Genomic DNA, 71938 nt, shown 5'->3' with positions numbered 1-71938 from the left:
TTCTTTGCTTTATTTGAAAATATCTTTAAACTATTCCTCGGTGACTAGATATCATTTTATCTTGAAGACAAGAGGCTTCCCCAGAAGAAATTGACACCCTGCATTGCAGGCTTCCAGATCATTTTAAGAAAAACAATCCCTCCTAAGATCTTTAGACAGGGGGTTCAGGATGATGGAGACTGTGCTCATGTCCAGTATAAAGGATGGAGGGGAAGGAATATTAACCAAAACAGCCTTGAGGCCAGGCCCCAGTCTGTTAAGAAGAAAATTTTTTGAAAGTTCCCCAATTCACATTGGAGCCACATTCAACTCGCTTTATAGGTGTTGAAACAATCTCAGAGAGGCTGATTGACTAGGTCTGTCTGACTCTAAAGTTCTTTCTGTTGCACCCTGCTGCCTCCCCAAGTGAGACAATGGGAAGCTGAGCTCTAAGCTGTGGGGTTTCCACAATCATCATGAAATACCAACCAAATATATGTACATATGCATATATAATGGTGTATGATATATATCACATGATGAAAAGATGACTTTTTTTTAAACAAAAAGCTAAAAGTCCCTGACTAAATCTTATAGGGATATTTTAAGAGTTCAGTGAAAAAATTAGTGTTTGTAAAGTGCTCAACACAGAGCTTGGTCCACAGTAAGTGCTCAATAAAAGGAGCTGCTATATACTATTATTAATAACTATTATTAATCCTCATCATCATCACTGTCAAAACAAGGCTCGCAGACTTAAACTGCACATATGTTATAAGAAAAGGTGCCAAAACCCGAATCCTGGACTATTAGCTACATATTTCACTATCTTTCAGCTAAACTGTACAGCTCTTACTGGGTAAATGTAGCCAAGTAAAACATGGTCTTCTATTAGTGTGGGTAATACGTTCATTTCAAGATAGCGTCAAATCCAGGATCTGTCTGACTCGGTGCAGAGAGCACGCCCTCTCTGCGTTGCATTTGGGAAGGGGCCTCCTTTGCTGCTCTGCGGGGCTCGCTGGATCTTGTTCTCCTCTCCAGGTTGGAGGACCCCCGGATTCCTGAGCAGCGGCTGGAGGAAACCCCGCCCTGGGATCCCGCGAGGTCCGCGGGAGGCACCTCAAAAGCCAGCCTGGAGCCCCGCAGCGGGGCGGGGGAGAATTCTGGGCCCGGGCTTGGGTCCCCCTCCCCCAGGCATCACCTAATATTACCACCCCTCTCCCCGGGTGCCCCCGAAGGCATCAAGCCAGGCCCCTCGTCGCTGCCTCCACCGCGCCCTCCTATCCCTCCTCCTTTCCTCGCCTTCGCGCGGGACGAAGTGGCCGGCGATGTCCCGAAAGCGGGGCGTCGGTTCCTCCCCCTCGGCGCCCCCGCTCGGCTCGGCTCGCGGGGACCCTGCAGCCCAGGGGCTCCCCACACCGCGCCTCCAAAGAGCCAGGTGTCAAAAGCCGCCAGTCCCTGTAAACGCGGGCAGGCGGGCCCGAGCCAGGTCCCAGCGCCTCCCAAGGCTGGGGGTGGGGGCGGCCCCCACACCTGGACCCGCGGACACCTGGGCGGAACTCCAAGCCGCAGCGAGGGAACGGCTCTTTGGAAATCAGACTACCTGGATCCCGGTTTTCTCCGCATTCATTTCCCTTCGTGTTCCCGAGTTCCACCAAGGGGAATTGAGGTCCGGCGCTTTCAGGGTCGCAACTGGGTTAACTGGGGAGCTCTGGGGACCCAGATTCGACTGGGACATTGCCCGGGGAGGAGCACGGTCCTGTGGTCAGCGCAGAGCGGTTATCAAGCAGGACCTCAAAGGGAGGGGAAGACCGTCCTCCTCCCACCCAGAGACCCCTCCCTTCCACAGGGACCCCCAACCCCCGCCCCTCTCTCTCCAGTTGCCGGCCCCAAGCAGCATTATGGTGGCCTCCAAAACGCACAGATAGACACCTGGGCCCCCGCGTTAAAGCTCTGTCCACACCACACCCTAAGGGTGGGCTCTCTTGGGGGTCTGTCCGCCCTTGGGAGGATGTGACCAGAAGAGGACAGCTCCCCGCAGCATCTGGACAGAGAATTCTAGAGTCTTTAGCAGCCAGCAGGAGGGACACTGGCTGAGAGAGCACATCCCTCAGCCCCCAGGATTTCCCATCCAGTGGGAAGGTGGGGGTCCCCAGCAGAGCTAGAGCCAAGTTCTCTAAAGTGTGGAGCTCTTGCTGGGGGCGAAGGGCATATTCTCTCTTTCCCTGCCTGTCTCACTTACCTGAAGGGCTTCTCTCCGGCCCCCTCCCCACCCCATATTTAATTTTTCACTCTCCCTTCATTCCTCTGAGTACTCCCTTCTTACCTCATTTCTTGCCTATCTACAGGGGTGTTCCATCTCTTTTCTCCCCTAGCGTGTCCTTAATAATAATAATAATAATAATAATAATAATAATAATAAAATAGCTTACTTAGCACCTGCTGTGAGACGAAGACTTGTGAGTGCTTTACATAGATGAGCTCACTTAATCTCTGTAACAGCCTCATCCTGTGCGCATTGGTATCATCCTTGTGATGAGGAATTGAGGTCCCCAGAGATAAGGTGTTTGCCAAGGGTCACACAACTATCAGAGCTGGGGCATGAACCCTCACGCACTGTCTGGTTCCAGGGTCTGGTCCCTTAATCACTGTCTGCTGGGCTTCTTTTACACTTTTGGATTTGATTGAAGCAGCAGAATCTTCATATGGACTACAGGAGTCTTAAAGCAAGCTTCACCTTTTCTCTGGACCCTGTGATCTCTACATCTTCATGGCCATGCTTATAACCCATGTTGCTTTTAGTTTACATGTCATCTCGGCATTTGCTAAGGTGCTATTCGAACTTTCCAGTCTTGAGGCAGACTCCTTAGAAGGAGTTAAGAGAATAGCAAGGGTAAGCAGTGCCCTCGTGTGGCCAAAATGGTGGGGGCAGGAAAACCAACGAGAAAACACAAAGGCCAATCCATGAATATGAGGGTCAGCTCTAGGTTTGGCCTCCCCTTTACAAGTTTCTCCTGCACCTTCCACCCCAGAAAGTCTGGCTTTGATTTTGTTCTGGACATGGCAATTTATACTTGCTTCTTATCTGGTATTCTCTCCCTTCATGTGGATTGGAGTCCCAGATGTGCCCAGTCTCAGATTCCAGTCTGTCCTAGCCATAGAACACCAGTTCCCTCAAGGAGAGAGGTAGAGTCAAGATCAGGACCAACAGGACATCAGAGTTCAGGGCTCTCTGATGAATTCAAGGAGATTCTTATTTAATCCATTCTCCATAGGAAACATTGACTCCCGGAAGAGGTTGGTGTGGGCTGCCTGGGAAAGGAGATTTGGCAGCATATGTTGGCTGGCAGTGTTCTGTTCTGGCTATCTTAACCTTAAGGGGTAGGGAGGTTCTGTCCTCAGACCCAACTGAGTTCCCATCATGCCCCACCGCCCCACCAAGCCACCCATCACTGAATACAGGGATGCCCTGGAGGCCAAAGTTCCCCCAAGTGCTGGCCTTTCAGTTTCTCTTCCCAGAACATCAGACTGACTTACCATTGGAATAACTTGGAATTGCAGACTGAGCATAATGCTTCTGGTGATACTGCAGGATACCCTGAAATGGGCTGCCCTCCAGTAGGGTTACTGGGCAGAGTAAAGGTCAGGATGGAAGTCTGCCACTTTAGCCGAGCCCAATTTATTATTTATCTAGAGACAGAGTCTCGCTCTCTCATCCAGGCTGGAGTGCAGTGGTGCGATCTCAGCTCACTGCAACCTCCACCCACCAGGCTCAAGGGTTCTCATGCATCAGTTTCCCGAGTAGCTGGGGCTACAGGCATGCGCTACCACACCTGGCTAATTTTTGTATTTTTAGTAGAGACGGGGTTTCGCCATGTTGGACAGACTGGTCTTGAACTCCTGGACTTAAATGATCCACCAGCCTCAGCCTCCCAATGTGCTGGGCTTACAGGCATGAGCCACTGCACCCAGCCAAGAAATTAAGTATATTTTCCTTCTATTTATATTTTGTAAGAGGCAGAACCAGGATTTGGACCCAGGTGTCTAACTCTGGAGACTAAAAGCTTTCCATGATACCAAGTTGCCTCACCTGATCCCGATTTAAAATCAGGTGATCCCAGGTATACAGGACTCCAATAAGAGTCAATGCTATTTTCTTGCTGTTGTATTTGTTATTGTGATGATTCAAGTTTAGAAAAAGAGAGCCAAAAAGTTCAGGTGAGGAGCAGACAAGACACAAAGAACTCTGAGTTCTGCCTGGGGAAGGAGCAGGGGACATGAGTTACCTTCCCCTTCTAGACACAGGACTGCAATAGAATAATCCTCTCCCAGCTTCCAAATAGGAGTGGCCAAATGTAGCGGCAGGAGGAGCTAGGGGCAATGTGATTGCAACCTCTATCCAGAGAACTGGCCCTAAAGCACCTCACCTGCTGTTTCACAGAGAGGCTCGTGGTCTCCAGCATCACCTGAGAGTTTCTTAGTAATACAGAATCTTAGGTCCCACACCCAAACCACTGAATCAGAATCTGCAGTTTAGCAAGATCCTCAGGTGATCCCCATGTTCATTACAGTTTGAGAAGCACCTAGAAATTGACCCTTCACCTTGTTATAACTCAGTGCCTTCTCTTGTGAATCAGGCACAATAGCACCTGCTTGACTCACCACTCCTGGCTGTATGAGGCTCAAAGAGGACAGTGTAGGAAGGAAGTTAGAGACGGAGGTACTAAGGAAGTTAGAGACGGAGGTACTCAGGAAGTTATCTCTTGTGGCCCCTCTGCTTTCTGCCCTCCATGGAAGCCCAATCTCTCTCTTTCTCAGTGGGAGAGGACTAGCAGGTGGCTCTTCTCTGGAAGAGCAGAGGAAATCAGGGACCCTCCACAGCCCATCCTCCATGGCCCCTGGGGGAATCTCTGAAGACTCTAGCTTTTCAACTGAAGTTTAGGCTGTAATTGACACTGTGTAATCCAGTAGAGAGAATTTTGCAGAAATAAATATGAAGCTTATATTTGGGTTTTTAAAAAATCAAATTAGGCTGGGTTTAATTTGGTTCACGCCTGTAATCCCAGCACTTTGGGAGGCTGGGGCAGGTGGATCACCTGAGGTCAGGAGTTTGAGACCAGCCTGGTGAACATGGCAAAACACCGTCTTTACTAAAAATACAAAAATTAGCCAGGCGTGGTGGTGCATGCCTATAATCCCAGCTACTCAGGAGGCTGAGGCAGGAGAATCTCTTGAACCCAGGAGGCAGAGGTTGCAGTGAGTGGACATCGCACCACTGCACTCCAGCCTGGGTGACAGAGCAAGACTCTGTCTGAAAAAAAAAAAAAAAAAAAAAAAAAAAAAAAAAAATCAAATTATGTAGCAAATTATTTATGTGTATATATAGAGATATTAGGTTGGTACAAAAGTAATTGTGGTTTTTGCGTTGTTAGAATTTGCCGTTTGATATTGGGATAAAACATAAGGCAAGAAAAGATAAAGTTAAGAACATAATTCTTAAATTATTTACATTTAAGAATGTAAATAAATGTGGTTATCTTATACATCGTTTTAATGGGCATTTCTCGCTTTATTTTTTTTGCTAATGACTTATTACTGTTTGTTTATGTTTATTTTAGACTATGGAAATGATGTTAGACAAAAAGCAAATTCGAGTGGTTTTCTTATTTGAGTTCAAAATGGGTTGTAAGGAAGCAGAGACAACATGCAACATCAGCAATGCATTTGGCCCAGGAACTGCTAACCAACATACAGTGCAGTGGTGGTGCAAGAAGTTCTGCAAGGCAGACAAGAGCCTTGAAGATGAGCAGTGTAGTGGCCAGCCGGCAGAAGGTGACAATGACCAACTGAGAGCAATCATTGAAGCTGATCCTCTTACAACTGCACAAGAAGTTGCCGGAAAACTCAGTGTCGACCATTCTACTGTCGTTCGGCACTGAAAGCAAATTGGAAAGATGAAAAAGCTCGGTAAGTGGGTGTCTCATGAGCTCAGCAAAAGTTTAAAAATCATCGTTTTGAAGTGTCGTCTTCGTTTATTCTACGCAACAGCAATAAACCATTTTTTCAATCGGATTGTGATGTGCGACAGAAAGTGGATTTTATACAACAACCGGGGATGACCAGCTCAGTGATTGGACCCAGAAAAACCTCCAAAGCTCTTCCCAAAGCCAAACTCGCACCAAAAAAAGGTCATGGTCACTGTTTGGTGGGCTGCTGCTGGTCTGATCCACTACAGCTTTCTGAATCCCAGCGAAACCATTACATCTGAGAAGTATGCTCAGCAAATCGACGAGATGCACCGAAAACTGCAATGCCTGCAGCCGGCATGGGTCAACAGAAAGAGCCAATTCCTCTCCACGACAACGCCCAACCCTATGTTGCACAACCAACACTTCAAAAGTTGAAGGAATTGGGCTACAAATTTTGCCTTATCGGCCATATTCACCCGACCTCTGGCCAACTGACTACCACTTCTTCAAGCAACTCGACAACTTATTGCAAGGAAAACCCTTCCATAACCATCAGGATGCAGAAAATGCTTTCCAAGAGTTCAAATCTTGAAGTATAGATTTTTACAGTACAGCAATAAACAAACTTATTTCTCATTGGCAAAAATGTGTTGATTGTAATGGTTCCTATTTTTACGAATGAAGATGTGTTTGAGCCAAATTATAATGATTTCAAATTCATGGTCTGAAACTGCAATTACCTTTGCACCAACTATATGTGTGTGTGCGTGTGTGTGTGTGTATATATATAATGCATTTCTAATAAAACATTTTTCCTGCTGTTTCTCCAGTGCCTAGAATAGTGCCTGGCACATAGTAGGGGCTCAGTAAAATATGCTGAACTAATGAATGGGCTCTATGAACCTTCTTAATGTTCTAAAAGCTAGCATTTTATAGATAAGGAAACTGAAACATCAAAAAGTTAACTTCCATAGTCCCACAGCTAATTTCTTTATCTGTAAAATGGGTGTATAAATATTGCCTTTCTTATTATTATGGGGAATAAATGAATTACCATGTAACACCTTAGGGAGTGTGTCTGAGTCAGTGTTAATGCTCACAATTAACTGTCTATGGGCTGGGCGCAGTGGCTTGTGCCTGTAATCTCAGCCTTTTGGAGGCCAAGGCAGGTGGATCACAAGGTCAGGAGTTCGAGACCAGCTAGGCTAACATGGTGAAACCCCGTCTCTACTAAAAACTACAAAAATTAGCCGGGCGTGGTGGTAGATGCCTGTAATCTCATCTACCTGGGAGGCTGAGGCAGGTGAATTGCTTGAACCTAGGAGGCAGAGGTTGCAGTGAGCTAAGATCGCGCCGTTGCACTCCAACCTGGGTGACTGGAGTGCAGTTGCCTTGGCCTCCCAAAGTGCTGAGATTACAGGCATAAGCCACCATGTCCAGCCCTAAAAATTTCTTTCCATAATGTTTCCACTCAAGCTACCATCCCATTTCTCTCCTTTTACCATCTTTTAAAACTCCTTTTCAAAAAAGTAGGTCTGAAAACGAATCTATGCTGTTACAAGTAAATAAATCAGTTATTCATCAAGCTATATATATTTATGTGTGCGTTGAAATATATACATATATATATTACTTCAGTGAAAAGTTAAGAGAGAGAGAGAGTAGCTTAACTAACTTCTTCCTCTCCAGTTTTCCTTCCCTCCTCTCCCATTCAATCATTATTCTCCCTTGCAAATTGGCTTCCATGCATAGTGTCAAAACTGTGGCCCCTGCCACATCTCAGCTTCCTCACTATACACTGTCACCATGCTGTCCTGACATTCTCCCATCTCCAGTGTCCACTTGATGCTTCGAGTTCTTTGTCCGCTTTATGAGTCTTGCTTTTCATAGGGCTATCTACACCTGGGCGGCCTTTGGTCACTATCTCTGCCTGCTAATGTTCTGCTCCTTTGTCGAGATCTAACTCAATTCTGCCCCCTTGTCAAGATCTAACGCCTCCTCCTGGAAGCCTTCTCTGGTTTCCTCAATTCTATGTCACCATTGCTCACTTAGCACTTTGGGATAGTGCCTCTTGTGGGCCAGGTACTGTCTGAGGTAATGGAATACATTCAGCCCTGCATTAGTTATTGGCTTAATATTAAGTTTTGCTATTTGCATCACAAGAAATACAGACTCATTTAAGATTGACTTCAAGTACCTGTGGTTGTATAAAGGTAATGTCTTACCACCTTTCTGTCTGAGAATTTGTCTTTTGGGAATAGAAAATAGTAATGGATTCTTGGCCATTGTTTGTAAGCAAAGCATGCCAGAGCTCATGTCACTGTTTTCTAGTAAGAAGCTGTGAGTTTGCACTGAAGAATTATAATCAAAATGCGTAAAGCTCCCTCCCCTACCTCCACTTAAAGTTCTTTTGTTTAGGGATCCTCCTGGTTCATCTGAAAGCTCCCTAATTTAAGGGACAAGTCTTTTTTCCCTTAAAAGGTTTGCGTGGGTTTATAACTCCTCCCCTTCTCCCACTTGCTCTGTTGCCCAGGCTGGAGTGCAGTGGCGCGATCTCGGCTCACTGCAAGCTCCGCCTCCCGGTTTCACACCATTCTCCTGCCTCAGCCTCCTGAGTAGCTGGGACTACAGGCGCCCGCCACCATGCCTGGCTAATTTTTTTGTATTTTTAATAGAGACGGGGTTTCACCGTGGTCTCGATCTCCTGACCTCGTGATCCACCCACCTCGGCCTCCCAAAGTGCTGGGATTACAGGCGTGAGCCACCGCGCCCAGCCTCCCACTTTCTGCAGAGTCAATGGATTTAGCCATGAGAAGATTCTACGTACAGCTCTGCCCTCTGTCCTGGGGCAAGTGATGAAAATCTCCAGCTCCCAGTGTGACTCAGGAGAGTAGACAGCCTTCTGCAAAAATTGAATTATAGACTGTGGCCCCTCCCCTGCTTTTCTGCCAATAGTATGAATGAGCAACACCAGACTGGACCTCGAGAATGTTTTTCCAATTGGAATTTCTCTCCTCTGACGGAGAATTGAAAGCAACTATAGTAAAATCTAGGCACGGTGATCTACGTTGGGCACTGCACAAGCGCTCCTCATTCAACAAGGTGCCGTTCACATCAGACACCCTTTATTATTCTGATAATTTTTATATGTTTATTTTTATTTCGTTTATTGGATTGATGATTTATATATTTCTTACAACTTCCCGGCAGATGGCAGTAAAGTGTCTTGTTTTAAGACGTTTACTGCATTTTGTTCGGTGTCCATTTACAAAGGAAAAATGGGTCAATATTCAAAATCAACAACATGTCTAACATCATCTGAAAATAACTTTTACTTCTAAACAAGGAATCACTTTATCTAATTGGTAGGTGAGTGTTTAAAATTTTGTTTTAATCCCTATTGTTATTAGAGCTCTGGCTAATTAATATTTCATACTGCATTTCTCATTATCTGCTGTGTTCGTTGCACCCAAAAGGTATTCCTGAATTCCTCATTTAAATCTACAAGAACTTTCACTATTAGATTGATCACCATCAAATGACATACACGCAAATGATCCACAAAATGAATTACATGCACATAAATTAGAGATTACCACTTTGTGATCTGGCTAATTCTATAATGGAAATCGCTTGTGCATATCCTGTTAATAAAAATATTAATGCTTGATAATATTTAGCAGTTTGTTAGTTCTATATTTTGTATGTTATGTACATGTAAGTTCTGAGATAAAATACCATTGATTTTTTGCTCACATACTACAAAGGAGTTTCTAAAATTAATTTCAGAATCAGAAAACATGGAAGGAAATCAAAGACAAACAATTAGACTACTGAATATATTTTTGAAGAAGATAAAATTGGGGCAAAACTGCTAAATTAGGATGTGAATTTAATTTCAATATTTACATCAGACATAACTTGAGGAAAAAGTGGAAGAGAAAAAGAAAACATTAAACTAGATTTTCTTTTCCCTATCCAGGTACTTGGCTATGTAATTTGAATTTTTGTCCACAGAACACTCCAGTTGAAATTTGTCTACAAAATGTATACATAAGAAATTTAACTTTTCATTATATTTAACTGCTATCAGTACAGGTAGGAAGTTTTCAGAAATTACTTATTCATAAATTCTTCCTAATGATAAACTGACCACGCCCCTTATTCTACCTTAATGGTTTCTGTGTTTTCTCTATATTGCAAATTCTTCAGGGATGAAAAAAATTTATCAACTGAAGAATAAAGATGTGAGAATGGGTTGGCAGTACTTATCACATAATACTAATAAACAGTGGGTAAATGCACTTCAACAGTGGTAAGAATTCAAAGATTTGAAATATATGTAATATATTAAGTGATAAAGATGCTATGATAATGAGAAGCAATATCATGTGCACATAATATACATGACTCAGCTTTGACAAAGCAACATCTAGGGAGAGGATTATCCAGGAAACTACTAGTGCAGTGATGAAAATTGTCTTCCGGTGGGGCATGATGACTCCCGCCTGTAATCCCAACACTTTGGGAGGCCAAGGTTGGGGGATCACTTGAGGTCAGGACTTTGAGTCCAGCCTGGCCAACATGAGGAAACCCCATCTCTACTAAAAGTACAAAATTAGCCAGTCATGGTGGCGTGTGCCTGTAGTCCCAGCTACTCGGAAGGCTGAGGCAGGAGAATTCCTTGAACCCAGGAGATGAAGGTTGCAGTGAGCCCAGCACTCCAGCCTGGGCAACACAGTGAAACTCAGTCTCAAAAAAAAAAAAAAAAAGACAAAGAAAGACAAAGAAGGAAAGAAGAAAGAAAGGAAAGGAAAGCAAGAAGGAAAGAAGGAAGGAAGAAACGAAGGAAGGAAGGAAGGATGGAAGGAAGGAAGGAAAAATTGTCTTCCTTAGCAAAAACTATCAAAAATTCAGTAACATATGGCACACTGATACCAAATAATGTTACACAATTTTAAGGAATAAAATATAAAACCAAGTAGTTAAACTGATAGCAGAGGTAATGAATGAACTAATTTTGAAAAAGATGATAAATGCTAAATATTATCTTTACTATTTTAGATACAGTCTCTGGTATAAGCCAGGTAGGACACATATTAGAACTGTGGATTTCCAAAAAGCAAGCATTTCATATGTGGATGTTTGGGTGAGGGAGGTTGTCCAGTAGATGACAAGACAAAAGAAAGCATGTACAAACTTTTAGAAGACTACTTATGAAACTGAATGTAAAGAAAAGTTACATACAGCAATGCCAAAAGTATGCGTGGAAATCATAATGGATTGCAACAGAAGATCCTAAAAAAATTCTAGAGCATTTTATACTTTTTGTTATGTGTCTTTACATTTGATATTGAATGATGCAGCAAGTGTCTATTTTACAGCACTAAATTTTTTATATCACCTAAGAAATTATATAACTACTCTTTTTTCTTTTTTCTTTTTTCTTTTTCCTAAAAAAAAAAAAAAAAAGGGTTACACGTGCAGAACGTGTAGGTTTGTTACACAGGTATACATGTGCCATGGTGGTTTGCTGCACCTATTGACCCGTCCTCTAAGTTCCCTCCCCTCACCCTCCACCCTCAAACAGGCCCTGGTGTGTATCGTTCCTCTCTCTGTGTCCATGTGTTCTCAATGTTCAACTCCTACTTATGAGTGAGAACATGTGGTGTTTGGTTTTCTGTTCCTGTGTTAGTTTGCTGAGAATGATGGCTTCCAGCTTCATCCATATTCCTGCAAAGGACATGATCTCATTCCTTTTCACGGCTGCATAGTATCCCATAGAGTATATATACCCCATTTTCTTTATCCAGTCTCTCATTAATGGGCATTTGTGTTGGTTCCATGTCTTTGTTATTGTAAATAGTGTTGCAGTAAACATACGTGTGCATGTGTCTTTATAGCAGAATGATTTACATTCCTTTGAATATATACCCAGTAAAGGGATTGCTGGGCCAAATGGTGTTTCTGGTTCTAGATCCTTGAGGAATCACCATACTGTCTTCCACCATGGTCAAATGAATCTACATTCCCATCAACAGTGTAAAAGCATTCCTATTTCTCCATAGCCTCACCAGCACATGTTTCCTGACTTTTTAGTAATTGCCATTCTGACTGGTGTGAAATAGTATCTCATTTTGGTTTTGATTTGCATTTCTCTGATGATCAGTGATGTTGAGCTTTCCTTCATATGTTTGTTGGATGCATCAATGTCTTTTTTTGAGAAGTGTCTGTTCATATCCTTTGCCCACTTTTCAATGGGGTTGTTTTTTTCTTGTAAATATGATATAATTAACTCTTTTTGCTTCAACTAAATGTTGGACTATATTGTAAAGGCATTTATGGAACATAAAATTTTAAATCATTGTTGAATATAGGATGGGAAACTTGAGTAGATGCCGTCTTGCTACTAAAACTTCATTAGAGAGAGTATGCAATGCATGTTGATGATATGAATAAAAATGTAGATTCTAAAATGCAAGTCAGAAGTATACTGAAAATATCTTCTTTAAAATGCATTATTCAGCACAAATTAGGAGTAAAGATAAAGTTAATGTTATACGCAAAATTAGACAGGAACCCAAAGTCAATATATATAATTCCCTTGAAAGCATAACATTATGGGCTTAGAAAATGTTTTATGAAAAATTAACTTACGATATTCACACACAGAGATATTATTGCTGCTAAACAAATTGCAGGGTTTCTCAACATTAAGCCCAATTTCTCCAATATAAAAATACTGGAAAGAAGAGGAGGATTAATTTTTTTTTCCTTTCTTTTTTTTTTTTTTTTTTTTTTTGAGACCCAGTCTCACTCTGTCACCTAGGCTGGAGTGCAGTGGCGCAATCTGGGCTCACTGGGCTCAAGGGATTCTTCCACCTCAGCCTCCCGAGTAGCTGGGATCACAGGAGTGCGCCACCAAACCCAGCTAATTTTCGTATTCTTAGTAGAGATGGAGTTTACCATGTAGGCCAGGCTGGTCTTGAACTCCTGACCTCAGGTGAAAATCCGCTTGCCTCAGCCTCCCAAAGTGCTGGGATTACAGGTGTGAGCCACTGCACCCAGCCAGGAAGATTAATTTCAAATGTCATTTCTACAGTCAATTCACCTATGATCCCAAATTTATTTCTATTTTTCTCTATATTGGTTACAGTCATATTTTCTTTAAAGGAAAGATTTATATTGCAGAAGGAATACATGGTCTTTTCTGTGTCTTAGATTAGTATTTCTCAAATGTTCCTGTGCGTATAGAACATGGGGGATCTTATTAAAATGCAAGTTTGGATTCAGTACCTCTGGGTTGGGACCTGAAATTCTGCATTCCTAACAAGCCCCTGAAGATGCTCTGATGCTGGATATGTGGAGTAGCAAGGTTCCAGATATCTTATGTGATTTGAAGAATTGCTGTAAATATGAAGCACCAAGGCTGTGTTAAAAATGTATAATTGAAATTGATTGTTGGCCAGGTGCGGTGGCTCACGCCTGTAATCCCAGCACTTTGGGAGGCCGAGGCGGGCGGATCACGAGGTCAGGAGATCAAGACCATCTGGCTAACATGGTGAAACCCCATCTCCACTAAAAATACAAAAAATTAGCCGGGCTTGGTGACAGGCACCTGTAGTCCCAGCTAATCAGGAGGCTGAGGCAGGAGAATGGCATGAACTCGGGAGGCAGAGCTTGTAGTGAGCCAAGATCGCACCACTGCATTTCAGCTTGAGCGACAGAGTGAGACTCCCTCTCAAAAACAAAAACGAAAAAAAAAAAAAAAAAAAGAAATTGACTGACAAGCATATTAAAGACTTTTATAGATCATTCATCAACGTATGAAGCCCTAAAAACCTGAAGTTGTCTTTTAAAATCTAATATTCTTTCACTAAAATATTGCAAAGTCTTTGTTAAAATAACTTACTAGATCCATTTCCAAATAACTTTGTGCCTTTCAAGATACAACTAATTTTGCCAATAGCAATATCAATGGAGAATGTGGCTTATCAAAATTAAATATATTAAGCTGGGTACAGTGTCGTGTGCCGGCAGTCCCAGTTACTGGGGAGGCAGAGAGGGGAGGATCACTTGAGACCAGAAGTTCATATCGAGTCAGGCAACATAGAGAGACCCCGTCTCTATAAACAAATAAACAAACAATTGAAATATGTTAAAACCAATGTAGGCCAGGTGCCATGAGCTCACACCTGTAATCCCAGCACTTTGGGAGACTGAGGCAGGCAAATTGCTTGAGCTCAAGAGTTTAAGACCAGCCTGAGCAAACGTGTCTCTACAAAAACCCGTCTTAAAACAAAACACTGGTTCTGCTGGTGCACACCTGTAGTCCCAGCTACCTGGGAGGCTGAGGTGGGAGGATCTCTTGAGCCCAGGAGGTCAAGCCTGCAATGAGCCGTGATCGTGCCACTGCACTCCAGCCTGGGGACAGAGCAAGACCCTGTCTCAGAAACAAAATAAACCAACCAAACGTAAGGCCTACACTCAATAAGAAAAGTCTACCAATCTGATGATCATTTCCGTAAAATCTGAGCTATAAAACAAGTAAGCATTGAAACTATCAAACCGAATTTTACTTCCACAAAGATGTCTTTTTTACAACAAATTATTCGATCCAAGTGACTTTGAGTTCTTAATATGATAATCATTTGAATTTTTCAATATTTTATAATGAATTATTTGCTTACATAATTTACATGGAATTACTGTCATTAGTCATTGTTATTATTGAGAAATAAATAATTTAACTTTTTAACTTGAGGAAAGAATAGCTTTTTCAAATTTGTACGAAATGCCATAAGGGCTGATGATAGCCTTGGTTTGGGTAGTGTACTAAATAAAGAATGACATTACCCATGGAACTTACCTGCCTGGTCTCAAGCTCTTGATATCCTGAAATTGCTCAGCTGGTTCAAATAATCCAAATATAGTCTGACCCAGAAGGGGATTTTAATGGGCCACCAGATAGATTGTTAAAAGGTTACCTGTGGGACCAAAGGAAACAGGATTCTTGGCCGTGGATCTGCCAGGAAGACCAATTACCAAGTCTTCATGGGAAAAATAGGAACTATGGGCCTGCATGGCATAGAATCCTGGAATTGGAAGCTTATCCAGGGTCTAAGGCAGCTCCAGCTATTATATGAATATAAAGCTTCTTTATCCCCTCCCCAGTAGTCCACACTCCAGCCATTCAAATAACCCATCCTCTCCCTCCTCCTTTCCCTTTCCTTTCTTTTTCTGCCTCTATTACTTATCTCTGTGTAGCTCAATTAGTAAGAGAATCTGACTGGACTAATAAGGTCACTCTTGTTCCTGCTGGACAAAATTCTCCTAACCCCAGACTCGTGTTAAAAGAAACCCTTGGAAAAACTCTTCTAACCAGGGGACAGTGGATGGGGGCCCTTCACTTACCAGGCTGGGGATAAAAACTGACTGTGTAGAGAATCTTTTGAAAACAGTTCTTCGTTTAAAACACTCTTGATGGACATTATCTTTATAAACAGCATTTATTTTCCGGACTATAAAAGTAGTACCTGCTTGTTTTAGAAAAATATAGAAAAAAGTAAACCATTTTTGTTGTTTTTTCTTCTAGTTAAATATGTTTGTGGCTGGGTGCATGGTGGCTCATGCCTGCAATTCCAGCACTTTGGGAGGCCAACGCAGACAGATTGCTTGAGCCCAAGAGTTCAAGATCAGCCTGGACAACACGGTGAAACCCTCTCTCTACAAAAAAAAAAAAAAAAAAAAAAAAAAAATTAGCTGGGTGTGGTGGTGCGTGCCTGTAGTGCCAGCTACTTGGGAGGCTGAAGTGGGAGGATCACTTGAGCCTGGGGAGCAACCTAGGCTGCAGTGAGCCGTGATTGTGTCACTGTACTTCAGCCTGGGCAACACAGCAAGACCCTGTCTCAAAAAATATCTATCTCTCTCTAAATATAATGTATATACATATATATGTTTGTATGTGTATACTTACATGTGTATTTAAAACATACATAACATTTGAGATTATGCTACACATATTCTTTTTTCATTTATTTTGTGAGTTTTTTTCTAAGTGATAGAAAAATTCTTCATAAACACTTTTGCTAACTAGATCCCTCATCTTCCTACAAGAGATGTGCTATTATCAGCAACTTCACTATTGTAGGACAGATGTGGATTTTAACCAGACTTCGCCTGTATGAAAATGTTGGAGGGGTAGCTGTGAGGACAACTCACTGTATTGTGCCTGGGGTTTTTCACCCCTAGACCTGACAGAAAAATTAGCTGGTTTCTGTCTCCAGGTCAGCTCTGGCAGCCAGGACTCCATCCACCAAACACAGGCTTCAAGAGGGGGAAGGCCTGGCACGGGGATGCGGTGCACCAGCTTCTTCTAAAGGGTTACAGGATTAGAGAGCTGAGCTGAAGGGGTGCACCTGGAGGCAGTCCTGCACGCTGGATTTACAACAGGAGCCTGGGAGTCGTATAAATGAGTAATGCTTCATGATGCTCTTTTCCAAGCGAGCTGCAAAAATTGGCAGGGGCCCTTCAGTGTGCTGTCGATGTGTCTGGAATTCAAATAATTTGATTCTGAGATACAATGACAATGGGAAGCAAGGCATTACCTTGCAAGAACGATGGCACAGACAGCTGCCGCAACCAGCATCCATGGAAGAGGTTGTGCGAACAACTGTTCTCCCTTTGCCGTCCCCCTGAAATCTCTATTATGCCTGGCTGCTACTGCCCTTACTCAAGGGCATTAAATTAAAAAGTAATGTAGCTGGTAATTCTTCCTTTCTTTTGCCCTAGTTCAGGCAGTGAAGAATGGGGAAAGTGAAATAAAAACCTTGACGGAAACTGATATGTCTCTTTAAAAAAATGATGCTGACATTAGACACAGCTCAGGAGGGTACAATTTGAATATCGGGTGGCATTGCAACATACAGTATCACTTGCTTTCTTTGCTTTTAAATTTGTCCTTGTTGGCTGAACACGTTAATATTTTTCCAAGGTGTAATAGCTGGGAGGGTTCCATCAGGAATAACAGGAGATCTGGTGAGCACTGGGTTGTTTTATCTTCCAAATCGTAAGAGATTTTGCTTGTGCTGGTTGTCACTTCCATTAGAGGAACTGATAAGCAGATTCTGACTTCATTTGCCCAAATATAGTGCTCTTGTTGGTAAAGCATTTAGCATCTCTGAAGCACTTTATTATTTATTTATTTATTTATTTATTTATTTATTTATTTATTGAGATGGAGTCTCACTCTGTCGCCGAGGCTGGAGTCCAATGGCACAATCTTGGCTCACTGCAACCTCCGCCTCCCAGGTTCAAGCAATTATCCCGCCTCAGCCTCCTGGGTAGGTGGGATTACAGGCACCCACCACCATGCCTGGCTAATTTTTGTATTTTTAGTAAAGACGGGGTTTTGCCACGTTGGAACCAGGCTGGCCTCGAACCCCTGACTTCAGGTGATCAGCCTGCCCCAGTCTATAAAGTACTGAGATTACAGGCGTGAGCCACCGTGCACTGCCAGCACTTTATTTTTTTAAGTCTTTTTTTTTTTTTTTTGTCTAGGCCATAGCATTCTGGAGAAGAGCTCTAGACAAGAACTGTGAGCTCTTAGTTGTGATTTCAGATTTGTTGTTGCGGCTTGCTATCTCTGGATCTCCTTTTTTTCCATCTAGAAAAGGAAAAGTGTTGGGCTTTCCTCTCCAGATTCCCAATTCCCTGATTCTGTTATCTGATTTGATAATTTATTACTGATGGTTGCATTGGCAAAATTCCCAGATATTTTGACACCACCTTTCCTACAAAAGTCACAGTCCTTTAAAATGAATTTGGCAAACAACATTTTGACTTTTTCTTAACGTCATAAATACTTAGTTCTCAGAATGTGAACATGTAAATAGTAATGGCAACCAATTACATAGTATTTACTATGTAACAGGTATGGTTCCAATGCTTCATTTAGTCTCACAACAAACCTGTGAGATATGTAGACAGATAAAAATTATTCTTCTAGCTTTACAATTGCTAAGAAATAATATATAATATGTCCTGTTTCTGCTACCGAAGTACCTTGGACAGACAGTCAAAAAGGGGTAATGAATGGATAAAAAATCATCAACAGCATGCCCCTAGATCCAGATTTTCTCCTAGATTCATGAATTCAGGGTAAAACCTTGGACAAAAAGCCAGTGTCCAAGGAGCACAGATAAATTCAGCATTGGTATGTGTTCACTTTCGTGAAAACTGTCTAGAAACGTGGTCACAGGTTCATACTGACCTGTCTGGATGAACTTGAAGGTTTCTTTCTTGCTACAGAGTTAGGATTGCAACCTGCCTGCATGGAGAACAGGATTCCTTCCTAATTAGCAATTGCTTCTTTTGTAGCTATTGCTCCTGGAGCCAGAGCAACCCACTGGTGCACAGGGGAATCCTGGTGTGCCCAGAAGTGGTTACAGTGAGCCTAAATCATCGACACCCTTGGCAAGGCTATGGGGCCCCAGCAGCTTCCCCGCCGTACTGCTGCATTCCATTCTGTATGTGCCAAGTTACGCGAACGAGTGGGAAACACCAGTAGAGAACGTATTCTCTCTTTCCTATTTGCTGTCACTGAGAATGAGAATTCAACCAAAATGTCCATTTCACTTCAAGGTAAGGAATTCCTCATGGAACAGAAAAAGAGAAAATCATGTATAAAACAGAATCGCCACTCAAAAGAATCCAGAGTTATGCCTATTCCAATGCTGAACAGTTTCTTCAAGAAAATGAAATCATATTTATTTAGGGTTTCTCTTTCTCTTTTTCGTGTGTGTGTGTGTGTGTCCCAAGCAAGGTAAACTGTTCTTCTTGTATCCAAAAATACTTTTAAAGACCAAAAGTAATGTGTAGGTCAGCCCTCTGACAGTTACTGCTACCATCTTGTGTTATCACTAGACCACAGTGATCCAGAAATGCTGCCAAGGGAGAATCTACTCAGCTGGGCCTCTCTCGTTCCACACAATCTAGGGAGTCAGGTTCTTAGCCTTGCAAGTCTAGATGTATGATCTTCTCAGTGTCCCAGAGAAGACAGGCTATGGGAGGGCAACCCATACAAACCAAATTCATGCAAGGTTAAATTATAGCCCAGAATGCGATGTCAACATTCGGAAATTAAATCATCCAGGCAACTGGGAGCTACTGGGGAGACTGATGTGGGAGGACTGCTTGAACCTGGGAGGCAGAGGTTGCAGTGGGCCAAGATCGCGCCACTGCACACTGCAGCCTGGGTGACAGAGCGAGGCTCCGTCTCAAAAACAAAAACAAAAACAAAAAACCTACAAAACAAACAAACAACAACAAAATGATTACCCAGGCAACTGGGCCCTCCTAGGGAAATCTCCCTGCAGGGAAACTATGAGGGAAGCCAACCCAGACCAGGAGGTCATCGAATGAGTTTTGAGGCTGTTGAGAAGGCTGTTGAGTGAGTCTGAACAAAGGCAAGAGGCCTAGAAAGTGTCCCTGAGGGCGAGGCACAGGGTGGCTCATGCCTGTAATCCCAGCACTTTGGGAGGCTGAGATGGGAGGACTGCTTGAGCTCAGGGGTTTGAGACCTGCCTGGACAACATAGCAAGACCTTGTTTCTAATTTTTATAAAAGTATTTTTAAAATTACACAAAAAAGAAAAGAAAGTGTCCCTGTATTGGTGATTGGATAGCCTGCTAGGCACAGTGCAAAGTGCTTTATATATACTGTGTTGTTTAATTTGGTCCTTATAACAATATGTGATATTCTGTTATTATCCCCACATTACACCTGAGGAGACAAGACCCAAAGAAGTTAAATTGTCCACTGTCACACAGCTGTTGCTTATGGTCAAAGAGTACAGAAAACTGTGTTTACATATTTTTAGCTCTGTCCAGTAAGAGACCATGAGTTTTTTAACAATAAGCTTTATCGAGGTATAATTTACATACGATAAAATCTACCCATTTTAAGCATTCAATTCAATGAGTTTTAACAAATTCACAGTTATGTAATCATAACCACAGTCACCATACAAAACAGCCCCGTCCAACCCTTATCTCTAGCTTTTGACAATCACTGATTTGTTTTTGGTCACTACAGTTTCCCCTTTTCTAGAATTTCATATGAATGGAATCATGCAGTGTGTAGCACGCCTAACTGGCTGCTGTCACTTAGTGCAATACTTTTGAGATGCATTCATGTTATATTTGTCAGTAAAATTCATATTGTAGTTTGCCATAAAAAGAAAAAAACAGATATAGTCTTCTGTTTGTATATCTTCTTTAGTGAAGCATCTGTTCAAATCATTTCCCCATTTTAATTGATTTGTTTTCTATTACTGAGATGTAATTATTCTTTTCAGGATACAAGTACAAGTCTTTTTTCAGACACATGTTTTGCAGGTATTTTCTCCCAGTCTATACCTTGCCATTTCTTTTTCTTGATGGTGTCTTTGCAAGAGCAACATTTTAAAATTTTGGTAAAGTTCATCATTGTGTTTGCCTCTTCCTATTGAGACAGAGGAAATCACAGCTTAATGTCAATTTTTATAGGTAATTTATTGGATTGGGTGTGGTGATTCCCAGGCTGTGCATTTATTGTACATTCAGAACTGTATAAGTGGTGTCTTGAGGTTTTGCATTCTCAGGGAAAACTTTTGTTTTCTGTCATCCAGAATCTAGATAGAGGTTACAAACTTCCTTGACATGGCTCTGTGCCTGTGGATAGATTTTTTCCCAGTCCACGCCTTCACTGTGGATGTAGCCCTTTGCTAGCTCTGCCTTATGTAGGATTCTCACTTCCAACCACCCATTCACAACAATCCTCAATGTATTCTCCCCGCATGGAGCCAGATGGTAGTGGCCAGTAACTCCCCAGGGCATCTCAGTGCCAGCTTTACGCAATATTTCTCACCTCTATTTATTTCTGGACCTGATGTTTTCTGTATTTGTTTTTCCTGCAGCTCAATTTTGCATCTAGATATCTTTGGATACATTTTATTCATCATTAATAGGTGTTGTGGTTATCTTAGGCTTCCATTTTGCCCGAACTAAACATTCTCCAGCTTAGGTTTTACTTCATCTCTGTGCACAGCTGGATCTGACTTATTTCACCTTCCCCTGTCGGGTGATGCTGGGTTTGTGCCTTCCTGTTCATCTGGGTTTCATTATAAGCCATGGTAAGTAGAATCAGAAGATTCACATTCCTTTCCAATGACCCCGGTTGCCCAGCAGTTAAGACCGACTATCTTTTTTCTCTCGCGCGCGTTTTGAGACAGAGTCTTGCTCTGTCACCCAGGCTAGAGTGCAATGGCATGATCTGGGCTCACTGCAACCTCCATCTCCTGGGTTCAAATAATTCTTCTGCCTCAACTTCTGAGTAGCTGGGATTACAGGCACGTACCACCTTGCTCGGCTAGTTTTTGTATTTTTGATAGAGACCGTGTTTCACCATGTTGGCCAGGCTTGTCTCAAACTCCTGACCTCAAGTGATCCGCCCGCTTTGGCCTCCCAAACTGCTGGGATTACAGGCATGAGGCACTGTGCCTGGCCATCTTTTCTCTTTAATCACTGGGTAATACAGGAAATATTCTGTCTATATTCAAATGAATTTTTTCTTTTCTCAATAACTGATTTCCCCTGATCACACTAAGCCAGTAAAACCTTAGAGAACACAGCAAATTGTGTTGCAATAAACAACTAAGACAATATTGCTTCAACAAAAATCATGCACAAGATGGTTTAAAAAGTCCCTATTATTAGTAGTAAAAATAAAAACTTCTTTTAGTGCCAGCGAAGTCATTTTAGCTACCTTTGAAATATATCTGGAAACTGTTGATATAGGTTGGATCTGTTTCCTCACCCAAATCTCTTGTTCAGTTGCAAACCCCGCTGTTGGAGGTCAGACCTGGTGGGAGGTGATTGGATCATGGGGGCACTTCCTTCATGAATGGTTTAGCACCACCCCTTTGATGCTGATCTCACGATAGATTTCTCACAAGATCCAGTCGTTTAGAAGTATATAGCACCTCCCCCCACCTTCCTCCTGCTCTGGCCATGTGAAATGCCTCGCTTCCCTTTTACCTTCCACAGTGAGTAAAAGCTCCCTGAGACCTCCCTGGAAGCAGATGCCACCATGCTTCCTGTACAGCCTGCTGAACTGTGAGCCAATTAAGCCCCTTTTCTTTATCAGTTACTCAGTCTCAAGTATTTCCTTATAGCAATGCAAAAATGGTCAAATACGCTTGACTACTTTTCTCTATTCCCATTTTAACACCTTAATCCAAGCCACCATCATCTCTCATCTGGATTATGCAGTAGCCTCCCAGCTCATCTCTCTAGGGTCCTCCATGCACACACACAGTGATCTTTCAACACACTAATCAGAGTATGTATGTCTCTCCTGCCTAAAATATCCCAAAGTCTTGCCACTGCAGTTAGAATAAGATCTGAGCTCATCTTCAGCCTTGTAAGATCCTATATGATTTGGCCACATGTATCACCTTTCCTCCAGCTACTTTGGACTTTTTGATGTTCTTTGAGCGCGACAAGTGGGTTCTTGGCTTCAGACTTTCACTTGCCTGTTTCCTCTGTTTCTGAATGTGTGTATGACTGACTCTTTCCTGACATTCGGTCCTAGCTCAAAGTCACTGCCTCACAAACGCTCTTCCTGACCACTCCCTCCCTCCCTCCTCCAAAATGACAACATCTCTCTGCATCGCTTGACATTCTATCACATTGTTCTATTTTATCCTAATTCATTGATCACTCTCTGAAATAAACCTGTTCATTTATTTGTGTACTTATTTATTGTGTTTCCTCCCACTAGAATGTAAGTGCTGGGGTAACAGGGACCTTGCTGCCTTGCTCACCACTGTATTTCCATTGCTAAGAACAGTGCCTGGCCCCTAGGAAATGCTCAATACATATTTACTGAATGCATGCAAGCCTGAATGCCAGCAACTGTTCTCACTGCTTCATGTAGATTACCCATAATTTTTACAATGATATACTAATGTAAGTATATTATCTTCATTTACAAATGAGAAGACCAACTACAACCACATCCGCTGGTCTCCAAGATGACTCTTACACATTTACACTCCCTCCCATTTTGTTAGGTAACATTAAATGCAATGAAACATTTATTGTTGGCAAATGCTTTTAACATTTTGTTTACATTGGCTATATTAATATTTTTTTTTTACACAGGGTCTTGCTATGTCATCCAGGCTGCAATGCAGTGACACAATCTTGGTTCACTGCAGCCTTGACCTCTCAGGCTTAAGTGATCTTCTCACCTCAGCCTTCCCTCCCCCCAGTCCCTCAAGTAGCTGGGACCACAGGTGTGTGCCACCGGGTCCGGCTAATTATTTTATTTTATTTATTATTTATTATTATTATTATTATTATTATTATTATTATTGAGACGGAGTATTGCTCTGTCACCCAGGCAGGAGTTCAGTGGCACAATCTCAGCTCACTGCAACCTCTGCCACTGGGGGTCAAACGAGTCTCCTGCCTCAGCCTCCCGAGTAGCTGGGATTACAGGTGTGTGCCACTACGTCCAGCTGATTTTTGTATTTTTAGTAGAGACAGGGTGTCAGCATTTTGTCAGGCTGGTCTTGGACTCCTGACCTCGTGATCCACCTCTCTCGGCCTCCCAAAGTGCTGGGATTACAGGCGTGAACCACGGCACTCAGCCCTTATTTTATTTTTTGTAGAGACAGGTATCTCGCTATGTTCCACAGGTTCATTTTGAACTCTTGGGCTCATGCGATCCTCCCACCTCAGCCTCCCAAAGTGCTGGAATTACAGGCATGGGCCACCACACCTGACCTAGGATTCAAATTCTGTCTCTTTTTCCTTAAAATAAGTGGGAAAGTAATTTCCAGCAGTCCGAAAGAATATATGTTATTTGGTTATATAAAATGAAGTTTTGAGAGATAAACAAATTAATGAAGCTAGAGGCAATATAGTCTAGGATGAGATGAGCTAGATTAATTAAAGTCTCGGCTTCATCCCAAGCCTCAGTTTCCTCTTCTATAAAATTCAGATAGAAATATTTGCTGTGTGGCCGGGCGCGGTGGCTCAAGCCTATAATCCCAGCACTCTGGGAGGCCGAGACGCGTGGATCACGAGGTCAGGAGATCGAGACCATCCTGGCTAACACGGTGAAACCCCGTCTCTACTAAAAAAAATACAAAAAACTAGCCGGGCGAGGTGGCAGGCGCCTGTAGTCCCAGCTACTCGGGAGGCTGAGGCAGGAGAATGGTGTAAACCCGGGAGGTGGAGCTTGTAGTGAGCTGAGATCGGGCCACTGCACTCCAGCCTGGGCGACAGAGCGAGACTCCGTCTCAAAAAAAAAAACAAACAAAAAAAAGAAATATTTGCTGTGTAGGGTTGTTGTAAAGACCATAAAATACTTAGGATAGTGCATCTGCCTGGCAAATGCTCAGTAAAGTCATGTTTAATAACATTGATGATGATAATGCTGCCAAGGATCAGAATTTTATTGCTAGAAAACTGTAAGAGACAAGTTCCATTCACTGAGTGAGAGGTTGGGCTGGATAATTTCAAAAACTTTTTCAGCTTTCCACTAAGATTGTATTATTCTGATCAGTGCTTTTCAAACTCTGGAGTTTTTAACTTTCAGTCTACCGTGGATTGATACTTTTGTACAATATAATAAAAAGTGAATGACTGGAAAAATAAGAATTTAAAAATGCATACAAAATAAAAGCCCCAATTTTCAAATCTGGGTTCAACAGATGTAAAATTACTCCTTCGAATTGCTGTAAAAATTTCTAAATGTATTCCAGTATACCATATCTCCTGGGGGGAAAAAAAAAAAAAAAAAAAAAAGCTCCTAAATACCTTTTAATTATAGCTTGTTGCATAACAAATTGCCCCAAAACTCAGTGGCTTAAAACAGCAATAATTTATCTTGTATCACTTCTGTAGGTCAGAAATTGAGGGACAGCTTTGTTGACTGGTTCCGGCTTGGGGGTTTTTCAAGAGGTTATATTCAAGATATAAGCTGGGACTGCAGTTGTCCGAGGCTTTGACTGGGCCAGAGGCTCTGCTTTCAAGGTGGCTCATTTACAAGATGGGCAAATGAATGATGGCTGGTGGCAGGAGGCCTCAGTTCCTCTTCACCACATGGAGCTTCCAGTAGAGCGCTCTGAACAACTTCAAGGCATGACAGCTGTTTTGTTTTGTTTTCTCCAGAACAAGTGATCCAAGAGACAGCAAGGTGGAAGCAACAAAGTATTTTAGGATCTAACCTCAGAAGTCACATTCCATCATTTCTGCAATATCCTATTGGTTAGACAAGTTAGCCCTATTCTATGTGGATGGAGACAACACAGGAGGTGAAGCCAGGACGCAAGAATCACTGGGGTCACCTTGGGGAACGGCTACCACAAATGCTTCCTCCCAAACTCCATACTTACGTGTCTGTAAAGCAAAGTCTGAGGACCAAATTCCTAGAGATCATCTACCGTAAGCTCCTCAGTTTGCAAACGAGGAAACAGACCTACCTAAAGACACACCAGTAATTAGTGGCAAAATCAGGTTTCCTGATTTCAGTGTTCTTTCTGTCATATCACACAGGCTATTTTACCTACTATACGTCTATTTTGCCTGGGATGTAATTACAGGGGGGCATTTGCCTTGAGCTGCTCATCAAGTAATTAGAAGGAATGGGGTGGGGTGGGGAGGCTGACACAGAGATGCTGCTGTGGCTTTGCTGAGGCTCACAACAAAGCCATCTTTAAAGTGGTCATCAAACAGGATAATTCAGTGAGCCCAGTTCAAAAGCATCACAATGTGACAATGGAAATTGACTTGATTTAGCTTCAAAGATTCTATTAACTCGGAGAAATGATGATTTTCCGGGAGAATTAATACATGGTCACTGGTAAAGAATGGAAGTGACTTCGGGGCTTTGAAACATCTTTTAACTCAATTCTTAGATGTACATACAAAACATTATAGCTTAGATTCCTGCCCCTATAATACACACATTTCAGGGCCAGATGATTACATCTTGATCCTAATTACAAAGGAAATGCAGAGTTTCTAGTAATCTCATTTTATAAGGTTGAGAAAAAAACGTGCTTCAGAAATAAGCACTAAGTGAGCCTTCTAAACACATTCTTCACATTATGGGGGAGTGGGTGTGGAGAGGGGAAGTACTTGCTTGAGGTACTTTATTTGTAAGGTCAAAAGTGCATTAAAGTTGTGACAAATGAACAGTAGTACATTACTGAATTCTAGACTATATTTTCTCCTCTCTATCTGCCTTGTTCTTCTTCTAATCAAACCAAAAAGCCCAAAACAAGGAAAAGCCAAGATTTGTGAGGTTTTTTTTAAAAAAACTACCTTTTTATTTGGAAATAGTTTCAAACTGACAGAAAAGTTGCAAGAATAAAAACAGTGTGCCAGTACAGCCTTTACCTAGACTCACCTGTTGTTAATATGTTAATCTCATTTGTTTTATCATCTCTCCTCTCTCTCCTCTCTATCTCTCTCTCCCTGTCTTGAAACACACACACACACACACACCTTTTTTCTCAACTATTTAAGTTACATATATAACAGCTCTTTGATGCAGGAGTTTTTCTCCACTCCTTCATCAGACTTGCGATAGGCGTGCCCTGTTCACTGGGCTCTCCATGCTCAGGCTCTAGTTGGGGGGAGCGGGTGGGTGAACGAGGGCAGGATCTGGCCGGCTGCTTTGGGCACCGGCAGGAGCAGCCTCCCTGCAGGCCCTGCAGCAGTGCCCAGGTGGGGGTGCCTGTGACCCCCGAAGCCCCAGAGGGCATGTTACAATGCTCTCTTAGCTCCAGCATCCGTGGACTATGGCGTGTTATCAGCTCAGTGGGCCTCTTGCCTCATCGCATGGGGAAGCTGCCTCCACCAGTGAGGGCAAAGGGCCAGTGTGACAGCCTTTTTTGGGTACCCTCACTCAGTGGGTCCGGAGCTCTTGTTCAGCATCTGAGAAGAATGAGGTCGCACGGACACTTGCGTGGAGGTGGAGAATTGTATTTATTGATGGAGATGGCTCTCAGTGGAGAGGGGAGCTGGAGAGGGGCTGGGATGGGCAGATAATCTTCCCTGAAATCTGGCCTTCTCCAGCTGGCTCTTCTCTGAAGGTAAGCCATCTCTCCTCTGAAGTCCAGCTCTCCCTCTGAAGTCAAGTCGCCTCTCCCCAGTCAAGCTGCTTCTCTCCTCTAATGACTGAGTATGGGGTCTATACAGGCACAGGGTGGCGAGGGGTGGGGTGGGCCATAGGTAGTTTTGGAAAAGGCAACATTGAATTGGTAAAAAAGACATTAATCAGAAAGAACCAATGGGGAGAGAGTGGGCAAACGGGGATAGAAGTTCTCACTTTGGGCAGAGGGTTGCAGGGTTTTCGGCTGGAAGGTGGGGTTTTGCCAGGGACCCACCCCGGTCTGCCTAGAATTTCTCTGCTTCCTGCCTCTATCACTTGACTCTTAAATATTTCAGTGTGCATTTCCTAAAAATAGGGGCATTCTCTCACATAAACACAGTACAATTACCAATTTCAGTAACATTTTCATTAACACCTAATACTTTTTTAACTAATCTATTCATTCATACTCTGACTTTATCACCTGACCCAAGGAAGCCCTTCGTAGAATTTTTTCCCTCCAGCACTGGATTGAGTACAGGGCCAGGTGTTGGATTTAGTTGTCAGGCCTCCTTAGCCTTCTTTAACCTGAAACATTCCCACAGCTTTCTTTATTCATGACACGAACATTTTCAAAGAATAGAGTCCACACTCCCCAGCATCAACTTTTAAAACTAGAATGTTCATCATTTTGGGTTCGTCTAATAATTTGTCTCATAATGAGACACGTTATATATTCTCAGCAGAACTACTAAAAAGAGTGATCCTGTGTCCTTTTCAGGATATCATATCTGGAGGCCTGGGACGCTCATCTGCCCCACGTAGATCACCTGGTCAAGGTGCTATTCAATTTCTCTACTGTGTAATTAGCATTTTTCCTTCTTATAACTAGTGAGGAATATATGGGAAGGTACTTGAACAAGACCATCCAAATATCCATATCTTGCTGTTTGTTTCTCTGTTGAAATTTAGCACTTATTGATAATGCTTGCTTGATTCTATCTTAACTGTCACAGCTGCAAAATGATTTTTCCAGCTCTCATGCTGTCTTCCCATTTACCAGTTGGCATTCAAGATTCTGCTGTAAACACGAGTCCTTCCTTCTCCCTCATTTATTTATCACTGGTATAAACTCATGAATTGTGCCCCCTGCCATGCTTAAAACTCATTACTATTCTTAATTCATTACTGTCCTTAATTGTTTTGATAATCAAATTGTCTTAGATTTGGCTATTGAGAGCCTCTTTAAGCTGGCTCCTTTGTCTTTATGACATGTTTACATCATTTTTTTCATTTCATTTATTTATTTAGTTTTTACTATTTCCTTACTTTCTGGCATAACAAGATGCTGCAGGCTTAACTTCTATCTTCCTTGCCCCTTCCCTGCAAATTCCTGGGTTTTACTCCCTACTTTGATTTTGATTTACCATTTAGTCTTAAAATTATAGAAAACCTCATCTCCCCTATTTATTTACTTACTGGCCCTCCCTCTTAGCTACTCATGCCATAAATATTTGTTCCTTCTTTTCCACATGCGTGACACTGGCCTAAATGCTGTTGGCGATGATAAAGAACTTACAGGCTAGTTTCAGAAAAGGCCTTCTTCTCAAATCACGTTTTAAAGTAGAGACTAGGTGGGGAGTGGTGGCTTATGCCTATAATCACAGCACTTTGGGAGGCCGAGGTGGGCAGATCACCTGAGGTCAGGAGTTCGAGACCAGCCTGGTGAAATCCTATCTTTACAAAACAATACAAAAATTAGCCAAGTGTGGTGGTGCATGCCTGTTATCCCAGCTAGTCGGGAGGCTGAGGCAGAGAATCTCTTGAACCCAGGAGGTGGAGGTTGCCAAGATCATGCCACTGCACTCCAGGCTGGGCTATGGAGTGAGACTCCATCAAAATAATAAGAAAGAAAAGAAAAGAAAAGAAAAGAAAGAAAGAGAGAGAACAAAGTTTTAAGTAAAACAAAGAAAATATAACAATCAGGCTAGGCATGGTGGCTCAGACCTGTAATCCCAACATTTTGGGAGGCTAGGCAGGAGGATCGCTTGAGCCCAGGAGTTTGAAACTAGCCTGGGCAACATAGCAAGACCCTGTCTCAAAAAAAAATAAAAAAGAGGAAGAAAGAGAGAAAGAGAGAGAGGCAAGGGAAGGGGGAAAGGAAGAGAAAGAAAAGAAGAGAAGGGAAGGAAGGAAAGGAAAAGAAAGGAAGGGAAGGAAGGAAGGAAGGGAAAAGAAAGGGAAAGAAGGAAGAAAGGAAGGAAGGGAGGGAAAAGAAAGGAAGGGAAGGAAGGAAGAAATGAAGGAAGGAAGGAAGAAAGGAAGGAAGGGAGGGAAAAGAAAGGAAGGGAAGGGAAGGAAGGAAGGAAGAAGGAAGGAAGGAAGGAAGGAAGGAAGGATGGATTTTGGGCACTATGTGCCAGGCAGGTACTACAGTCTGGAAAGGGTAAACCAGAGACTGTCCCTGATTTTGTGGAACTCAGGGTTCAGGGTTTAGCAGCAACAAAGGAAGAGGAGTTTCCTGATGACTATGTAGATTCCTGGGTCCCATCCAAGAGATCCTGATTCTGCAAATTTGCAGTTTGGTCCAGAAGCCAGCATCTTCATAGTTTCTCCTATTAATTAGAAGATTTCTAGTACTGAAGTTTGAGAATGATTGGATGAGTAGCTGTAAATTGGAGATTGAGGGGGCTACCTGGAAGAGGAGGGGCTTGAGCTGAGGGTCCAAGGTCAAGTCACAGGTCAGCAATGTCCACAGGACCCAGATCTTGTAGAAACTGGGAATTAAGGGCACCCCACCAGAAAGTGACAGCATCAAAATTTAAACCCTTCACCAACTGGCCTCCAGCCAACGCCTATACACAAACTGGGCTCACTGAAATACTCATGCTGCAAGTCAAGGTCCCCAAGTCTTTGCTCTTCCAAGTCCAAGGCCATTTCAAATGTCACTTCCTCTTTACTCCAGACAGACACGCTTGGGCCAATTTAATTGTTCCCTTATCTGCATTTCCAGAGCACTTTTTACATTGCTTTATTGTGGTGCTAATCCTGTATCGTTGTGCTTTGTTTACATTTCTGCCTAGACTAAACTCAAATATCCCCAAATAATCTGGGCTGGAAGATGTTCATTCTCCCTCTTTTGCAGATGGGAAACCTGCTGTTCAGTGAGGTGAGACTTCGAGAGAGCAGCAGGGCGCAGGGTGAAGCGCCTTGGTTAACGCGACTTCTGTCACTTCTCAGCCGCAGGACCTTAGGAAGTTTCTTAACCATCTGTGCTTCATTTTCCTTGGCAGCACAATGCAGGTGATAAGCAGTAGAAACTGCCACCGAGGCAGGTTATGTGGCCTCAAGGAGTTAATATATGTAAAACTAGAAGAAGGCCTGGCAAATGGCAAGTGCTGTGTAAATGGTTATTAAGCAATTAAAGTCATGTCACTGGAATTCAAATCCAACTCTTCAGATGATAAAGCTCCTAGATGCTTGTTCTATTTTAACTTTGTAGGACTCCAAGTTTTCCCGAAAAGTAGTAGTTGTCTTAGAAGCAGCAATAAATGGAAGCTGGTTTGCTGTAAAAGACATTCAAGAGACAAGAGGAAGCAAAATGTTCCAGCCAACTGCTTTCATGAAGGCATGGACCAGGGAAGAGAGCAGATTGTCAGTTCTCCTGACCCTGGGTCTAGAGCACACACGGTAACACATTCATGCAAGGACCACCAGGGTAGACCTTGGGAGCTGGTCCCTCTGAGTCTCTTTACACGTCTTTCCCCTCAAGTCAGTTGTGGATTAGATATTTGGGCCCCTGAGGTGATGTGCTACAAAGACTGCCTGTGCATCCACAGTTCTGCAAGACGGTGCCATTGACAAATGTAAAAGGTCAATTATTGCTTTGTTGAGCATGACAAAAATATTGGCTGATTTCCTGAATCTTAATGTGTGTTGTGCTACAATGGGGATTAAGAATAAAGTTTACATTTCCAACGCAATGATCATTTGTATTTGTACTTAATGCTACTTATAAGATAATTGCACAGATAGAATCTATTACCATTATTATTACTGTAAATATAGTTTAAAATGGCGAATTAAATTGTGATCGATTTTGAAGATGATGTACAGAACACATGAATGACGAATGTATGCGAAAGTTTTCAGTTTAGGGACCAAGGGTAGACAGTATCTACATGTGGAAGAGTTTCAGAGATTAACCTTTGCATCAAATATTAATAACTTAGAATGCTTGATCTTCCTAACTGGGAACTGTTTTAGAATAGCCATTCTCAAACTTGAGCTTGCGTCAGAATCATCCTTAAGGCTTATTAAAATACAGGTGGGGCACGGTGGCTCGTGCCTGTAACCCAACACTTTGGGAGGCCAAGGCAGGTAGATCACTTGAGTCCAGGAGTTCAAGACCAGCCTGAGCAACATGGGGAAACCCAATCTCTACCAAAAATCCAAAAATTAGCGGGGCATGGTGGTGTGGGCCTGTAGTCTCAGCTACTACAGAGGCTGAGGTGGGAGGATTGCTTGAGCCCAAGAAGTCAAGGCCACAGCGAGCCAGGATCATGACACTGCACTCTAGCCTGGGGGAAGGAGAGAGATCTTATCTCAAAACAAACACCCCACAAATTGCTGAACCCCATCCCCAGATTTTCTGATTTAGGGTGTCTGGGGTGGAGCCCATGAATCTGTTTCTTTATTATAGTAAGTTCCCAGGTCATGTGGATTCTGCTGGTCCCCAGAGAGTCTGAGAACTATTGACTCAGAATAAACATCCCGTCGCTGACAGCGCCTTTCCACCAGGAGAGCTGGAATGCAACGTAACTGGATTTGTTTTAAATAGGCCACCTTATGCAGTCAGATTTCCCAACCACTTTTAGCATTTTACAGACCAAGAGAGCCATGACTTCATTATTTCTTACTAGAAGAAAAAAAAATCATTTGCCTCTCTGTCCTGGGATTTAAAAAAATTAAAAAAAAAAAAATCACAAACCTTAAGAAGATTTTAAAGGAATCTTATAGTTAACTATAGCCTTAGCTGCATGTTTCTTGTGTCTTAATAACTAAACGCATTTAGACTTCTTGCATTTCCCAGTACTCTAAGGAAATCATTGAAAAGCTTCTTCATCTAGGTTTGTCCTTCATTGGGACCCTCTTGGGCTAGCGCGCTTCGAGGTGATGACCAGCAGGTGGCGCTCTGCATCAGTTCATGGGGGCGGCCTGACTCGGGTGAAGGCAAACACACAAACCAAGGTGCCTGCTTTAAATCCTCAAAGTAAAGGTCCTCTTAACCACTTGTCATAAAACACCCTGAGACACCCGTCTTGGAAAATCGAAGTGTCAAGCTCAGCATCTTTGCCACATTTCAAACTAGGTAATTACCTTCTCTCCCAAAGGGAATCTGCTTTATGTATTTGTGTCCTTTCTAGGTTACAAGTTTCCCAAAGGCAATAATCTTGCCTTCCACTCACTCCATACAATGCTGAAGTGAAATGCATATTTTACAATAACAATTTAATTATTCTACATTCCTCTGAGCTACATGATGACCTGTTACATAATTGCCAGTAATATAGAAATATGCCTGCCTCATACAAACCCTTGCAATCCATGGAAGTTTTTATTTGACCTAAGAGTAAATTGCTTATTTACTTCTCCTTTACAACACAAAAAGCAGAGCATTTCCCCACCATCCCAAATTATAAGTCGTAATCAAATAAACAACACTGCATTTCAGTCTGTCATTTTTATTAAGCCTGCAGAGCTGGTTTTTTTTTTTCTACACACGACAAATACTTTGATATAATCTAGGATAATAAAATAGTTGAACAACTTTTTTTTTAAGATTTATATTTGTATAGAAACAATCTGTGGAGCTCCTCACCTCGAAATGAAGGTGTCTAAAAACAGTGATTCATCAGCATTGCTTTAAATAATTGTTTGGTTAAAAGTTGTGGTTTCCATTCTCAACCGAAATGTGTCTCCATGCAGTTTTCCTTGGGTCCAAAGCTTAAGGCCCTGGGAAGGAGGCCAAGAAAAAAAGAATGGCCACTCCTTTCTGTCCTTCCCTTGTGTGGAGGACAGTCATTGAAACAGGGGTGTTACAAAACCCAGGAAGAAAAGAAATCAATTGCACATCTCTAGTTTGCAAGCATCAAAGTCACAACAAGTCTTTACACAACAACTCCCTATCTGTGGATATGAAATTCCATCATGACCGTACAGTGCCTGCTTGCCCCTAAATGTTCCTTTCTTCTGCTAATCATGTCAGTTACCACGGATGGCTGTGGCTGCAAGCTCTCCCTTAAGGGCTGGTCCTCTGTCACCTTGAAGTGCCAGCCCTTGAATTATGCCACTTGGATGCTACGCCTTGGTACCCAATAAAGGTCTACCATCCCCTAAGAAAACCCTTACCCCACCCTCAAACCCCCAAAGTGCCTAAGAGTGAAGACGAAGATGCCATGGAGACGGTGTCTTCAGTGAACACCTCCCCAAAGATGCCCGGGGACTCGGGCCTATATCATCCCATTGATCTTAGTCCACTCGTAGATGTCCTGTTCGCACACTATGTCGGAGTTGATGAGGAGGTATCTGTCACCTACACAGAAATGCTTCTGACAGGCGGCACATTTGAAACATTCCAGGTGATACACTTTGTCTTTCACCCGCATCGTCATCTCATAGGCACGAATCCGTTTGTCACAGGATGCGCAGAGACCGTCTTGCCCAAAAAGCCTGGGGCAAAAGAAAAGAAAGCTAAGAAGACAGTGAAAGGGACAATCCTGGAAGACAGGGCTCAGGGATGAGCCCTAGAAAGGAGGCTGAACTTTCAGGATGTCAGGAAGCCAGGAAAGGACAGCTCCAGAAGGAGGGCCGGCTAGTGCAATCTTTCCGAGCAGGCAGAGGGAACTCAGATGAAACTGGCATTTGGATCTGGCATAACTCCTCCCTTTTCTGAGCCCTCTCCGTGTCTGCAGCAACTGCTCACCATTCCCCTGGGCTGCCCCCTGGCTGCTCCTCTGTGGGCGAGACTCTCAGCTGATGTGATCTATGATAAGGAGTTAGGCAAGTATTACCTGTCCCCTCCCAGGGGAACCCTCATTTCAGAAGAGCAGCTGGAGGGAGACCCTAAGGGTCCCTTTGAGAGGGTACTGACCAGGAATGCAATAAAATGGGCATTCTTCTGAGGCTCCCAAACTCTATCATATCAACAGCCACTGATTCTACCCATGGGGAGAGCTGACCTTGAATACCTCCCTAAGCTGCAAAGCACATCTCCACCTGCTTATTCGCTGCGGCCCCGGCTGCTGGGAGACAGGGACTTCCACAGAAAACATGCAGTACAGCTAATCGCGCCTCTGAGATATAGAGGACAAACAGCATCTCTCCGTCATGAATGGAAGATCTTAATTCATGGCCCTTGCTGCCCCATTGTCATGAATCAAAAGTGAAACTTTTTTTCTGACATTTAAACCAAGACTCTCCCAAGCCTCAGTTGATCGGTCACTTATTTCAGGCAGTATTCAGTGTCAAGGTGGGAGACAGAATATGGCAGGGCTCAGTGCAGTGGTTCTCAAAGTGTTGGTCCTGGGACCAGCAGCATCAGCACTGCCTGGGAACCTGTTAGAAATACAATTTCTCAGGCTGGGCGCAGTGACTCACACCTGTAATCCCAGCACTTTGGGAGGCTGAGGCAGGCAGATCACTTGAGCTCACAAGTTTGAGACTGCCCTGGGCAACATGGTAAAACTCTGTCTCTACAGAAAATACAAAAATTAGCCGGGTGTGGTGGTGCATGCCTCTAGTCTCAGCTATTAATACTTGGGAGGCTGAGGTAGGAGGCTTTAGCCCGGGAAGTGGAGGTTGCAGTGAGCCGAGATCACGCCACTGCATTCCAGCCTGGGTCACAGAGCCAGACCTTGACTCAAAAAAAAAAAAAAAAAAAAACCAACAAATTCTCAGCCCTCTTCTCTCCCTACCCAACTGAAACACCCTGGGGAGAAGGCCCAGTAGTCTGTGTTAACGAACACTTCCGGGGGACTGGATGCAGGCTGACATTTGAGAATCAACAGCAAAAGTGCAGTAACACAAGTACCGGAAGCAGAGTAGACCCAGCTTCAATGTCCCAGTCCAGCCCTGAGTGACCCTGGAGAGACCTCTGATTCTCTGAGCCTCAGTGAAACAGCAGCCATCATAGGCTCCACCTCACTCAGCTGTTAGAACAACCAAACGAAGCATGTCAGGGCACCCACGGTCAAGGGCTAAGCCAACGCTGCTTATGTTTTAACACATTTTGGGTGTATTCCCAGCTGCACCAGTCTTGCTGCAGGAAGTAATTTTCACTCGTGGCTGAAAACATAGCATGTTAGCAGGTGGTTTCTACATAAAACCTTTAGGACAGTTTTAGGTGAGTGCTTGCTCTTACTGGAAGTTCTGATTGATTTCAGGATATCAGAGAATCAATTGGTACATTCTGAGAGGTTGTAGGAGACGTAGGGCAGTTGACACATTTTGCAATATTTGGGCAAAATTAATGGAATTGAGAAGAGGTGGTCCATGAGTGGAGAGCTCATTGTTTGGGCCAGGGCCAGCTAATTTTCCTCTGAATCCTGCTTTCCATTTGAAGATTTCTGAGTGTTTCCAAAGCACCGCCTGGGAGCAAACTCATTACTGGGGGAGAACATTTTATCCCAACGTAGCAGATGGTGGAGCTGCAGGTAACCACCACATTGGAGGTCACGGAGTGGAAAGACAGTTCTGGTTTCCTGACTGTTCTGTAAGTTAAGTTTGGGCCTGAGCAAGGATGAACGACTGAGAAAACAGTGTGCATGGAATGAATCCAACCGCCTGGGGTGGGCGATCCTTAAGGAAGGAGGGAGCTTATTAAAGGGAAGTCAGGGGGTAAATTACAATCCACATCAGGCAGCTAATGAAGGGAAGGACAAAGGACGAATATGTGAGAGACAAGTTCAGGTCCCAGCATCACCTCTAACTTACCAGGTGACCTGAGCAAACGGAGTCCCCTGCACAGGCTTCCGTGACTTAAGCCGTAAAGCAAGGGAACTGAAAGACAAGGCCCTTGTAGCCCCTTCCAGCTCTGGGATTCTGAGTTCTAATATTAGCAAAAAATAAGCCAGGAATTGACACCTAACTTGAACATTAACCTCTGGCACCAAGAATTGGTATCTTAGGCTGGATATCCCAGAAGTGGCCCCTGAGGCAAGGATTTATGTGCCAGTGATTTATGAATGATGCATTCTCAGGAAAAACCTGGAAGGCAGCAGGGGAGGCTGGAGGGAAGGGGAGGAGCCCAAGCCAAGTTGTAACCTCAGGCAAAGTCCCTCAGAGGGGAGGGACTCTGGAATATAAGTTATGCCTGGCTTCAGGCAAGGCTGCAGGGCTTGGTGCTCCCACCATGTCTGTCACTGGTTAAGGTCCGTTGGGGGTGTAGCGGGGGCAGGCATACTTCTGGCTCTAACAGATTCAGGTGCTGGCTGGTAAAAGCAAAACCACTGCCATCACCACCACCCCACCACTCCCAGCACACAAGAATTAGTGAAAAGGGATCCAAGGAGATCTGGCTCGGTACAAACATGAACAGCTGCTCTCGGGTTCCCAACAACACAGCAGAGTTGAGGTTCCGCATGGGGGTCTCATGAATATTTGAAGCGAAATGTTGGAAAAGAACTGTAACAGGCAACTCAGCCACTGGAAATCCTCATGGGGACAAGTTATCCTAGGGGTGAAGAAGAATTCAACCCCCATTCCAGGGCTCATTCAGTCACTCTTCCAACTTGCCTTGTTCAAAGATCCTGTCAGATATACCAAGAATGCAAGTAAACAAGATCTTGGCTAAAAGACCATCCCTGAAGCAAAAGACAATTTTTCTCCTCTGTCAAGAGGTGTCCCATCTTAAGCTCTCTGCCGCCCATTTTAATAACAATAATATAAATATTAAAGGATGGCTAGAAATGCCTGCACTAACGCAGAGTTAATTAACATGTTGCCTAGGAATGTGGCAGGGAGAAGAATTATTTCATGTCACCAAGACACAAGTTAATTAACATTGGGTTCTCCCAGACTGTTTTTTTTTTTTTTTCTTCCTCTCCTTTTTGAAAATGGAAAGGATTAACAAGCCCAGGCAGCAATGGTTTTATTCCTGAATGTTATATAAAACGGTAGAGATAGGGAGAAGCTGGGGCTCTTCTGACCTTACTCAATCTGCACTTCATTTAATAAGATTCAAATGATTTGACAGGGATGGAGTCAAGGGTCCGATGGGATTCATTTACCCGTCTGCCTTCTCACTGACTTGGCAAAGTGGGAGTGAGCAAAACCAGGTCTGTATTTATCCCAGTTCTATTTTTTGGGACTTAAAAAAAGGAAAACTGACCAAAATTATAAACATGATCATTGCAAAACCCTACTTTTTTTTTCTCGGAACCACCATATCTGCAAGGACTGCAAGGACTTTATCTGGGAATTCAAGAAGGACAAAAGGCTTCTTCCATCAGTCTTTAGGTAAAGCCTCCTTCAGTGTGAAACTGCCTGCAGTTTTTTGGTTTGGTTTTGTTTCTGTAACGTAAAATGCTCCGAGGGCAGGTTTGAGGGGAAAAGCTGGCCCAGCAGCCAAGGGCGCTGAGGTCTCAACAAGCTTCCATGGGTTGGATGGTCCGGGTGCATGAGGGAAGCACGCCTCACAGACCCTCTGCTCCAGGAAGACGGAGAAATCCTGACAGCTACACAGCTGAGCAGATCTGACAGCAGAGGGCACAGAGAGAGTTACCTCCACAGCAGCTCCTTGGAAACTAGAAATGCTAGTACATTCTAGGCAAAGGCATTCACAGAGTGCTGGAAAATTCGGATGGCCAACAGGATGGCCCAGAGCATGGGAGATGTCCTCAGCTCCCGTCTTACTTGGCGTGGTCGACTTCCTATTTTACCCTTCCATTCTTCCATCCCTTTGCTCATTAGATTGGAAAATAATGATTACGTCATAAGGATAAGTTATAAGAGCAGCTAACATCTATTTGATCCATACCGAGTCAAGTAGTTTATCTGCATTATTCCATCAAATCCTCCCCACATCCTTAGAGGTAGGTGCTATTATGATCCCCATTTTACAGATGAGGAAATCGAGTCTTAGGAAGGTTAAGTAACTTTCCCAAGGCCGCTGGGAAGCAACGGTGTTGGGACTCGAACCTCCAACTGCCTGCAGGGCCTTTGCCTTCCGTTCTTCAAAGACTGCCTTCCTGCTATGAGTCAATGCTTGGAGCTCCACATGCTTTCTATTAAATTTCTCATCATATAATATTGGAGTCATACAAAAGAATATTTATAACACATATATATATATGTTCTGAAGCACTCAAACGAGGTCCTCAGAGCCCACCTCCTAAGTTAGAAACCCCCCCAGTTCCTCTGATCCTCTGTGCGTACTCCTCCTCAGCCCCAACCCCTGGTTTCTCCCACTCCCCAAGGGAACAACTTTTCTGAATTTTGGGGGTACAATTCTCTTGCCTTTAAAGATATTAGTACTTTACCACATAGGAACGTAACCCTGAAAATATGCTTCTCAAACAGGAAGAAATGCCCTCTGCTTCTCGGCAGGGGAGCTGAGACTCAGTTTCTGCGGCCTGACCTCTCTCTATAGGTGGTGTCTGAGCCTGGAACAGGGTCGGGGGCAACATGCACAGACTGCAGATGTCCAGGGACCACCCAGCCTCCCTTCCGAGGGCCCCAGTGGAGTGCCGGGGAGGGTACCTGAGATAGTCTCTCCGGCAGAGCTTCCGGCCCAGTTTGTAGTAGAGGCGCCGCCCCACCTCGCCCAGCCGGCAGCCACAGAGGTCGCAGCTCAGGCAGTCCTCGTGCCAGTACTGGTCGATGGCCTTCAGGAAGTAGCGGTCCCCGATATTCTGCTGGCAGCCGCCGCATGTCAGCAGGGACGGGGGGATCTGCAGCACCTCATCCACTGGTTCCCTGGAGAGAAGGCCAAGCATCAGGGACAGCCTCACCAGGGTGAGACCAGCATCGGGGGTCCAAGATCATTTTGGGCCAGACAGGGTACCTCACTTGACTGCCTTTTGGTGACCTAAGGGAGAAGGGACAGGACAATACATCCCTTGGCCAGATTGCAGAGTCCCAACCAACCTTGGGTTAAGACGGGAGAGAGCCAGACCTTACTCCCTAGATCTCTAAGAAGTAAACACAAGGCACCAAGAGGCATCAAAGGCAACTGCAGGTGGCACTGTGCCCCTGCCCATGCCCAGCACTACCTGGGCACCTCTGGTCTCCTTCTGCTTTTTCCCTCTCCCCCCGCTGACTCTCCCTCTCTATCTTCACAGATTTCCCTCATTTTCCTCCTCCTATACCCTGGACCCAAGGGCACTGCCTAACCTCAGAGGAGGCACCCTGGACTAAAAGAGTCGCTCACCATCAGGGCAGCGGACGACCCAGAGAGCTAAGAATCTGCAACTCCCCTGTTGAATAAAGTGCCATCCTCCCTCCAGCCCTTCCCACCTGCACAAAAGCAGAGGTGACGAAGAAAGAAAAATGAGACCAAACATTATTTTAGGCTGCTTTCTCTTTCCAAAATAAAAATTCCATCAGGATATAATAGGAATTCTCCTAGTTTTACTCTTTTACAGAAATTCCATTTTCCATTCTTCCTACTGAAGGAATACTTGGAGGAAAATCCCATATTGTAAGGCCATTGTTACACTTATGAAGAACATCAAATAGGCCTTTCTTTCCTTACCTGAACATTTTTATAACAGTAAAGCTGATTCGGATAAAGTTGATTTGAGGAAGAAAATGAAGTGGGGGCAATGATTATTTCAAAGAGAGTGGAAGGCAATTAAACAGTCACTGACATCTCAATCCAGCAATTGTTAATAGGCTGTAACACACGTTCTTTCATTAATGCGCCATGCATAGTATCTCCTGTTCACTTTACTTCACTGGAATCTGAGTACTTTTTTAACATTTAAAAATAAATAATTTTGCTAAAAGAAAATAAACGAGTGGAAGGAATTATTCTAGTGTCCCCCAAATGGGACACAGGAAACACTTAATACTTGTTGATTTGTAATAATTAGCAAGTGTTCTCTGGAACCTTAAACACAAATCTATTTCTTAAAAATCTATTACGTTTCAAAACCCAGACCTTCTTCCAACTGTAAAATTCCCAAAGGGAGTTTCCTCCTGGGTGCCCTGCAGGTATAAATCCATGTCTCCTATTTCTAACTAGTACTAACTTACCAGGTGACCTTGTGTCCTAATTGGTCTGAGCCCACAAAGCCCAGCAGTCATTATACTTGGGGACAGGAGGCTAGGTGGCTCAATGTCTATAACACTCTGACAACTTCAGAGGATTCTGTCATGTGAAGTATGAAGCGTTTCTTGTGAATATTTAGGAGTGTTAAAGCCATGCCCACACTTTCTAGATACAATGTAACAGCACTTCATGAGATTATCATCTTTGGAACAAGAAAATGTGAAGCTCAAGTTAGTTTATCTGGGAAAAAAAAAAAATGGCCAGGCACAGTGGCTCATGTTTGTAATCCCAGCACTTTGGGAGGCCAAGGCAGGAGGATCACTTGAGCCCAGGAGTTTGAGGCCTGCCCGAGCAACATGGCAAAATCCTGTCTCTACAAAAAATATAAAAAATTGCCCAGGCTTGGTGGCATGAGCCTGTAGTCCTAGCTACCCAGGAGGCTGAGGTGGAAGGATCACCTGAGTACAGGAAGTTGAGGCTGCAGTGAGCACTGCACTCTAGCCTAGACAACACAGTGAGACCCTAGCTCAAAAAAAATCAAAACTATAGTTTCTTTTCTTTTCTTTCTTTTTTTTTTTTTGAGACAGAGTCTTGCTCTGTAGCCCAGGCTGGAGTGCAGTGGCATGATCTCGGCTCACTGCAAGCTCTGCCTCCTGGGTTCACACCATTCTCCTGCCTCAGCCTCCCAAGTAGCTGGGATTACAGGCACCCGCCACCATGCCCAGCTAATTTTTTGTATTTTTAGTAGAGACAGGGTTTCATTCACTGAAGGCTTGCTTTCTTTCCTTTGTTTCTACAGATTGTATATAAGGACTGCCATTTTCCCTTCTAATAACTAATACCCTAGCATTTTTATGTGTATCAACTCGGAATTGCATCTCTTCTCTTTCCACAGCCCATGGTCTTACTCTGGGCTTTCAAAACCACTCATGGGACCTCGACAGACATTGGACGTCCCGATGCTGATGCTGCCAAAGGACTGTGAAAGAGGATAATTTGCCCTTAGCTGGTGCAAAACTGCCTGGAATTCAAATGAACTGCTCTTGTTACTCACAGGGGAGGCAGTGAGGGCCACCAGTGGCATAGCAAGGGAATCTCTGTGTTCATGAATTCTGGCTGGCTTTCTGTCCAAATGTTTCATTTGCATATAGCTAGGCAAGTCTCCATCTGTAATTTGGAGATGCTGATTGTAATGACCCAAGTCGGCTTTGAGGAAGTACACAATGAAGCACCTAATAGGATACTGGACAATAGGAGGAACGTAAAGGAAAAGAGTTATGGTGATGGCCTGAGATGAGATGGAGAAGTAAAGTGTAAGATATTGGCTCTGTCTTTCTATAATTAATTGATAATATCACATTATACTTAGTGGGCAATCCAAGACAATGAATGAGATTGATTCACCCTCAAATTAATATTTTATATTCTCCCAGACCCTTATCTTGAATATTACACCTGAGTATCATTTCAGCCTGGATTTCTGGGATAATCATAACAATTTCTAAGGGGGTGGAGAATGTGCTGCTGCAATTTCTCAACTAGCTTATCCCTCTTTGATCAGAAACTGTCTTCGCTGGGCAAATAGTGAAGTGAAGGAAGGAGCTGGTGAGCCTCCAGCAGTAGATACCTGCTGTGTTAGGAAGTTAGGATGTTTCAGTTTTCTAACCTTAGTGAAAAAGCACAAACTTTGAAAGACGCAAACTTCCTTCAGGGAAATGAAACCTTCAGATTTACCTTCTATTGAAAGGATTAGTGACTAAATTCTGCTGATCAAAAAGGTATGAGGCACCAATTCATCCAATTCACTCCCTTACTGTGTTACTATGATCTTGCCCAGTCTCTGAAACTCAAAGCTCAGTTGTAATTTTAAGTTTATTTTTTAAAACGTGATCAAACCACCCTTTAAACCCATTGTTTACATAAACATACTTTTAAAAAGAAAGGTTATTTTTCTCCTGAGAATTTGTTGAAGGAAGTGGGGGTTTTTGCTACAACAAACCTAGCTCATTACAGAACTGGTATCTTAACCTTCAAGACGGAATAGTGATGTTTATATTCTCATTGGATGGTGGTACTTCCTGTGTTTTATGAGAACATGCTGAGCTTTTATGCTGGTAACTGAGGGTAAAACCCAGGTAAATAAACACCATAGAAAGCCGAAATTGAAGGGTGTATGTGTGTGTGTGCGGTATTTCAAGCAGGAAAGCACAATTCTTTTAAACCAGGAAAAGAAAAAACAAAACAAATGTCTCTTAAAAGCACAAATGGACAAGTCATTAACCAGCTCCTTTGGTCTTGTGTAACAAATCCCTTCAAAGGATTAGAGGGGGACTTCAAAGGAATAAAAATTCTCAAAACCAGACAGCTAATGACTCTTAAAAGGGCATTTGCGTTGACAGGAAAATGATATCTTAAACACCCCTTGCTACCCATGTTAACACTAAAGAATTGGTGAGAGAGAGAAAAACATTCCAAACCAGTACGAGGCTCAGAAAACAGATGCGGTCAATGCTCTTTAGAGCTCTGGTTCCCTGACCCCAAACCCTTTTGAGACTATGCTAAAAACTACGAGACTCTACTCCCTAGGAGAATTCACCTGTACACAAAATGGTGCATTAACTTTCGAGGTTCACAGGTCCCCATCGGTGGACCTCGAGGAGGGCTACACGTACTCAGATTTACTCCGGATTTCGCTGCTCTAGAAATCCCCGGAGGCCCAGAGCCAGCTCCGAGGTGGACGGTCGGACCCCTCACCCGTCCGTTACCCGCGCGGCTGGCAGCGGCTCCACCTGCGGACCGGGAAGGCGGCCGCTGGGGACCCCGGAGGCCTCCACTTGGAATGTTCCCCTTTCCAAGACCAAATGGACAAAGAGAAAGGGCCGAGAAGGAGAGGTGAGAAGGGAGCCGCGTCAAGCACCGAACGCTCTCCGGACTGCACCTGCGCGCCTCCAGGCTCCCCTTGTGCCTGCTCCCGTGCAAACTTTCTGGCCCGCGGTGGCTTTAGGCAGCGTCCTGATAGCCTGGAGTGGCCCGCAGAGGCGCCGGGCCGACCCCTCTCCCTGCCGCCCACCGCCCAGTCCCTCTCCCAGCGCCCCCGAAGTCACCCGGGAGGAAGAGGGAGCCCAGCGCTCCGCACAAGGGGCCAAGAGCACGCCGCGGGCGCGCACCTGGAGTCTCCTGGAGGGCCGCCCGGGTCCCCCAGCCGCTCCGGGACGCGAGGCCGTGGACACCGGGGGTGGCAGGGGCAGGGGCGCCGCACTTACTCTGAAGGGTCCAGGCTCTTCCTTTCGATGGCCGAGGACATTGGGGAGGGAGGCGGCGTGCCGGGCGGCAGGGGCGCTCCCTTTGTGGCGCGGGGCTGGCCGGCTGCCGGGGCTCGGACCCCCTCGGGTGCTCGGGCGCCGCCGCCGCCGCTCCTGCGCCTCCGCTTGCTCCGGCGCTCAGGCGGCGAGCTCGCCCCTCCGCGCTCAAGGACAGTCACCGCGCTCCCTTCAAATGCCAAAGAGAGAGAGCGAATCACCGGGCTGCGGGCGCGCCGCGGCCGAGGCGGGGGCCGGGGCGCGCAGCCTGGCCCCGGGCGGCTGCAGCTGCTGCTGCTGCTCAGGACTTAACCTTCCATCCCGGTCCCGCCGCCTCCGCCGCCCGGTCCCTCTCGCGCGCTGTCGCCGGCTCCGCGCCGCCCGCGGGGATGGTGCGCGCCCGCCCGGCCGCCCCGAGCCCCTCGCACCTTCGGCCCGGGTCGCGGCGCGCTGCTCGCCGCCGAGGGCAGAACGGGGGCGGCGGCCTGGGGGCGGGGAGGGGACCGTGCGTCTCTCCCCGGGCTTCCTCCTCTCTCGGGAAGGTCTATTTTCGCTCAGCTTCCCTCTGTCTCTGGTTTCATTTCCTTTTTCCTGATCACGATTCAAATACAATAGAAGGAAATCACATTTAAAGAGACAGCTGCCCGGTTCCCCCACCTCCCCTTTTTTCTTCTTCTTTTTTTTTTTTTTAAACGGGGCTCCTGGGGATTAGCAATACAAACAGCAGCATCAGGACTGACTTGGCTTCTTAAAGGGGCCAGTGTCGGAGACGGGGAGATCCGCTCAGCTAACACCTCTCCTTGGAGAGGAGGCTGGGCAGCCACTAAATCATTCTTCAGGGCTTCCCCCCTTCAGCCTTTCCCTTTTGGTTTAACTAAGGTAGAAAGTAACCCACGAACAGCTCGAGCAAGCAAGAAAAAACAAGAATGTGAAATAAGCACCTACAGAAATGCAAGTGTTCCAAGTGGATTTTGAGTCCGTCCCAGGTTCGAGATCCCAGGTCCACGGACGCCGAGCACCGGGGGGCCCCGGACAGCGCGGCTCTGCGGGCTACCGGCTGCGGGCTCCAGGCTGCGGCCGCGCTCTGCAGAGGCGATGGGGGTGCGCGAGCTGGGACTGCACGGGCTAGGGACGCCTGAGCAGAGCCAGGGCAGCTAATCCCAGAGGAAGGGTGGCTGGGAGGGACTTCGTGGGACCAGGGCTCCTCTCAGTCGGCTGGTGTCGGAATCCCCTCCCTCAGCACCTTTCAGAAAGCGGACTCCTGCGGTTAAACTGCCCCCCATGTAAAGTGCCAGTAGTACCCCGACCAGAGAAGCTGTTTTTCCAGTGGTCCAGAACAGTATTAGGGAGATTATTTTGCCCTGGGTCAGGCACAGAGAAAGAAGGCGGACTTGATTTGGGGGTTCAGGCTTCCCCCTCTCAGCCTCCTTCTAGAAAGAGGTAGGAACGCAGAGGGTAAGAGGGGGGAAGCCAATAGTCTGCCCTTCCATGGAGAAAACGTTTGGCTGTCCTGGGCCTCAGAGTTCCTTGAAAATATCTGCGTTCAGAAACTGAAAGGCCTATTTGTGCGTGATGCCAGTCACTAAGGCTTGCAAAAAGATAACGTACTTTCAGGATCCATAGTTTTATATGATCAGTCTGGATCATAGGCATACATTTTTGTTCCCATTTTAAAGATGACACATGGGCCTGGATGAGCTCACCCTGAAAGGTAGTAGTTGAAGTCAGAAGTGAATCCCTGAGTGCTTCATTTTCCCTGTTCAGAGCCAAAGCTTCATGACTTGTTACAAGTATAACCATAGTTTACTACTGCCTGCATGCTTTTGTCATTTTCTGGTCCCTGTGTCCCAAGGCTTGGGTCCCTCATGGGTATAATCAAAAGCTGTGTGTGTGTGTGTGTGTGTGTGTGTGTGTGTGTGTGTGTGTGTCTCAAAGAAAGCCTTAAGAGCAAATTTTTGTCCAAGTGGAGCCTTCAGTATACAAAAAGACTTTTTTTCGGCTGTGCTCCGTGGCTCATGCCTATAATCCCAGCACTCTGGGAGGCCCAGGCTAGCCTGAGCAACACAGTGAGACCCCATTCCTACAAAAAAGAAAAAAGAAAAATAATTAGCTGGGTGTGGTGGTGCTTCCCTGAAATCCTAGCTACTCAGGAGGCGGAGGTGGGAGGATTGCTTGAGCCCAGGAGGTTGAGGTTGCAGTGAGCCATGATCGCACCACTGCCCTCCAGTCTGGGGAACAGAGTGAGACCCTGTCTCAAAAAAAAAAACAACAAAAAGTTTTTTTTTTTTTCCAATAGACCCTTGTTTTTAATCTAAAAAAGAAAATTCTTAGAATTTTAGGCAAGCCTAAACTATGTGATAAATACGTAACCTACCACACTACCACACTACTTTCATTTCTAACAGAAATGAAAATAAACATATAGGTTGTGATGAACAGTTTACCTACTTTAACCAGTCAATGTGGTGGTTAAATGCTGGAATTTTGGAACCCAACTGCCTGGGTTTGATTTAGACTCTTAAAACTTATCATCTAGCATGGCCTAGGAAAATTATTTAATCTGAGGAGGCAGTATGCGGTAGTAGCTCTGGAGTCAGGCTACCTGGATTCTAGCCTACCCTTGACCACCTGTGTGAACCTGGGCTCACAGCAGGAATTTAAACTCCCAGTATCTTGGCCAGGCTCAGTGGCTCGCACCTGGAATCCCAGCACTTTGAGAGGCCAAGGCGAGCGGATCACTGGAGGTCAGGAGTTCGTGACTGGCCTGCCCAACATGGCGAAACCCCATTTCTACTAAACATACAAAAATTAGCCAGGTGTGGTGGGACATGCCTGTAACCCCAGCTACTTGGGAGGCTGAGACAGGAGAATTGCTTGAACCCGGAAGGCGAAGGTTGCAGTGAGCCAAGACTGTGCCACTGCACTCCAGCCTGGGTGACACAGCAAGACTGTGTCTCAAAATAAATAAACAGATAAATAAACAAACAAATAAAATAAACTCCCAGTATCCTCATCTGTAAAATGGAGATGACAGACCCTATTGCCTAAGTTATTGCGGGGATTATATGAGTAGTGCATAAAAGGGTGGCACATAGATTTGTAATGGCGTGGGGGTAATAACAGATATGAGGTTGCTTGCATGAAAAGCAACTGGTATATAGTAAGCACTCATAAATGGCAGCTGCTATGTTATGGCAAAGGGCATCATGAAGATAATTTCAAAAGAGCTTGACATTAAATTTAAAGGCGAAATGGGGGTTTAAAATAAGAATGGCCCACCCAAATTTGGAAACTATTTCCTGTGTTGTAAAAGCAGGAAACAGGATCCCTTCACCTCACCCCCTTCTCCTAAATAAAACATGTAAGCGTTTTCCATTTTCATGTTCATTATAGTGGTGACTAAATGACCTGTTTGCATCTGCTTGGGTGTTGTTTGTTTGTTTGTTTGTTTTTTGAGATGGAGTCTCTCTCTGATGCCCAGGCTGGAGTGCAGTGGTGCAATCTCAGCTCACTGCAACCTCCACCTCCTGGGTTCAAGCAATTCTCCCTGCCTCAGCCTCGCAAGTAGCTGGGATTACAGGTGCCCACCACCACGCCCAGCTAACTTTTTGTATTTTTAATGGAGATGGGTTTCCGCCATGTTGGCCAGGCTGGTCTCAAACTCCTGACCTAAGGCGATCCACCTGCCTCGGCCTCCCAAAGTGCTGGGATTCCAGGCGTGAGCCACCGCGCCTGGCCACATCTGTTTGTTTTTATTTAATCTGATAAATTATTACTTTCCTTGTTACAGTTCTGCATGGGGCTCAAGTCAGTTGTTAAAATAAATATATCCTTGGGTTCCAAGAGGTAACCTCGGAACAGCCAACTTCAGGGCATAAAGTTTCTTTTTAATAATATGCTTCTACTTTGACCTGAGAGTGTAAAGAAAAAGAGATTACTGCATATGACTTTGGGTCAGTTTCTTATCTTGCACAACTCTTTGGGGAGAACTTCCTTAGAGAAGGTGAATATTTGAAATGGTATCTTAAGATTTCAATTTCACACACAGTGGTTGTAAGAAATAACTGCCTGCCAGTGGGATTTCATTCCTATTCAACGAGCAATTAAATTGCTCAAATTTAAGTTTAACAGTTAGAATCAAATCTCAAAATGTGTTTTTATTATGACTAATTTTAAAGCAATCATGACCTTATTGTATCCTCCCATAACAACTAGTACATGCCTTATACAGAAGAGAGACTCAGGAACTGTGAGGTGATTGGGACATGTAAAACGGTTCTTTAAAAGTTGAGGAAATCTCTATTTGATCCCTGCCAGTGGGACTGAAATTTCATTCCTTTTCCCTTTCCCCCAACTCCTTGCAAATCTTAAATATTCTAAAGTCTAGAAAACGTTCAAGTTTTCCTTCCTGAATAAGAATGCTAGAAGAATGAATCAATCTACATCATGGCTTTGACCCCAGATGGATCATTTCTTTTCCCCTGTGGGCATTTTCTATTCTTTTTGCCTTTTACATTTACAATTGTTTTCTAGGGAAGAGCAGATTCAAGTGACTAAGGTTACGTTCCTTTGCTAAAATGGACTTCTGGTAGAAATGAAAATGCAAATATAATTGAGAAGATCCCAACATTATGATAATTTACCTCTCTCTCTTTTTTTTTTTTTTTACAACCATTAGAAGCCAAGTTGCAACATATGCTTTGTCACTTGTGACATTCCTATATTAAAATATGACATTTTGTTTCTAAATGTGGCATTCAGGAACAAAAATAAAGATCTGTCTTAATAGGGGTTCAGCTCCCATGGAGAATTTTTTAAACTATTCAGTTGTCACAGGCATCTTGCACTCAGACTCATTTCAGAACATTTCAGGACCAGCTGATAGATAAGTTTTCACAGATGTTAGGCCTATTAGTAACCTTAGTGATAGGCACATTCGGTTTTCTGTATAGTGAAGAGCCCAAAATACATCTTTTAAAAAATCCATTTCAACTGAGTCTTAGGATGAGCGTAGAAGCTCAGCTGTTTGCTAGCTGTGTGATCTGGGGGAATTTACTTCACCTCCCTGAACCTCAGTTTCTATACCTGTCAAGTGGAGGATGGAGGCAATCATAATGTCACCAGGGCCAGAACTAGGATGAGGCCACTGGGGTGCCTGCTTGCCTCACAGGAGTTTTGAGAGGATTCAATAGGATATGTATAAAAATACTTTGCACAGTGATGCTGCACAGTAAATGGTCAGAAATGATAGCTGTTGGTATTACCCCATCTTTCAGAAGTAATCACTACTGTATCAGGAAGCAACAATCTCCCAGCCAATCAGGACATCCGCCAAAGAGTGCTGAGACTGGGGTGCTGTAGAAAGAGCTGAAGTTCACCTAAGACCTCCGCAGGCCTCAGGCCAGAAATGCAGAGCTGTGCCCATTTAGGGGCCTGGGTAGGCTGCTGACAGCTGCATTGCTTCTCTGCTACACTGACTGCTTCAGCCACATCCCTGATTCTTCATCTGATTTTCCCCCTTCCAACAACTTTCAAACCGCCATTTATAATTTTTAAAAGAAGCCAAACAAAGCACTGAAGCAGCCACCCCCAAATGTCACCATTTCTCAGTGAGTTCTTAGTAGTGTTAAGTTCATAGTGTGTCCTAGTGGAAGGGGCCTGAGAAATGGGATTTTCTAGCTTGCTCCTTGGAGCAGTAGGAGTTTGAAAGTGCCTCCCTAGTGGGTGTCACCCAGCCCTGCTCCCACTGCAGCAGTTCTGCGTTCATTGACCTTGGGCGTGTTGCCCAACCTCTCTGCATTTGAGCTTCCCCATCTGTAAAGTGGGAGTATTCAGAGTACCTGTCTCATGGAGCTGTTCTAAGGATTCTGTGAAATGAAGCAGATCAGAGAGGAAAGTCGCACACTGCCAGCTTATATGGAAAATTTTGCTTATAAAAAGAGATTCTAATTATAACATGTTTGGGCAGCTGGGCATGGTGGCTCACGCCTATAATCCCGGCACTTTCGGAGGCTGAGGTGGGTGGATCACCTGCGGTCAGGAGTTCAAGACCAGCCTGGCCAGCATGATGAAACGCTATCTCTACTAAAAATACAAAAACTAGCTAGGCAAGGTGGCCAGCACCTGTATTCCCAGCTACTCGGGAGGCGGTGGCAGGAGAATCGCTTGAACCCGGGAGGCAGAGGTTGCAGTGAACTGAGATCGTGCCATTGCACTCCAGCCTGGGTGACGAGAGTAAAACTCTGTCTCAAAAAAATGTTTGAGCACCCATTGATAATTCAAACCCTTTGATGGAGAAGGTAAATGAGACATACAGGGTCAACAGTTCCTTCTTCCGCCTCAGGCAATCGTCAGACCTTCCCCACCTTCCCTCTTGGGTACCAAACCCTGGACGTCATTTGCTGCTTCAAGTTCAAGGTGGGAGTCAGAGCCAGGTGGGCTGACTCACTGAGCTGTCTTTATGCTCTTTGTTTATATAGTCTCTCTCCTTTCTATAGCTATGCAGAGGTACCACACCTGAGTGACACACCACAGTGCCTGGGTCCCCGGCACAGCATATTTGAGATCCAAACTCACTGTGGCCTGGAAGGCCCTATTATCTGGCTTCTACTGCCCGCCCTGTCCTTTTCTCCAGCATGCCCCTTCACTCTGTCTGCTTGAACCACACTGGCCTTCTTCCTAGTCCTTAAAACAAACCAAGCTTACTCCTACTGTAAGACTTTTGCACTTGCCCTTCTCTCTGCTTGCAATGCTCTTCCCCTGGATCACCCCATGGCTCCCATGTACTTCATTCAGGTCTCTGTTCAATATTTCATCCTCAGAGGGGCTTTATAAGATCCTGCTTCTCCTCACTCTCCATCCCTGTTATCCTGCTTTGTTTTTCTTCCTAGCATTACCACTGCCTGCTCTTTACTACAGATGTATGTGCAGGGTTTTGGTGTGTGTTTTGTTTTGGCCTTTCCTCCCAGCTAGAATGTAAACTCTGTGAGGGTAGAAATTCTTTCTGACTTGTTCCCAGTTGTGTCTTCAGCACCTAGAATGTGCCTAACTGTGACTGGCCCTCAATAAATATTCATTAAAAGAATGACTGTACAAATGGCAGCACCATTCCGCTTGGCCAAAGCATGCCTGCGTGATGCCCTCTGGGTGAAAGTGGAGAAGGAACTTCAAGGTCCTTTGTTTTTCTTGAGCATCATTACTGGGAGAAGAATAAGGGTCCAGATACCATTTGTATTTGGGCCCAAGAGTTTGGTTTGGGAAAGAGATCAGGCTTTTGGCTCCCACGAACAGAGAAACGGTGGTGTCTAGAAGCCACAAGGCCACTCTTTGAAGCCTGACTCTCCACTGCAGAACCTCTACCCTCTCCAAGGACTGAAGTGTAGAATGCAGTCAATCATATGAGTAAAAGCAAAGGCTTTGGAGAGAGAAAGCCTTGTGTTTGAGTCTTGGCTCCTTTAAGTACGTGGTTTTAGGCAAATTAAACAGTCCTGAACCTCAGTCTCATCATGTGCAAAACAAGGATAATAATATCTTCATTACAGGTTGTAGGAATAAAATGAGATCATGCATGCCAAATGCTGAGCCCAGTGATCAACATGGAATAAGTGCTCAACGGATGGCAGCTATTATTAGAATTAATTAAGCAAAGAGAACCTCAGAGGACAATAGTCAACCAGGGCAGGGCTTTCTTGGATAGACATAGATGGATAACTGGAGCTCTGCCCTACAAGGGCTTAGTTCAAGCAAGGTGGGGTCAACATTCTTGCCTGGGGAACAGAGTGTCTTGTCTTACCTCTCCCAATATGTTGGCCTCCACGGGACAGGTGAGTTAGGTTCACAGAGGCCTGGCCGAGGCTCACATTCAGGAAGGCAACATAAAGAAGGTGCCAGAAGCCATTCCTGGCCATTGGCTCTTCAGAGTCACGTGTCACTGACCTGAGACGTTGCACCCCAGACAGGCTTTCTATTGGAGGAAGTGGGGAGGATGGGGATAGGCCGCTGCTGGGGAAGCTGTGTTTTCTGGCATTTGGGCCATCAAAGGGCGCTGAGCCTGGCAGGGGAAGGTGATTCTGACCTTTCTGATGGCACTTGCCCCTACAAGCTGTCTCCAGATTCTTTTTTTTTTCTTTTGAGACGGTGTTACGCTCTGTTACCCAGACTGGAGTGCAGTGGCGCGATCTCAGCTCACTGCAACCTCTGCCTCCTGGTTTCAAGTGATTCTCCTGTCTCAGCCTCCTGAGTAGCTGGGACTATAGGTGCACACCACCACGCCTGGCTAATTTTTGTATTTTTAGTAGACAGGATTTCACCATATTGGTCAGGCTGGTCTTGAACTCCTGACCTCAGGTGATCTACCCGCCTTGGCCTCCCAAAGTGCTAGGATTACAGGTGTGAGCCACTGTGCCCAACCTGTCTCCAGATTCTTAAGCGACAAACCTCAGCAAGAAGGAGTAGAGCTGGAATCTCATCTATGATGCTCCCTAGAAATACCCATTTTTGAGGGAGGTATCCTTTGGCAAAAAACAGAGAAAGAGCTGCTTGTTTTTTTCTGCCAGTTTTTGCTGCTTCCCTTCAGTCACCCGTCATGTGTTTTACTGCCACACTAACTGATCTGGAATACTGTTTTCTTCCCTGTCAACACCATGCTCAAGAATTTGCAATGGTTCCCTATCGTCTATGACCATCCACAAGTTGCTTAACCTCTTGAGACCTCAATTTTCTCATTTTATAGAGAAAAGAGGCAGACTGGAAGGTTAGAGCTGAAATTCTATGTGTGATTCTGTCATTCTAGCAGGTCAAGACCAAATTTCCCATGCTTCCATTAAAGGCACCCTGTAATCCTGCTCACTCCATTGATCCAACTTTATATCCCACAGTCCTGGACCCTGAACCTTCCCATCCAGCCTGTTCTCCTCTCTGATCTTAAATATCCTGCCTCTGCCATTTATGTGCACTGTGTTATTCTTTTCTCTCTGTCGGGGATGTCTGCTTTCTCCCTGTTTTAAAGCTTTGGTACTACAATAGTAGAGTGATTAAGAGCAGAGGCTTTGAGATAAATAAACCTGGCTTCAAGCCTCTGCTTTACAACTTACTATCTGGGTCATCTTAGGAAAATCTCTGAGCTTCAGTACTTGCAATGATCAAATAGACAATGACAAATGTAGGGTTAGGAGTAGTCATTGAGATAATGTATGCAGTGGGCAGAGCACAGTGCTTGAAACATAGTAGGTGCTCAGTACATGGCAAAGATTATTGCAGTTAGTATAAAATCCTCTCCAGTCTTCTCTGCTTCTCCAAATCTTGTCCAATGTGGACCCAGATCAAGCTACATCTTTACCCTGAAGGTTTCTCTGTCCCCTGAAGCTCATGGTGGTGATCCCTTTCTGAGTTCTTATAGTCCTTGGTCCTAGTGCCTAGCTAGGTGCCTCATTAGATTCTGCCTTGCAATGCAATAATTTCACGTGTGTGCCTGAAACATCTTGCCTTAAGTCCCTGGAGAAGAGAGACCATGGTTTTCATCTTCACTAGCTCCCAGGATACTGATAGAAATATCGAGATACTTAATCATTCCTTTTGAATTGAAGCCTTCAAATATCACATTCATGTCATCAATTGCCCAGTTCCTAGATTCACACTGATATTTACAAAGCCCTGAGTGTTGTTGCTTTGGTGAGGAAGTCCTCCCCAGAATCATTATTGAAGATAGAGCATGCATTGTCACAAACCTTTTAAAAACCTGGTAACTAAAACTGTAACATTCTTAAAGACAACCTAGGGGAACAGCTTTATGACATTGGATTTAGCAAGATTTCTTGGATATGACACGAAAGGCACAGGCAACAAAATTAGAAATAGGTAAATTGGACTACATCAAAATTTAAAACTTTGGTGCATCAAAAGACACCATCAACAGAGTGAAAGGGCAACCCCCACAGAATGGAAGAATATATAAGTCATATATCTGATAAGAGATTAAGATCTAGAACATATAGGCCGGGTACTGTGGCTCACACCTATAATCCCAGCACTTTGGGAGGCTGAGGTGGGTGGATCACCTGAGGTCAGGAGTTCAAGACCAGCTTGACCAACATGGTGAAACCCCCGTCTCTACTTAAAAAAAAAAAAAATTAGCCAGGCGTGATGGTGTGTGCCCATAATCTCAGCTACTCAGGAGGCTGAGGCAGGAGAATCGCTTAAGCCCAGGAAGGGAGACAGATGTTGCAGTGAGCTGAGATCGTGCCACTGCCTGGGCGATAGAGCCAAGATCACGCCTCCAGCCTGGTTGACAGAGCGAGACAGGCTCTGTCTGGATTTAAACAATCCAGTTTCAAAATGGGCAAAGAATTTGAATATCTATTTCTGCAAAGAAGACATACAAATGGCCCACAAGCTCATGAAAAGATGTTCTACATCACTAATTATTAGAGATGCAAATCAAAACCATAATGAGATACTACTCCGTACCCATTAGGATGGCTAATGCACAGGTGTTAACAAGTACTGGTGAGGATCTGGAGGGTTTGGAGCACTTGTGTATTGCTGGTGGGAACGTAAAATGGTGCAGCCATTATTGAAAACAGTATGGCAATTCCTCAAAAAAAGTAAAAACAGAATGACTGTATGATCTAGCAATTCCATTCTGGACATACACCCAAAAGAATTGAAAACAGCAACTCAAATATCTGTACACCCATATTCACAGCAGTATGACTCACAATAGCCAAAAAGTGGAGGCAACAAAGTGTCTATCAACACATGGATATTTTAAAGTGATATATACATACTATGATATATATACACATATATATGTGTGTGTATATATATGATATATATGTATATACACACACACACACGATTCCACCTTAAAGAGAAAGGAAATTCTGACATAAGCTACAACATGAATGAAACTTGAAGACATTAAGTGATATAAGGCAGTCCTGAGAGGACAAAGACTGTATGACTCTACTTTTGTGAAGTTCTTAGAGTAAACAAAGTCATAGAGACAAAAAGTTGACTGGTGGCTGCCAGAAGCTCAGGGGAGGGGACAGTTATTGTTTAATGGGCAAGACATTTCAGTTGGAAAAGATTAAAAAGTTCTAGAGCTAGATAGTGGTGATGGTCACCCAGCAATATTTATGTGCTTAATGCCACTGAACTGTACCCTTGGGAGTGGTTAAATGTTAAATTTTATGATATGTGTATTTAACCCCCACACCTCCCCAAAAAAATCTGACAAAAGTTAAAGACCATTCCCTACGCGCAGCTCTGTTCCTACATGCAGAATTTTACATATTGTTCCAGGGAGCTCACGATCCTCTCAGTTCATCTGTGGACCCATTCGACAACCGAGTGTTAGGGGGAAGCCAGTCTCATGAGCTCCAACACATTCTTCAGTGCACTCAATGGCAATCCCGGCCCACTTAGGCCTTTTCGAATAGTGCTCATCCCTGACTTCTGGATAGACTTCTTTACAGAAGCCCATTTGGCTCCAAGGACAGGAAAAAAGAGTGCAGGTGGTTATTACGCAAAGCCACAGCATTAAGGAACTCAACATTCTTCTAGATATCTGCCCTCCTCTCTGAGAATCCAATACTTAGAGTGTATGTAGCAGGTCCCAGCTCCATTTGGGGTGGCGGTGGTGGAAAAGGCGGCGTCTCGGATAAGCAGAGCATCTTTAATGCCTGCTCAGGCCAGAGCCCCTTTCCAAAGACTTCGAGACCGCCGTGGGCCCGCTGACTCCTCTCACGCTTTCAAGCTACAGTGCTTCCCATCACATTGCAAAAGGCCGCCTTGGGTCATATCTCACAAAGGGAGAGCTATTAACAAATATTCCATTTGTATTTCCTGCGTGGCCCTCCATCTGGAAATATCTTTTATCTGGCAACTTTTGCAAAATGAACCGAATCTTGAACGAGGTCTTGGCAGGTTTATGCTAGCCTCTCTATCACTCCAATAAGTCATCTCCATTCTCACCTTCACAAGGGTCAAGCTGTTGTGACTTGGGATAGGAGACGGGGCTGGCACGGAATGGTAGCAAGTCATCTGGGCCCCGAGGCATCTTTTTAACCCTGAAAACGTCCACTTGGAGGGCAAGAGCCAAATCTAAAAAATTATTATACATACTGTCTTTCAGCTTAAATATGTATGCTCTCACTCCAAGTTCAGATCACAATTTACAATTCCACATTTTGTAATTGTTAAGTGCAGTCTGGCTTCCCCAAAGACTGCAAGCTCATTCTGCCCATCCAAGAGCCTTCTTAGCTCAATCTCTGGCATGCAGTAAGCATACAATAATGGAAGGAATGAAGGAATGGACAAATGAATTAATTAAACCCCCCTTACCTGCCTCTCCACTAGTTACTTCAAGTCCAGGTTGAAAAATACCTTCTTTTCAGAGCAGTTGTTACTGAAAGAATATGAGAGGAGCCCTCTGGTTTAGACAGCTAGAAGTAGAAAGGAGAAAGAGAGAGAGAGAGAGAGAAAAAAAAAAAAAAGAATTCTTATCTTCAGTTAGAGAAATGTTTCCACAGGTCCTTGATAAACTAGGGAAAAAGACCCCCAGGGCTTTCTGATAGCAGGCGGGTGTCCTTGATAGTGTGACGGGTGGGGCAGGCGGAACTTTGGCATCAGGGCTCAGGGATGGATTCTAACGGTTTCTTTGCTGGTTGAAGAGGCTGCTTCCTGCCGACTTCTTTTTTTTTTCTTATTCTTCATGTACCAGCCCAGCTTGTGAATGCAAAGGAGTCGTCCCTTTTCCAAATGAAGAGGACTGGTGTGTCAGGTGGCCTTGCCATTGCACGCGCCTGCCGGTCTGAGAAAGCGAGTGTTCATCTATGTCTGCGACTGTTTGTGTCTCATGCGTTGCAAATCTCTTATCCCTCTGAGTCTCAGAAATCCCCCATGAGTGAAAAAGGGCAGGTAGCCTGGTGCCCATTTGATAGGAGAGGAAATGAGGCCAAAGCCCTTCCAAATCTGAAACATGCCTAAACTAGAGAACTGCGTGACCCTTATTCCTTAGACTTGGGCATTCTTGCTCACAGGCATGTCTTTTGAGTATTTTTCAAGAGGAAGAGCTTCATGAGGCAAAAGCCAACATACAGATACCGTATTACCTGTGGCATTTATTGGATTTGTCTCTTGAGTGATTCAAACAAAACATTACGATTATCAATAGATAGACCTAATTGCTGCAAACAGTACCTACCTTTTATTGAGCACTTATTATGTGCCAGACATTTTAAATACTTGATCTTATTCAATTCTGATTAAAAAAAAAAAAAAACCCCTGAGATCAGTAGTAGTATTCCAATTTTACAGAGGAGGAAACTGAGAGAGACGTTTCAATAACTTTCCCAGTGTCATACAGCTGCATAAATGTAGGAGATGGAATTTAGACCTAGGTCTTCTGACTCTATGCCCTCATCTCATCCACTATGCCAGTGTTTCCCAAATTTCCTACGTTTGCATGTTAGGAATACATATTCTTAGGCCCATACCCAATCTCCCAGATCAAGGGAGAAACCTCAGAAGGCCTTTCCCTGATCTAAAAAATAGCCTCTTCCCGGGCACTAACACGCCGCTATTTAATTTTCATCATTATATTTGTCACTACTGGTATTTTCTTATTTGTGTATTTGCATGTTGTCTTTCTTCTCCACTAAGGGATGAGTTCCATAAGTGCAGATACAAGATGTCCAAAGTTTTAATTTCTAGCAACTGACTAACAGGGATGGTACCTAGGAAGTACTCAATACATATTTAATAGATAAGTTAGTAGACACTGTCCAAAGTATTGTGTTAGGAAGAATTGTGAGTCTGGACCCAGGTTCTGGAGAGAAGAGCAGAACACTGGTGTGTGTCCTGAGATTTCGGCGTGGGAAAATGTTCGCACATATGCCATGTATTTGCCATCCGAGAGAAAGAAACTCAGTCCCCCCAAAATAAGAGGAAGATGACACAGCAAGTCAGGAGGAGAGCCAGGTAAAATACAATCACTTCTTTCCAAGACCTTTATCTCTTACTTGGAAGTCAAAATGAACACGTTTGTAATGGAGAAGACATCCATGGTCAACAGTGAGGTGCTGACCAAAACTGCAATCAGATTGGATTATGGAGCGATCAGAGTGGACATCAGCATGGGAGGCTTTCTGGAGGAAGCAGAAAATTGAGTTGCCCCTTGATGAGCAATTATCTGGAAACTTCCTTTGTTTTCAGGCTTGTACTATGAACTTTACATAGAGTGCTTTTTTCAGGCCCTTGCAACACCCTAATGAAGCAAGTATTGTAATCATAATGTTATGGGTGATGAAACTGAGTCACAGAAAGGCTACAGAACTTGCTCCAGATCACAGAGCTACTAAGGACGGAGTAGGAATTAACAGCCAGTGATTTCAATAATGGTTTTCTTAAGCAGAGCAGGTGTGTCTGGTAGGAAACAGCCCAAGTAAGGGTCTGGGTATGGGGTCAGTTGGAGGAGCTGGAGGTGCAGTTCACAGGTAGTAATGAAGTCAACTGGCTGCAGAATTGGCCCATAACAATATTCCAGTGAAAGGAACCAGATCTGCTGTTCACTCCCATTTGAAGGCATTGGATGCCAAAATGCACCACACCTGACCCAGTGATCACAGGCAATTCAAAGGTTTATTACTTATGCAGGCATAGGCAGCGAGGGGAGCCCCTGGTTGAGGGCCCCACTGAGAAGAGGGCTCCCTGACCTCTGGGGAAGAGAGAGAGCCTGGTGCTGGGGACCTAGGTAGATATAGGACAGGAGCCCACCTGTTGAATAATGCCGAGAGGAGGTATGGGGGGAGATTAATTTTAAGTGATCTGCTCTGGTGGGGGTCAGGCTGGGGGCAATCAAAAAGAGCAAGGGTGAGTTTTCTTGCATGTGATTACTAGGTGCTGCAGAGGTGAGTGGGGCTGAGTGGGTGTGAGGGGTGAGGGTGCCCTGATGGTTTCTGCCCCAGTGGGTGTTAATTGTTTGGCCAAATGACATTTTGCTGGGAGCAACTTTTTGCACTCAACTCAATTTCTTCAAAATTCACTCCCTAACGTTTGGTTCACCATCCCAAGAGCTAATATACTTGTATACAGGCTGTACCAATTTTACATAGCCAGTGCAGTATGTAAGTCTACTTGTGGGCAGGAGGGCCTCCTAAAACAAGGTGACCCCAGGCTATAGGGGACATCCAAGTCCTAGGGAGTTCAGAGTACCACATGTAGAATTTGGTTTCGGTTTGGTGGCACATCCGTTGGGCTATTTGAATTACTTTGCCTGCAATATTTATCCACATCCAGCAGGATGCACTATGTCCTCTGAGAGCATATACTCCTTCTGGGAAGCTGGCATATCATCTGGAACTAGTCTCTTATCTGCCACCCTGGCAGTTAGGGGGTTTTGCCCTTCAGTGAAAGCTTCCAGTGCTGCTGATTTTTGTGTTACAAGGGCTGATGGAACCTCGGACCTTTCTCTAATGTATCTGCTAGTTTTCCTGGTGTGATCATATGGTAAGACCTTACTCCCACTCTTCTAGCCCCAGGTCATGCTTACACCCAGGACAATGGGTAGCAAGATAGCCCATCACCTCTGACTAGGGACTGTGACCAGCAGGGTTAAACTGCAGAACAGTTAGAAAAATGTGAAGGGGGTTGTCAGAGTTAACAGTGTGCTGGTGAGTTTAGGTAGTTGGGATGTTAGGAGGAAGTTATCTAGGAGTGGAACAGGTGAAGCAGGTTCCCTCTGGGGCTTCCAATCGCTCATGTTCCTTTAATATCTGGGGTGGGCCATGACACTGATTGTGCTATGTGGACCTAGGAAGATACAAACATAGGCATGTATTTGTACATTTGGATAGATGCATGATCTGGACTCATGAGCCAAGGACCAGACTGGATAACATCTGAGCCAGCATAGGACAGGGCAAGACCTAGGAGCCTAGACCAGAAGTGTTTGGTGTTGGTGGTTTTGTGGTGCAAATAAGGGAGTGGCCTGCTTATGGGGGCAGATAGGAGGCCCAACATTGCATGAGGTCCAGCCACTGGGATGTGGCTTTATCTGTGTGTACATACAAGTTAGCCGGGAGATAGCCTTAGGCAGTAGAATTGCTTTGGGAGGCCCAGGAGGGGAAGTTCAGCCACAATAGCAATGAGGTTTATTGTGCCCAATGGGGAGGAAGTGGGAGGAGAAAGTTATAACTTTGGTGGCCTGTCTGGTGGCCACCCTTTTCAGGTATGTGACAAATGCTGATTAAGGGATCCCCGAAGGGAAGCTGTTTGTGCTCCAGCAGGGGGGTCCCTTGGTAGATGATGTGGGTTACTGGTGGGCAGCCTCCAGGATGCAGTGGTTGGCTGGGATGTGGCCATTACCTGCAATGTGGCCATTGTCTCCCTGGGCCGGTACAATTTTTTTTTTTTTTTTTTTTTTTAGCTGGAGTTTCGCTCTTGTCACCCAGGCTGGAGTGCCATGGCACAATCTTGGCTTATTGCAGCCTCTGCCTCCCAGGTTCAAGCAATTCTCCTGCCTTAGCCTCCCAAGTAGCTGGGATTGCAGGTGCCTGCCACCAAGCCTGGCTAATTTTTTTGTATTTTTAGTAGAGACGGGGTTTCACCATGTTGGCCAGGCTGGTCTCAAACTCCTGACTTCGGGTGATCCACCCGCCTCGGCCTCCCAAAATGCCGGGATTACAGGCAGGAGCCACCATGCCTGACCACAACTCTTAAGTCAGATTTGGGTCATGGAGGTATAGGCTGACATCTGGAAGGATGTCACAAAGATGCACAAAGCAGAAGGAGTGCTTGAGGGCACATTTAGAAGGGGTGCTGGAGGGCACCACATGCCCTGGGCTGCCGATTGGGCATCATTACTATGATAACGGTAGTTTGTGGGGGAGGTGGGACTAAACATGCAGGACCACATTCCTTTCTGTTTGTCCTGATGGCTGCTCAGGATGATGTGATATTCCTGGCCCATGGTGTTGTAGAAGAATTATATATTCCAAACAGATAGGGATGACACTGCAGGTGCAGTATTGCCCAGGTGTCCCAGCACTGAGTAGGGAAACTGTGTCCCAGGCCACCAGCCATAACAGGCATAGCAAGCTATCAAAAACCAAAAGTTTCCACAATAACATTTTCAGTTTTTAGAGTCTGCAATAGCATTTAGGGCTGGCCTTTTCTAATGACAGGGGCATCTGTATCCCACAGCTGTGAGTGGCTCTCCGTGCTTTGGCATCCGTGGTGGGGAATAGACAGCGTCGGCCATTGCTATTTTAGAACACTAATGTTGGGGGGCTCTTTCGTCTTCCTCCAAGATCCACATGGTGGTAGGTGTCAGTCCAGGGGCCAATACTTCTATTCCCTGTGGAACAAGCTCCACAGTAGCCAGCCTTTAAATCCATCACAACTGGTAGATGTGTTAGGGGATGGGAGATCCTTATTTCCAGGCTGGTAGAAACATGTTGTCAGGCACTTCACTGTTCCATCCATAGCCAGCAGGTCCCACTGATTATGGCCATTGGTTTGACACCGATGCTTTGTGAATTCGGAAAAGGATAGAGGAATGAAGGATCGGAGGAGCAGGAGGAGCAATCCCATAAGGCAATCCATGGCTTGGAACCTGGGACTCTTGTCAGAACTAGTAAATATAAAACGAGGGCATTTTATTATGGATGAGGGGCCCACAGGGGCAAGTATCAAGGGAGATAAGAGCAGTAAGAGAAAACTGATTTGGAAACCACAAGCTATTTTGTAGCTTTAAGAGAATATATATCATTGTGGAGTTTGCGGTAGCCTGGTGGGAGAAGTAAGCCAGTGACAGCCAGGAATACATGTCCACCATGGTTAGGGCATATTGCGGGATTGGGGAACCTGAGGGAAGGACCCATTACCATCAATTTTCCATCGTGAGTGTGGTCAGCTTCCTCAGTGATTCTGCTAGGAGTGACATATTGCACCCATCCATATTTCTCCACAGGTATTCAATATGTTTGGGATAGCAGTTGAATATGGGTGGGCAACGTACATGCAGTATCTTATTGTGGAAGGCCTTAGTTGCTAGTCTCCAAGACTGTGGATTTATTTATTTGTTTATTTATTTATTTATTTTTTGAGACAGGGTCTTGCTCTGTTGCTCAGGCTGGAGTGCAGTGGTGCTATTGTGGTTCACCGCAGCCTTGACCTTCTGAGTTCAGGTGATTGTCCCAACTCAACCTCCCAAGTAGCTCTGTGCACCACCACACCTGGCTAATTTTTTTTTTTTTTTTTTTGGTAGAGATGGGGTTTTGTCATGTTGCCCAGGCTGATCTCAAACTCCTGGGCTCAAGCCATCTGCCTGCCTCGGCCTCCCAAAGTGATGGGATTACAGGTGTGAGCCACTGCACCCAGCCAAGAATGTGGATTTAATGAGTCATCAGTCCATGGAAGACTCTTGAACAGGGGAAGGATGTGAGTGGAGTTGCATTTGGGTTGGGTTGGGGTGGGGAGAGCCTGGAGGTGAGGCTACTGTGCTAGGAGTTTAATCACCAGTGAAGGGTTGAAGAAAGGAGTTGGGGGCAGTGGGAGTGACTGAGTGGGCAATGACAGAGGGACCCATGTGACTGGCCAAGACTTGTCTGCAGCAGACAAGGGAGCTATAGCCAGGCAGCTGCAGGGCTATTGATAGAAGCTGTCATGGCTTGAGCACTTGCTCTGTGCCATACTCATACAAGTGCATTCATATATGATCTCGCTCATCCCTCACACAGGTCATTTGTGGGATGCAAATGGCCAGTCTTATGCTTCTGCCTCATCCACACAGGCCAGGGGCCATACTCTGTGCTGCTGCCAGGGGGATCCTTTCATAAACTGCATCAGGTCGTCTCACTCCTCTGCTTGAAGCCTTCCCAAGGCTTCCTTCTTGGCCAGAGTAAAAAGCCGAAGTCCTATAAGGCCCTGCATATCTGGCCCCAGCCCTCTCTATGTCCCCTTCTCTTACACTCTCTTTCTCCTTCCCTCCCTCTGCTTCAGCCACATAGGCCCCCTTGTCATTCTTCAAACTCTTGCTTTAGGGCCTTTGCTCTTCTCCTTCTTCCAGGAACATTCTTCCGCAGATGTGAGTTCTTCTTACTAGAAAGATCTTCCTTCATCACCTGAGTAAGACACTAATAACCCAGGCCAGCACATTCCACTTTCCCTCACTCTGTCTGTGTTATTTTTCTCCCTTGCACGTATTGCCATCTGGCATACAATATGTGTGCTTGCTTATTTGATTGGTGTCTGTCTCACCCTCTCAAGTTTGTAAGCTCCTTTCAGGCAAGAGCAATGTTTGTTTTGTTGACATCTTCGTATCCGCAGTGCCTAGAACAGTTCCTGCTGTGTATGGGGTGCCCAGTAAACGCTTGCTGAGTGGATGAATGAAGTGTGTATTATCATCCTGATTCGATGAAAGGGAAAACTGAGGCTCAGAAAGGGTAAGCAACTTCTCCAGGCAGGACAGCTAGTAGTTGCCAAAGCCAGGGTTCAAGTCTGACTACAAATCCTGTGCTATTTCCATTAGGGTAGAATACCCTCGAGTCTTGGATCTTTGTTACTGAGGAAATTGATCTTTTTTTTTTTTTTGAGGCGGAGTCTTGCTCTGTCACCCAGGCTGGAATGCAGTGGCCCAATCTCAGCTCACTACAAGCTCCGCCTCCTGGGTTCATGCCATTCTCCTGCCTCAGCCTCCCAAGTAGCTGGGACTACAGGCTCCTGCCACCACGCCCGGCTAATTTTTTGTATTTTTAGTAGAGACGGGGTTTCACCATGTTAGCCAGGATGGTCTCGATCTCCTGACCTCATGATCCACCTGCCTCAGCCTCCCAAAGTGCTGGGATTACAGGCATGAGCCACCACATCCAGCCGAAAATAGATCTCTAACAAACAGAAATGGGGAAATTGAACAGATTTGGGTAATAGGGGAGAGATGACAAGTTCATTTGGAACTCTGCTCTTCTTTGACTGCAGTGGGACCTCAGAGGCTAGGGGTAGCCATTTGAGCATCTTCTGTGTGCCAGGCGCTGTGCTGGGCACTAAGGATTTAAAAATAAACAAGACACCGTCCGTACCCTTGAGGAGCTCACCAACTAGGGGTGAAGTGTCCAGGACACGCTCTCTGAGTTCCTGCTGTGGCAGCTAACCATAGCCAGACCAGAGCACGGAGACGAGCTGGTAGCCAGACTCTCCAGGCCAGATACGGGCCGGGTAGTAGCATCTGACTGTCCTGTGCATCTGTTCAACAGAATCTCTGAGCAGTTCTGTTGTGCCAGACAAAGCAGTAACACTAGCGATACAGAAGCAGGTCAGACAAGGGTCCATTCTCAGAAGCTCACAGCAGTGAGGAGGAGGCATCCTTCACTCATTATTCATTCATCCGTCAGCTAGAAAACAAGCACTTGCCATGTGCAAGGCTTATAAAATTTATAACACTTATGAAAACACTCCTAGGCTCTTGTTATAAAGCAATGAAGAAAAAAGACATGATCCCTACACTCAAGGAACTTACAAAGTAGCGATGCGGAGAAAAGAGAACTCTTAAATGCTGTTGGTGGGAATGTAAATTAGTACAATCTCTAGGAAGAACAGTATGAAGATTTGTCAGAGAACTAAAATTAGAACTACCATTCGATCCAGCAATCCCACTACTGGGTATCCATCCAAAGGAAAAGAAAGTATTAGATACCTGAACTTGTAGGTTTATTGTAGCACTATTCACAATAGCAAAGATGTGGAATCAACCTAACTGCTCATCAATGGATGATTGGATTTAAAACTGTGTGTATATATGCACAATGGAATACTATTCAGCCATAAAAAAGAATGAAATTATGTCTCTCGACACCACATGGGTAGAACCGGAAGCTAGTATCTTAAGTTAAAAAAGTCAGACACAGAAAGACAAATATCACATTTTTCACTCATAAGTGGGAGCTAAATAATGTGTACACATGGCTATAGGGTGTGGAATGATAGACACTGGAGACTCAGAAGGGTGGGGGGAGGATGAAGAGAAATTAATTAATGGGTACAATGTGTGTTATTCTGGTGATAGATACCTTAGAAGCCCTGACTTCACGACTATGCAATTTACGCATGTCACAAAATCGTACTTGTTCCCCATATATTTATATAAGTTTTTATGTTTTTGTTTTTATGAGACGGAGTTTCTCATCATCCAGGCTGGAGTGCAAAGTGACATCTTGGCTCACTGCAACCTCCGCCTCCCGGGTTCAGCGATTCTCCTCTCTCAGCCTCCCGAGTAGCTGCGATTACAGGTGCCTGCCACCACGTCTGGCTAATTTTCGTATTTTTAGTAGAGACAGGGTTTCACCATGTTGCCCAAGCTGGTCTTGAACTCTTGACCTCAAGCGATCCACCTGCCTCAGCCTCCCAAAGTGCTAGGATTACAGGTGTGAGCCTGTAAGTTTTTTAAAAACTTAGAGGTGAGTAATTATAATAAGTGATATTATTATTACTCTTATTAACAATGACAATGATGACTCATGAGCGCTAAGTGCCAGCTACTATCCAAGCACTTCCATGATTTATTTCTATTATTTCTCACAATGACTCTATGGGTACCCCTATATTACAGATGAGAAAACTGAGACTGCCATCTTTCTAAAGTGATTTTCTGGGAGCACAAACAAGAGCTTAATTAATTTTAACAGATAAAGACAGAAAAGGCTTCACAGAATATTCACCTTTTCAGGGCAATCTAAAGAAGTACAGGTTTTCTTTAAGCTGAACCATTAGGGCAAGAATCTGGAATAATATCTGCTTCAAAGGGGAGTTACGCAAAATCAACAAGATAAGATGTGTAAAACCCAAGCACAGTACCTGGCACAAAGTAGATACTCCCAAATGTTTGTTCCCCTTCATTGATCCTCTGTGATAGAAGGAACTTGTAGCCACTTTCCCCATCCACCTTGGTTTTTCAAAAACACCCCTTGAAGTTATAACCTCCTTGGGAGCCAAGGCTTTTCTGAAGCACCCCATTACAATCTTTGTCCTCAACTCAGAACTGGAATGTGTTTGAAAATGCTAACAAGGACAGCAACCCCACCTCTTCTTCATTGCCTAAGGTTGTTAGGCAAACACACACACACATGCACACACTCTCACACAGTTGCTGGGGAGATCATGGTAAACACAAGCCTCTCTTTTGGATCAGAATAATTGAGTGGTCTCCCTTTGTGGCCAGTGTACAGGAACAAATTAAATGGGTAAATTAGCAGTTCCCGAAGACATTAGCAACCAGCGGCTCACACAGCAAGCGCCTGACTCACCGTGGGGCCTCTCCAAGTCACAGCCTATGAATAGGCTCTTCCTCCCTCCAAAAGAGAAGCCAGAGTGCCCGGAACACCATAGGGGAAGCTTGAAGGCTTGTACCCCTTTGGAGTCTTTTTATTTTAAAAGACCGATTTAATTACCACTTCTTCTGGCTCCTTGAAGATGAAAAAAGTTCCCTCGCAATCCTCCATTCATCGGAGAATTAATGAAGCCTACTCACCGCAGATGATGTAATCCTGGTGGCTTCCCCCATCAGATCTAGGCTGCCTGCCCCACGGATACCTTCTGGGCTAATTGCCTGCTTTGCACCTGTTTCTTCTCGGGAGGCCCTGGCACCCTAGCACCTGGTGCCTGTGCCATCTCCTCTCTGCCAGGACACCCACGGGCCCTTGTGAATAGCAAAGCCTACTTCAAGGCTGAGGGCAGGTGGGGGTGTTTCCTTCTCAATTCTGCTCAAGGCCCGTTGCTGTTCTTTGAGGATGTTGCAAATCCAGGGTTTGCAGGGCTGGGCCTCTCGGTGGCCTGGTCTATCTGATAGGGCGGAGCCTTCACCCTTGCAGTGAGCTGTCACACCAGATGTGCTCTGTGTGGAATCCTAGCCATCAGGGAATGTCCTCAGCAAGCCCTACAGGGCCCAAATCCTAACTCAGACCCTCATCCTCCTACTCAGAACGTGGAGACATGTAATCCTCAGTTTGGACGAATTCCAAGAGACCTTCCAATTCCAAGAAGCCGTCTTTGTTTCTGTTCACACATAGCTCCCTCTCCCTCCTAGGCCTTCCCCCTTTGAAACTTCTCGCCTACACCATCAGCCTATATTTACTTCTCCTTCTTGCTCAATGCATTACTGTATTATCCCAGTTAAGAGGGGCTGCAGGTTGTATCAGAAAGTTCAGAGGCTCACATGACCTGGATTGGAATTTGGCTCAGCCACTGACTAGCGAGACAAACTCAAATAAAGCACACAGCTTCTCAGCACCTCGGCCCCCTCATTCATAAAAAATCAGGGACAATGGTATCCACTTTGCAGGGTTGTTGAGTGGATTAAATTAGACAACACAAGGAAAGAGCTTTCCTAAGTTCCAATGCCATGTAACACATACAGTATTGTCTTACCCAGCAATAATTTTGGTGCATGGATCTGATCATCTCTTTTTTTTTTTTTTTTTTTTTTGAGATGGAGTCTCGCTCAGTCCCCCAGGCTGGAGTGCAGTGGCACAATCTCGGCTCACTGCAAGCTCCACCTCCCAGTTCACGCCATTCTCCTGCTTCAGTCTCCGGAGTAACTGGGACTACTGGCGCCTGTCACCACGCCTGGCTAATTTTTTGTATTTTTTTTTTATAGAGACGGGATTTCACCGTGTTAGCCAGGATGGTCTCGATCTCCTGACTTCGTGATCCGCCCACCTCGGCCTCCCAAAGTGCTGGGATTACAGGCGTGAGCCACCACGCCCGGCCGGATCTGATCATCTCTTAATTAAACATGGAATTCTCCTAATATGGTTGTTTTTTTGAACTCCTCAGGGTCTGAACAGTTATAAGTGCACCGAAGTTGGGTCTTCATGAGCTGAATAAAAGGGGACTCTGGCTCTCTTCTCTTTTGTCCTTACCGTAAAGTTCTTATCAGCTGCTCTCCTGGCCCTGCCTCTGACTCTGGGCTTTGGGGCCATTACAGGCTCTCCTTTCCTTCTCCCCCTCTGAGTCCTGAAGTCCTGGTTTGCAATCTGCTGTTGCCATTCTCTGGAATGGCTGCTTCCCCATGCGCCCCTGTCTGTGAGCTCCCTCCCCCGCATGCATGTCTGTCTGCTGGGCAAGGCCCTATTCCAAGGTGACATCTCACCGGGCCTCACCCACAAGTCTCTTCCAAGCATTAGCAGCCCACCCCAGTCCAAAGATATCTTTTATAGCTGATCTCTGGCGGCACCTCCTACCTTCCAATTAGGAGCCTGTCAACACCCGCGCCATCACTCTTCCCGCAGCGGCTGACAACACACACGCCTGCCGCGGCTGCTCCGGGAGAGTCAAGCAAAATTATTTCCGTGGTGGTGGTGGCCTGAGCACAAGAGTCGGAATCTAGGTGAATCCGAATCTAGTTCTGCCTTCTCACTTTGCGAGGAGGTGATTTATTTCTCTTTGAATTGGCAGCACCAAGCATCATGCCTGGCACACAGTAGGTACTCATAAATGAACACGTGTAAATTAAACGGAAAAGGCCAAAGACACATTGCTAGCTTGCAGATTCCCTTTCTCAATGTCTAATGACATCCAGTTCATTTCTTTCTCTTACACGTGCAGATCAGAAAGTTAGCTCATAACTCCTCTGTCGTGATTTTTTTCTTTCCTTTACTTCTGTGGTTGAAAATAAATTTACCCCAGAAAAGAGAGAGAGAAGATGCCTGATTCCTTTGTCCTCCCTCTTCGATCCTCTCTAAATCTCCGGGTCATGGTAAGGCTCTCTGAAATTCAGGGCCATTTTCAGACACTGGAGCTGATGAGGGAAGTATGACACAATCAAACATTTTCTTATCTGGCAGTATGGTCTGGTGGTTAGCATACGGTCTCTGCCAGTCGGAAGTCTGCCTTTCTATTTCTGGGGCTTAGGGGAAACCATGAAGCAACAGTCTTTGCAGCCTGCTCACTCTTGCTTTCTCTTTCTCTTGCTCCTATAGAGTTCACATTGGACCTGCTTACCCACAGCAGTTACCAGCTCAACCAGGGAAGGAAACGCACCACCCTGCTAGCCCTGCTTCAGCCTTGGGTGAGGCTGTGAAGACTGGTGGTAAACCGATGAAAGATAATCCAAAGAAATGAAAGTGAGGGTGATGAGCAGGAGAGCGGTTTGGGGCTGAGGGTATGAAGATGCCATGATGACTGACTTAACCACATCAAACTAAACCATGTCTCCTACTACAATTCATCGGCCTGAAATTGTGAGAGGCTCTCGGGGGCAGAGATTTCGCTGGCGAAGGGGCACCCTGTGTGCCTGCAAGAGGAGGTGGGAGGGAAGTTAACCTTGCGTTGTCCTCCAGGGTGCAAATCCAGACGTGGGAAAAAGGGGAAGTTCTTTTATCTGAAGTAGAAAAAGGTCAGGGAGAGAAGGAGAAACACCAGAATGGCAACAAATTTGATGAAATCAGAGAGGTACAAAAAGAAGAGAAGAGTATTAAGCTCAGATCTTCTGAAGGGCAGAGAACTACAATGACACACCTGCTTTATTGCTGGACCTAGGACAGTTTATACGGCGGTTCGGAAAGGCCTCCTGAGGGATTATCTGTGTCAGCCCAGCCCAGCATCTATAGAAACATGAATCTCTGAGGAATTCTGTTACGTCTGAGGCTTCAGAGTACATAGAGATTTGAACAGCCTTGAAATCGATAGGAAACTTTCAACATTTGATCAGTTGAATTATCCCACCATAACTCTACAAGTTCTTGAGCCACATCTAGAAAGAACAAGGCAAGTTAGGGAAGAATCATCATTTAACATGCCATTTCCTTCCTCATTTCTACCCAAATGATCTTTAGGGCTCAATTCCTGCTACTGTTGCTGTTTCTCACAACCAGGAAGCTGTGAGACCTTTGAGTTATCTTTAGAGTGAGACCCTCTAGAAGGTTTTAGGCTGAGCCTTGGGCTGGGTGATCAGATGGCATTGGCCTTGGGCTGACCATTGCTTTGGAGTTGTGAGAATTTCCTCTCTGCAAAGGAGGTTCAAACACTATGTTTTCTCGGCTAATCGTATGTGCGTTACGCAGAGTGTCAGACTATGGTCAGAATATAGTGTTTTACAGGATCCCAGTGTTAATATCACAGAAAAGTACAGCTGACATTATGTGATGTAGGGTGCTTTAAAAGAAAAAAAAAATTCCTCTGCAGGGGGCAACACTAAGAGGATACTAGCTTTTTTTTTTTTTTTTTGACAGAGTCTCAGTCTGTCACCCAGGCTGGGGTGCAGTGGCGTGATCTCCGCTTGCTGCAACCTCTGCCTCCTGGGCTCAAGCGAGTCTACTGCCTCAGCCTCCTGCGTAGCTGGGATAACAGGCACCCGCCGCCATGCTGGCTAATTTTTGTATTTTTAGTAGAGAAGGGGTTTATCCACATTGGCCAGGTTGGTCTCAAATTCCGGACCTCAAGTGATCTGCCTGCCTCAGCCTCCCAAAGTGCTGGGATTACAGGCATGAGCCACCATGCCGTGCCAGGATACTAGCTTTGTGACGAGAAGACTCTGGGTTTGAATTCTGTCTTGGCCCTTACTCAGGCAAGCCACTTACTCTCTCCTCCTCCACTTTTCATCTGCAAATGAGGATTACAAAACCCTCTTAAGGCTGTTGTGAGAATTTGATCAGATATACAATTAGTATAATCTCTGGCACATAGCAAGTTGTAATTTATTGCCCCTGTGTCCCAGAGTGCATGTGGAGACTTAATTTTTTAATATTAAAAATGAAGTTTTCCCTGGGTTTCCAGTCTGTTGATGTTTATGGAGAGAAAGCGTTCAGCTGACAAAGGCTATCCAAGTGACAGAGCCCATTTCAGGATGGCGACTAAGGCTAATGATGTCCTGCTCTTAAGTGGAGATCAGCAAATGTTAAACAGGGGCCCCACCTGCTCTACCAGACAGCAGCAAAGTGCTTGTCTCATTTTCTTTCCAACATGTTACCATCCTTGTGTCATAGACAAGGTAGTTTAAGCTGGGTCTAGACATGTCTGAACCAGTCTGGAAGACAATAGGACGCCCTCCCCTCCCAGACCTAATTACTTGCAGGATCAAGGAGCCTCTCAGAGAACAATATGTCCCATGGAGAAGCAAAGCTGAAGGGGCGTTTGTTTTATTCAAGAACAACAGGAAATAGCAGAGGGAGAACAGCTCTCGGACCCCCAGTGGAGTCCTAGAGCAAGACAGCTATGATAAGAGAGGGAGTGAAAATTGAATCAAAGACTTTTCACTGAGATATCCGGGGAATAGCACTACAGAAAGCTCTGGGGCCAGCTGCTTGGCTGTGAATAAAGATGATGGCACTGGTGGCTTCAGAGGATGGTGCCCTAAGGGCCAGTTTCGGTGACCTTGGTTTGGGCAGCATCGCTCACCTTTGAGGTCATTCACACTTACTCATTCATTCATTCATTCATTCATCCATCTAACACATTTATTGAGTGGCTATTATGTGCCAGGTGGGGCATCAATGCCTTTGGTGTAGAAATGAGTATCCTTGATACATGTGAATCCACAAGAAACATTCCTGGGATTTGCTCCCAAAACTATTTGTAGAGGGGTGGGGAATGTGACGGATCTAGCGCCCCACAGTGCGGGAGCCAGGGGAATCCACCAACTCCTGCCTGGTTACTACCTCTGCGACCCCGGTTTTATCTGAAGGCTTGTGTGGTTTGGGGCCTGTGGTGCTCATCTGTAAAATGAACTGGCTCGACTGCATGATCTCTCAGATCTGTATTTTATTTAAATTTCTACAGGCTGAAACTCTAAGTCCTCATAATAAGCAATAATGAATCATGTACTAGACATTTTGAAAGCAGTATATATTACTTTGTGATCCAGCTTGACTGCTTGAATTATCAGCGTCCGAAATGATCCCCATCCCTCATTCCTCCCCTTTATCCTCTCTATGGTAGGATCAGGCACGACGTTGCTTCAGCCCCTTCGGCCATGTAGATTTACAGGCCCAGAAATGTTCACTAATTTGGATTTCCAAGTGAATTTTTTCGTCTTTTAAGTAAAGGCAAATAATATTTTTTCTATTTTTTTTTTGAGACAGGGTCTTGCCCTGTCACCCAAACTGGAGTGCAGTGGTGCGATCATAGCTCACCATACACTACAACTCCTGGCTCAAGCAATCCTCTGCCTCATCCTTCTTATTATCTGAGACTACAGATGCAAGTCATCACGCCTGGATAATTTTTTTAAAAATCTTTCGCTTTTTTTTTTTGTAGCGATGAGGCTTGCTTTATTGGCC

General features: G+C 44.7%; 1 protein-coding gene across 2 annotated transcripts; it reads right to left on the bottom strand.

Moving 5' to 3' along the window:
• Positions 1-32822: 32822 nt before the first annotated feature.
• Positions 32823-66403, bottom strand: LMO2 (LIM domain only 2). 2 transcript variants are annotated; one of them, XM_008002421.3, is made up of 5 exons: positions 66193-66403; positions 44099-44261; positions 43635-43860; positions 38859-39074; positions 32823-33830 (listed from the first exon to the last, which is right to left on the bottom strand). In XM_008002421.3, the coding sequence occupies exons 1-5, from the start codon at positions 66223-66225 to the stop codon at positions 33611-33613; spliced, it is 858 nt and encodes a 285-aa protein (XP_008000612.1). In that variant the 5' UTR covers positions 66226-66403; the 3' UTR covers positions 32823-33610. The 2 variants fall into 2 exon arrangements, with proteins under 2 accessions (XP_008000612.1, XP_037855452.1); XM_037999524.2 differs by lacking the exon at positions 66193-66403 and having other exon boundaries at positions 43984-44261.
• Positions 66404-71938: the final 5535 nt, after the last annotated feature.

Source organism: Chlorocebus sabaeus, chromosome 1, assembly GCF_047675955.1.
Source record: "Chlorocebus sabaeus isolate Y175 chromosome 1, mChlSab1.0.hap1, whole genome shotgun sequence".
Classification (NCBI taxonomy): Eukaryota; Metazoa; Chordata; class Mammalia; order Primates; family Cercopithecidae; genus Chlorocebus; species Chlorocebus sabaeus.
This window is presented reverse-complemented; position numbering and strand designations above follow the sequence as displayed.

Bases quoted from the DNA above. Each gene is read 5' to 3' on its own strand.
- LMO2 (XM_008002421.3), bottom strand. From the start codon at position 66,225: ATGGGGGAAGCCACCAGGATTACATCATCTGCG. The intron at 43,861-44,098 runs GTGCGAGGGGCT...TGGCATTTGAAG, and splicing joins CGCCGCGACCCGGGCCGAAG to GGAGCGCGGTGACTGTCCTT. The intron at 39,075-43,634 runs GTAAGTGCGGCG...CCTTCTCTCCAG, and splicing joins AAGAGCCTGGACCCTTCAGA to GGAACCAGTGGATGAGGTGC.